Source organism: Taudactylus pleione, unplaced genomic scaffold (genome assembly GCF_031769625.1).
Source record: "Taudactylus pleione unplaced genomic scaffold, aTauple2 ptg001314l, whole genome shotgun sequence".
In the NCBI taxonomy this organism is placed as follows: domain Eukaryota; kingdom Metazoa; phylum Chordata; class Amphibia; order Anura; family Myobatrachidae; genus Taudactylus; species Taudactylus pleione.
Window position 1 is genome coordinate 4,686,181 of NW_028285714.1, and position 72,089 is coordinate 4,758,269.

General features: G+C 40.3%; 1 protein-coding gene across 1 annotated transcript; it reads right to left on the reverse strand.

The window, feature by feature from the left end:
• Positions 1-33,455: 33,455 nt before the first annotated feature.
• Positions 33,456-56,218, reverse strand: LOC148443228 (uncharacterized). Its single transcript, XM_088463093.1, has 4 exons — positions 56,101-56,218; positions 34,872-34,987; positions 34,284-34,361; positions 33,456-34,160 (listed from the first exon to the last, which is right to left on the reverse strand). Exons 1-4 carry the CDS (start codon positions 56,216-56,218, stop codon positions 33,963-33,965), a joined length of 510 nt encoding a protein of 169 aa, XP_088319219.1. The 3' UTR covers positions 33,456-33,962.
• Between the last annotated feature and the right edge of the window lie 15,871 nt (positions 56,219-72,089).

Consider the following 72,089-nt stretch of genomic DNA (forward strand, 5'->3'; position numbering starts at 1 on the left):
AATTCAACACATAAGATTAATTTTTTGGTCTTATGCCCAGGCATAACAATACCCTTTTCATTGGCATGAACTGCTTTCACCTGTGCCTGACTTACACAAACAATATCCTCATTATCAACATCTACATTAGCACTGGTATCAGCTACACAAATATCCCCCTCATCCTGTTGCACTTCTTCAGTAGCATCCACAATATCTATGTCACCATATTTCCTTGTACTGCTCATCCCCACATTGGCAGAGGGTGCCAAAATGGTAGAAGGAGACTTCTCTACGAGTACAGTATCTGAAAAGTAAGACAAGACTCACACATAGCACTCGTGAACACACTCCTCAGGGATTTGTGACAATTCTGAACACACAATCTGGGGGGTTTTTTGCACTGATTTGCCTGTTTTTATATTGTCTACTCTTCTAGATTCTGAGTGAGAAGGTGTTGCATCATCACATGAGGTTACAGAAGAAGATGCCTGACTGACAGCATTTGCAGAAACACTAATCACACATAAACGCCATGGCCTGATCCTTTTCTTGCCACTATGTGTGGTGAATGGCATATTGGCAATTTTATATTTTGGCATAAAACTTTCCCTTTATTAAAGGTGATGTTTTTTTTCTTTAACATTGTACAATATTGTTTTGAATTAAGATGCCCTTACTTAAATTTTCTATGTACTTGAGAACTGGCTTCAGTAGATGTTGGAGGACTACAATTATCATGACTGGTGGCAGCAGCTGCAGCGCTAGTACTTGGTTGCTGATCCAGCTCTTCTATCGACTGATCATGATACATATCTACTCACATATCTATTAATGATGGGCTGTATTTAGCAATGATGGGCTGTATTTAGCAATGCACTGCCCAGTGAACTCACACATTTTGGGCTGTATTTAATGATGGGCTGTATTTAGCAATGCACTGCCCAGTGAACTCACACATTTTTGAAAAAAATAAGAATTTTAATGGGTTTTTTAAAACTTTGGCAGGAAATGACAAGTACACACAGCACTGATATTAATTAATGGTTGACTGCACCCACTATGCTTATTTATTTTATAGCATTTACAGCAATGCACAGCCCAGTTATTACATACATGTTTTACCAAAAAGATAACTTTTTCTGTTTGGCTATTGACAACAACTTCACACTGCAACTCACAGCACTTATACTATTAATGCTGTGGCATGACATCTACTGAGCATTATTGTAACACAGTGCTACACTGCCTGGCCCTGAACAGATACAACTATTATAAAAAAATACAAAGTTTACATTTTTTTTTTACAAATGACATCCACTTTACACTACGACTCACACAGCGCTTACAGATGTGTACACATACATCTTATTTCCTTGCTCATTAAACAGTTGTTCTAGTCTTGCCTTACTGTGGCATGGCTCAGTAGCGCAGAACATCTTTAAGTATGACTTTTTACCTTGACATACGTCTTCTTCAATGCAAAAAGGACACATGAGCAGCTTCTGCTAATTAAAATGATATGCAGCATGCCTATATTCTATGTGCAACGTCAGTAATATCTGTATATAGAAGACTACATTACAGTGTCACAGCCACTGAAACTGTAACGTAGAATATCGCATGCAAATACACCCACCGTCATACACAGAAAATAGTCATACCACATATAATTTTAAAAAGCAGCAGCTGCTTGTTTGTCCTGTTTGCATCGTGATGCATTTGAAGGTAAAAGAGTTGCATGAAAAGATGCTCAGCGCTACCAAGTTGCACTGTGCTCATGCATTATGTTTAACACGACTTGAAGCGCATGGAGGTAAAATGTATGTGGACACATCTGTATATTATTACTGTGGTGGCATGGCACCTACTGAGCAATAATGTAACATAGAGCCTGATTTAGAGATGGATGCAATGGTGATTAATTTTGCAGATCAAGTGATTGTTTGCCATTGTGCATGCTTGTAAGCCTCACTGCACATGCACAGTGATCACATTGCAATTACAGAAGCACAGAGAAACCTATCGCAAAGTAAGTGACAGGCTGTCAGAGTTTGGGGCTGGTAATGGGGGAGGTCTGAAAAATGTAGGTATGTCTTACCGTTTAAACGCTGTTTCATGGGCATGCATAAGTAAGACCTTGCACTCACCTACACAGCATGAGAGCCCTCTGAGAGTCAGGAGAGCTGCTGAGTTTGCAGCAGTTCTGACCTGCTGCAAAGGGCAAGATGACTGCTCAGTTTTACCAATATTTATGCAGGTAACTGATGTACGCATATGAGAAGGCAGCGGTGGTGTCCTTATTCTGGGGTGAGCATTGGTACTGTTTGCATTTTTTCAAAGCTGTGTTCCATGCAAAATCACAGTTGTGACCATATTAGCGTCCATCTCTGAATCTGGCCAATAGTGCCACTGCACTGCTGCAACCCATAGTACCACTGCATGGAATCGGTATGAATTACTGCTGGACCCCTGGCCGGCGGTTCAAATACTGACAGCGGCTGGCCGACAGAGGAGGAAATCCCGATCGTCCCTACGTAAGTATCAACTAACCTATTTTTCCCCCTAACCCTAACCCTCCTTTAGAGTGCCTAACCCTAACCCCCCCTTCCCCACCACCTAAACCTAAGTCCCCTGGGGGGGTGCCTAACTCTAACCTCCCCCTGAAGGTGCCTAACCCTAACCCTCCCTCCCCCTAGCCTAACCCTAACCTCATGGGGGGTGCCTAACCCTAAGTCCCCCCTGGGAGCCCTAAACCTAACCCTACCCCCTCCCACAGCTGTCCGCTGCAGTGCCCGGCATCCGCTCGATTGGTATGCTGGGTGCTGGTCTCCCAGCGTCGGTAAAATGACAGGTGTCTAGATTTAGACGCCTGTCATTCGTCCCTCATCGGGATTAAATTGTCTGGAAGCCGACGGTCGGCATTCCGTCTGCTGGCTTCCTAAAAGTATACCCACTGCTGCAACCCATAGTGCCTCTGCACTGCTGCAACCCATAGTGCCACTGCACTGCTGCAACTCACTGTGCTTATAGGCACACTGGCACCTAATTACTTTTTTATAACACAAACAAACCAATCATATTAGCCGCGATGATCTCGCCGGAGTGAGTAATTGCGGCAATGACTGCACTTTACGGCAGCCTGGATTCACTGAATGTTGCTCGCAGACTCAAAGGGCTACAAGCAACATTAAGTGAATTTGGGTTCAGCTGCGGGCCGCGAAGGGTGTGAGGTGTTGATCTGTTGCCGGTGTTTTAATGCCATTGCAACGGCAACTCGCCCCATTCGCATTCAATAAGATTGACCCCAAAGTGTCTGAACAACATGCCCAAGTTTGTGACTATAACAATGGTGGCACACTGGCACCTAAAGAAAGCACAAACATGGGGATAATGGGTTACAGGGATTAGAGCATGGCTTTAGGTGAGCCTTTAATTACATTTGCAGAAAAGTTGTGATAGTGTGTAGTTGACACTTGCCTGAGAAGAAACAGAATATATTAAGCGGGTCAAAGCTTTAGCAGGTCAATGCTTTATGTAATTAGTTTTATCTCTGTGGTAAGGTTAGTGTAGTACAGAGTAAGACAATTAAGAGACACTGCCCTGTCTGGAATCAGATGTGTTTCTCAATTTTCAATCCTTTGAGCTACTTTTACTACTACAGTACTGGCAGCTCTGCATCTCAGGAGGGACTTATATTAAATCCAAAACACATAGTATCCGATGTCGGGAAGATTATATTTGCTTGTATTGTAATCTAAGCCTGGCGGTAAAATCCGAGTCGGCTCTCGGATTTCCTCGGAAACTGGAAGTTTGGGTGGGCTTGGTTTCTAGGAGACCAAATCCGTTCATCTCTACAAATATCCTGCACTTTCTTTCATCTCGAAGTTAAAGCGGAGCATAAACAAAAACTAGATGTATTGAAATTACCAATACAAGAGATAGTTTTGGTACCATGCATGTGGATGGTAAGGGGTAACGAAGAGGTGCTTTGGGCCTGCATTCAATTGAATAGTATAGACTACATAGCAGTCTGTGCACAGGGCACACAGAGACAATGGTGTGAGTGGTGGGTCACCAGTCTGTATAGCACTGCTGGTTACTTGGGCCACACTAGTGACAGAGCCCCTATGCAAAGAACACTTTAAATAATTAAGAAATGTTGGCAGAAGCATCATGGGCAGAGCCACAGACAACAGCTAGTATATCATAACACAGTAGAGAGTTTGCAATCCATAGAAGACTGAAAGTTAAGCACTTAAAAAGTCAGTCACCAACATTTAATTGGCTGCATAAGCCACTGTCTTCAACTTACTTGTATTCCAGATGGAAGAGACCCCTTGACATTACATGAATGAAGAGCGTGGCATTTCACCAGCTGGATTTATTTTTAAACATAAAAGAAACATTATTATCATGTCTGTATGATGTCTGTATGATAACCCATGATAAAGGAAATGGATCGGTTACTTGTAAGACTAAATAGTAACTTGTTATGAAAAGCAGTTACCTAGTTTCAGCACTTATTCACGGCAGAGCTACCATTTCTATTAAATGTAAATGCTTTTGAGCTCTGTACAATAATGTCAACTTAGTGTAACAGCATTTAATTTTTTTTTAAATAAGCCTAATACGGAAGATGAAATTACTGTTTCTTTGCATTTTTTTAAATATTCATAATAGTTGCAAAACTTCTTATCAAAACAGAATTGTGCAGAAAGGTTAAATGACATTTTACCCTGTCTGATTTTAGGTAATGTTGTTATATATATTAATGCACAGCAAGCTAGGATTTTCTAGATCCGTTCTGTAAGCTCATCTACTACTGGAAATTATGGATTGCTGTTAATGTTCTTAGCAACACAGATATTAAAAATTCCGACCCATACTGTATTGCTCAAATTAAGTGGCATTGTGTATATTAATAAATATTTGCATCATTTGAAGGCTTCTGCCTAAGTGCAATTAATTACTTTCTTTGAATGTATGGTACATGGAATTCGCCACCTAAATGTCCTATTTTTTAATTAAAGCATCCAAACAAGGGATTTCTTTATAAGTATAGTAATACTTAACTGTAGTTACAATGTAGGATGTGCTTATACCATTCATGTATTTAAAAAATGTAATACTTGTTGACAGTCTATAGGACTAATAAAGCATCAATATATGTAATTAGAAAAAATATTATGAGTAATTATGGGATCAGAATAAAATAAATTACTTTCTATTAGAGATGAGCAGGTCCGGTTCTCCGAGAACCTAACCCACCCAAACATAGCTGATCTGAGTAGGATCCGAGTCCGGCTCGGGTTTTCCCGCCTACCTCAGAATCCTAAACAAGGCAAAACATCATCATCCCATTGTCGGATTCTCGCTAGTTTTGGATTCTATAAAGGTCCCGGTGATCGGCGCCATTTTCAGTCCGGATGTGGATAGTGTACAGAACTGACGTGTTATGAACAAGAGTGCACTGTTGTCAAGAGTGCAATTTTGTCGGGCTGGGGTTGCAGTACAGAAGGGAGGATGCTGCTGTGTCACTGTTGTTCTGTCAATCAAGGGACTGCAGTATATAAAGGGTTGCTGCTGTAAAGAGCCTGTGGCTGCAGTACATAAAGGGGTGCTGCTGTGTTGTCCTGTCCATCAAGGGGCTGGGCTGCAGTATATAAAGTGGTGCTGTGTCATCCAGGAGTGCTCTGTCAATCCAGGGTGCTCTTCCCCAGTGTAAAAAAAAAAAAAGTTAATTAATATTATCATTCCATAAAAAATAAAAATATAATTTTTTTTATTGCTCGGTGACACTGCCATCCAGACCGCAGTTTATCATCCACAAATTTGTGACTCTGCAGGTGGTCTGTACACACTCCACAGGGGTGCCTTGTTGTCCATAAAGGGGTGCTGTGTTGTTCATCAAGGGGCTGCTGCCTCATCCAGGGGTGCTCTTCCCCAAAGTTAAAAAAAATTAGCATTCCACAAAAAATGTAAAAAGTTTTTTTTTGTGTGTGTGCTAGCTGCAATAGCAGTTTATTATCCACATATTGTGACACTATAAGTTGTAGCGAAGTGTGTTATTCTTTATCATAAAGAATCTTGTGACTCTGTAAGTGGTAGCGCAGTTTTTTACTCATAAAAAATCTTGTGACACTGTAAGTGGTAGCACAGCGTGTTATTCTTTTCTTATTCTTAAAAATATTGTGACAGTAAGTGGTAGCACAGTGTTTTACACATAAAAAATCTTGTGACACTGTAACTGGCTACTAGTGTGTTATTCTTTTGTTATTCATAAAAAATATTGTGACACTGTAGGTCATTGATACCAGAGTGTCAAATTAAAAATTGGTACAAATTGACATGTGCGCTGTACCCCACTTCATTTGTGTTTGTTGATATGGAGAACGATCAGTTGAGAGGAGAGCAGGAACCACATACAAGAACTGGAGCTGCTGCCAGTGCCACCAGACATGATGATACTAGTCCATCTACTTCATCTACTAAAGATGATGCCCAAGGGCATACAGGGCTTAAGTCAGGGCAATTAAAATCATAGAACCAATATTTTACATTGGTAAAGAAAAACATCAAAGGGAAATTTAGCTGCAGAAAGACATAAAATTGGCAATATGCCTTCACCACACAAAGTGGCAAGGAAAGGCTAAGACCTTGGCCTTTATTTATGACTGGTGGTTCTGCCTCTTATGATGATGTAAGCCCTCCCTGTATATGTTTTAAAAAAATGAAAATCATTAAGGCACAGGAACCAACTGTGCACTCAGAAATGTCACGAATCCCTGAGGAGCCATGTGTGAGCCTGACCTCTCTAAAACTACTCGAAGAGGAGCCTCCTTCCACAAATTGTGCATCCTCTGCAAATGCGAGGATAAGCAGCACAAGTCAACATGCTGACATAGAAATTGAGGATGCTTCTGTGAAAGTGCACCAGGATGAGGAGGATATTTGTGTAGCTCACGCTAATAAGGATGTTGATGATGAGGATGCTGATGATGAGGATGTTTATGATGAGGAGGTTATTTGTGTAAATTAGGCCCCAGTGGAAACAGTTGTTGCCCATGATAAGGAAAAGCCCAATGTCTTGCCTTGGCATAAAACAAAAAATCCACTTCTTATTTGTGGAATAATTTCTACCCGAAACTGGACAACATTTGTCAAGCCTTCTCTACCCATTGTCATGCCAGAGAAAGTAGAGGTAGGGACCCTAAACCATTAAGGAACCTCCTTCCTGTTACATCATCTACAGTGCATCCATCAAAAGTGTTCAGAAAATTTTGCTAAAAAGTAACAACAAGCAGTCCAGCGTCAGCTAGCTTCATTCTCTCTACTAGATCCAAGCACCTGGCATCTTCAGCACCAATACCTTATTAACAATATAATCAATCATGATCAGAAGTAGCATCCAATTTTATAAGGCTAACTCAGTCCTCCCCTATCCAGGATTCCTCAGTAGAATCCTTGTGCTTGAAGAAGCCTGTTGCTGCTGCTGGGAGTGGATTTTTTCCCAGAAGAGGAGCAGGAAGACTACTAGTAGTAGCTCTAAAAATCAATTGACTGTTAAATAATCCTTGCAAATGCACGAGACCCGTTGCTCCGGGCCTGTACCAAAGGAGGTGTGCTGTTGATGTTGAGTGACAGCATGCCCCCTTTGGTGGGCAGGCTGAGGGAGTGGCTGCCCAAACAGATGCATTCCCATGGGAACGCCTCTGTTTGGGGGTGGCCCCACTGACATCACGAAATCTCTCTGGGGCTTGTGGCAACGAGACCCTACCACAAGGGTCTCATCGCAAGCCCGATGGTGATGATGGTCTTGACCATCATGACCATCTTCCTGGCCGCTTGCTATAGCTGTGGGTGGTCACCCACAGCAATGCGAGCGGCCAGGAGGCCATTCTAAAAAAATAAAAAGACCAGCCCTGATTCAGAGCGAGCGCTCTGTCAGAGTGTCCAGACACTGCCATCTTAAATCAGGTAATCCCCCTCATTAAACTGTTGGAAAAGCAGCTTGAGAAAAAGAGGAGCTGAAACAAAGCAATTCTGCTAAGCATGTCAGACTTGTAGATCCAATGGTTGTCAGGATCTTACCTATCGGTTCAATACATTTTGGCAACTATGCTGGATCCTAGGTTTAAGTCATACATTGTGTCTTTTTTCCCAGCAGACACAAATCTGAAGAGATGCAAAGAGCTGTTGGTAAGGAAATTGTTAGCTCAAGTGGCACCTGATGCAGCGATGGCTCCTCCTTCAGTTTCTCAAGCAAGTGTCGCTGCCAGGAAATAATTAAACTTTCCCAAAAAAAGAAACACTGGTGATGCAGATGAGTCAATTGTTAGAATCTGTGGTTAGCATATCATCTTGATTGCAGTTCCCAGTCTTAGCTGCTACTAGAACTTTGCATTTAATCCTGTCTGTCTGTGTGCTGATCACAAGTGTTCAGTAATTAACTGTCTGCCTGTGTGCAGTATCAGCTGCTCACTAACTAATTGTCTTGTCAGTGTACACAGGCCAGCTGCACACTGGTCTGTCATTAAAGAGGCTTGCAGGGTTTTCTCTGATTGAACATTGTATCTGTTAAATTAAAGCCAACCGTTTACTCCATGCTGGTGATAGAGTTTTCATGTTTATGGTTCTGGCTTTGTCTCCTGTCTTCCAGTTGAGCTCCAGCACTCCTGCCTCTTATAGTATGTTGTTGTTCTGCTGTTTGTGTCATCCATGCGGCACAGTCCTGCATACTATCTACCTGCTGTTTGTGTCATCCAGGTGGCACATTACTGCATACTATCTACCTGCTATTTGTGTTATCCAGGCGGCACAGTCCTGCATACTATCTACCTGCCGTTTGTGTCATCCAGGCGGCACAGGCCACACTGCAGCGTCAGCTGCTTGTGTCAACCCGGCGGCACAGGCAACACTCCAGCAACATCAGTGCACAGTCCCACGCTCCTACACCAGTGACTTTGCTTCTGTTATTTCTGGCTTCTGCTGCATCTAGCCAAGTTTCTCTGGCACTCAAAACCGCCACACAACCCAGTGGCTGCTTCATTTTCAACAGCCCACGGGCTTCATCTGGCCAAGTTACACCAGCCCCCAAACTCTGCTGCATGGTCCAGAGACCGGTTCATGTTCTCCAGCCCAAGGGCTGCATCCAGCCAAGTTATATCAGCCCTCAAGGCTGCCACATGGCCTAAAGGCCACTTCATATGATACAGCCCACTGGCTGCATCCATCCAAGTTTCCAGCCCTCAAGACTGCGGCACGGCCCACAACTAGCCAAGTGATACCAGCCCTCAAGGCTGTGGCACGGCCCAATGGTCGCTCCATCATCTATGGCCTTTAGGCCCAACAAGCCAAGTCTTCCTCCAACTCACAAATCTGTTATATGGCCGCATCTAGTCAAGAATTCCGGCCCTCAAGGCTGTAGCTGAACTATACTCCAAAGAGTCACTTATGTGACCTAGCATAAACACAACCAAGTTTTGGGTCTAAAAGAATTGCCTACAATTAATGAGACCTCTACTGTGACTCCATCTGATATGGTCACCATTCAAAGAATGGTTGAGGACTATTTTAATGATAGTATCCAAATAGGCATATTTTTTCACTACTGGCAGGAAAAAAGGCAATTTGGTAGGCCCTTGCACAAACTAGCTTTGCTTTACTTGATTAAGTGGACAGTGGGTACAACAGCATTTTGGAGGACACTAACCACAGATATGTGGAGAAGCTGAACAGAGCAAACACAAGATTTAAGGTTTAAGTCATATATTGTGTCTTACTTCCCAATGGACACATCTGAAGAGATGCAAAGAGCTGCTGGAAAGCAAATTGTCAGTTCAAGCGGCACAGGATGCAGCAATGGCTTCTTCAGTTTCTCCAGCAAGTGTATCTGCCGAGAAAAAACTAAACTTTCCCAAAAGACCCACTGGTGATGCAGATAAGTCACAAACTGGCTTTGCTTTACTTGAGCTGCCACCCGCCAGTGTGTACTCAGAAGAGTTTTCAGCACAGCCAGGAACCTTGTCAGCGATCGGAAGACCTTTACCGCCAATTACATCCAAAAATGACAGAGGCACCTCAGGCTTTAATGGTGGATTTCAGCAGGGACAAATTAATATTGTGTGAAGATGATGTACACTCTGATGAGGGTGAGGAATTGGATGATAATGGCGACAACATCTTACCTCTGTAAAGCCAGTTTGTGCATGGAGAGATCATTGCCAGCAATGTCAGCTGCCCATTGGTAGCTTGTTTTGTGGGGGCCCAAACAAACCAATCGCTTCAGCCACAATTGGCAGCCCCTGTCATTGAAGTGATTGGTTTGTTAAACTGTGCATGTCCTGTTTACTATATACAACATATGGGTGGATGGAAGGGCCCAAGGGCAATTCCATCTTGCACCTCTTTTCTTTGCATTATGTTTTGTTTGGGGCATTGCTGTCTGACATTTTTAATTTTATAGTTTATTAAACTGCCATCCTTTCTGCCACTGCAGTGCCACTCTGTGCCATGTTGGAAGATGAACTGCCATATGTTAGTGCTGCCCACTGCTTTCGCTTAGCTTATTCAGCCAGCTAGCTCAATGCAACCTTTGGCCTTAACTGGATGAAATCAATATTGTGAGCTGTGAGGTGGTCAAAATTGACTGGAAATGACTGGAAATAAATGGTATTGAGGTTAATAATACTGCAGGAACAAAAACAGGCCCAAATAATGTGATTTTAGTGGTTTTTATGAATTTTTAGAAAAAATACAGATCCAAAACCAAAACACGCAAGGATGGTTTTGTAAAACCAAATCCAGATCCAAAACATTGAAGGAGATACAGATCCAAAACCATAACACAGGGGTTGGCGCTAGAGATGAGCTGTTTCAGTTCTCAGAGAATCAAACCCATCTGAATTTTGGAGATCTGAGTCAGATCTGAGTCCTTCTCAGGTTTTCCCGCCTGACACAGATCTCAAAGAGAGGCAAAAATCATCATCCTGCTGTCAGATTCTTGTGGGTTTTGGATTGCATGAAAGGTTCCCCATGCTTGCCGCCATTTTCATACTGGCTATGGAGAGTGAAGAGGAAACAAGGGAGGGGCTGTGCTCTTGTTGTCCATAGCAGCTGTGCTGTGCTGTTGCTGTGCATAGAGGCTGGCTGCTGTTGACTTGTCACTTGTCATAGGGGCTGGCTTACATCAGCCAGTGGCTGCGCCAATTATCAACTATCAATTATTATTTCAGCTAGTGGCACCAATTATCAAGTATCAACTATTTTTTCTTCAGCCAGTGGCTGTGCCAACTATCAACTATCAATTCTTACTTTAGCCAGTGGCTGCACCAATTATCAACTATCAATTCCTCCTCCAGTCAGTGACTATATCAATTGTCAACTATCAATTCTTAAATCCTCAAGGAGTACCCCAACCATCATCTTTGCACAGTCCTCAACTCTATATATCGCTCAATTTTGATTCTGCCTATGAATCATGACAACCAGCAAGCTGGATGCAACCTTTTGGCCCTCAGTTAGATGAAAAAAAAACAATATTGTGAGCTGTGAGGTGGTTAAAATTTACTGGAAATGAGTGGGCATAAATGTTATTGAAGTTAATAAATACTGTAAGAACAAAAACAGGCCCAAATTATGTGATTTTAACTTTCTATGATTTTTTTAGAAAAAAAACCAGATCCAAAACCAAAACCAAAAAACAAAACACCGAAGAGAGGTTTTGGCAAAACCAATCCAGATCCAATCCAGCGCACATCCCTACTTTCTTTTTGAAACAGAAACATAAACTTTGGTGTACAGTATGATGGTGTAACATGTGATCTCATGGCAAGTTGTAGGTTAACTTCCCATCAGTAGCATTGTGGTAACTTCTATATAGGAGTTATATAATTTTATGAATGATTGTAGGTAACAGTCTAAGACAGGGATTCTCAAACTCTGGGCCTGATTCAGAGCTGCTCATAAGCGGCCGCTCGTTCGCTCTGAGCGATGTTCGCACAACTGCGCAAGTGTATGGGTTGTAATACGCATGCACGAACCAGTCACTGCGGTCGGAAATTGTGTGCTCGTAAAATAGCGAATGCCTGCTAATTTGAGTGACAGGATGAGGCGTTTGTGGGTGGTAACAGGGGAAGGTGCTTGAAAACGGGGAGTGGTGATCCGAACGCAGGTGTGCCAAATGGTCAAAACGGGTGCTTTAAGGGTGTGCATAATTAACAAAGCAGCGTCATCGACCACGTCACTTGGTTGCCTTTTAGCCTGAACTGCTCGCATGATTGCGGTAGGAAAATCCAACCACAAGCACTGCGAGCAGTTCATTCGCCTTTCGATGTACTCGATTAATCTAATAAATAGCGGAGATGATGTAGGATGCCAGGGGGCGTTTTAAAAAAAATAGCAAGCGCATGTTTCGTTCGCTCGTTCAGACATAGAGGCGTCAACAGACCGCAAAGAGCGGGTGCTCTATTTAAATATCAGGCCCCTTTTTCTGACTGAGCGAGCGCAAATAGCGTCCAGCTCTGAATCAGGCCCTCTGTCCTCAGGGCCCCATACAGTTCACATTTCCAGAACTCCTAACAGGTGCATATGTGTGTTTATTACTCACTGACAAATTTTAAAAGATTCACAGATGGAGCTATTTATTTCACTTGTGATTCTGTGAGTATACCTGGAATACATGCACTGTTTGGGGTCCGCTGGAAATCAGTTGTTCTAATGAGACCCTGGCTGATAAGATTGATCTGCCAGTATATTTCAGTTTACAAGGAAAATTCTGTATTAATACCTTAATACATTTCTAGGGAACAGCTGGTATCTGTGTTTTGTTGGGGTTGCTTTACCTCTGCTGACATGCAATTAAGCAGTACATGCAAGTGCACTGCTGAATGCAGACTCCCGTTTATTGGGAATTTGTGCATGCGCAGGACCCATTCTGTGAATGTGCAGAATGGGTCCTACTCAATCGCATGCAAGCCCTTGAATGCCTCTGCCTTATTTACAGGTAGAGGCATTTAAGTGGCGGTGTGGGGACAGGGTGGCTGGAGTTAATGGAAATGGGGTGTGTACGCTCCGTTTTCTGGGAGTGGCCATCCCAGGGATGTTGTGGATGTACGCAGTCTTCTGGGCTCGCAAGCTGGCCAGCCTGAGGCTTACTCAGCTCCCAGCTACCTGGCGCCATCCACCTTCACGACCACTGATGGTTGCGATGGTGATCCCACCCAGCATCCTCCATTGCAGTGCTGGGATCGCATATGCAGCAGGTGGTGTCATACACCTCCTGCTGCATTTGATTTATTGCAAGGATTGCAATTGCAAAGCTGCCTGTGTGCAGCTTTGCAATTGCAATCCTTGCTGAATCAGGCCCAGTGTTTTTATTTTTTCTGTTATGTCTTCAACATCATTTTGCTTCTTGTATGCACTTACTCTGTGTAGGCTCTACCTAGCGGTCAACCTGATATCAGCTTAGTTTGAACCTCTTGTACCCTGAGTATATTATTATACAGATTCACCATTATTTTAGTCTCATGTTCACATCAAACAGATGCAGCTATATTCATCCCTTTGTAACAGCAACAATGGTAAGAATTCTGACTTGTATTTGCTCCCATCAGATCTGATGACAGTTTAGAACCTAGTTACTGTATGTTTGTGTGCTAATGATCAGTACGTAACAGATTAATTTTGTTTGTGACACTTGTATATAGGGATGAGCGGGTTCGATTCCCTGAGTCAACTCAGATTTTCCCACCTGACTCGGATCTGAAAATGAGGCAAAACGTCATCATCCTGCTGTCGGAGTCTTGCGGGTTTTGAATTCTATAAAGGTCCTGCGATCACCGCCATTTTTAATTCCGGCTGTGGAGAGTGAAGAGGGAGGGAGCTGGGAGCTGTGCTGTGCTGCTGTGCATAGTGGCTGGCTACAGTTGTGTTGCTTAAGGGCTGACTGTTGTCCATATAGGAGCTGGCTGTTGTTGTGACTGAGGTTGTCCTATCCATCCATAGGGGCTGGCTGTCTGTTGTCCATATATAGGGACTGGCTGGCTGTTGTCCTGTCCATAGGGGCTGGCTGTAGTCCATAAGAGTTGGCTGGCTGTTGTCCATAGGGCCTGGCTGTCCTGCTGTGTTGCCCAGGGGTTGCTCTGTCCATAAGAGGTGCTATTCACCTCCAGTGTGAAAAAAAAAATCTGTGCCTGTCATCAACATAGGTGCACAGGGGTGCTATGCTGCTGCCTGTCAAGGGGCTGCTGTCTCTTTCAAGGGTGCTCTTCACCCACCCCAGTGTGAAAAAAAAAAAAATTCTGTGCATGTTAGCCACACTTGTCAGCAACATAGGTTTGCAGGGGTATTGTGCTGCTGTCTGTTAAGGAGCTGCTACCTCTTTCAGGGGTGCTCTTCACCCCTAGGGGTAAATTTACTAAATTGAGAGTTTTTAGAAGTGAGTTTTAAAAGTGATGTTGTCCATAGCAACCAATCAGATTCTACTTAACATTTAACTAGCACCCTCTAGAAGATAATAGCTAGAATCTGATTGGTTGCTATAGGCAACATCACTTTTAAAACTCACTTCTAAAAACTCTCACTTTAGTAATTGTACCCCCTAGTGTGAAAAAAAAAAAAATTCTGTGCATGTTAGCCACACTTGTCAGCAACGTAGACGCGCAGGGGTGCAATGCTGCTGTCTGTCAAGGGGCTGCTGCCTCTTTCAGGGGTGCTCTTCACCCTCAGTGTGAAAAAAAACAAAAACCTTTTTCTGTGCATGTTAGGCACACTTGTCAGCAACAGAGGTGCGCAGGGGTGCTGTGCTGCTGTCTGTCAAGGGGCTGCTGCCTTTTTCAGGGGTGCTCTTCACCCACCCAAAGTGTGAAAAAAATATATATATTTCTGTGTGGTTGTGTGCATTAGCCCCAACTTAGCTGTGCTCTAATTGCTTAGTGACACTGCTGTAAGAGCGCAGTGAGTATGGAGGACAGTCACATGACTGGAGTGCAGGATTTACATACCAGTCTTGTAGCTGCTGGCAGCAGTCATGATGATGATGCAGGGCCATCAATATCATCTATGAAGGCCAATGTACCGGGGCTTAAGTCAGGCCAAAAAGTCAGGCTAAAAAAAAATCAAATTTTACTCTGTTAAAGCAAAAAAAAAAATCAGCTTTAGAGAACAAAAAATTGGCAATATGCCATTCACTACCTGAAGGAAAGGATAAGGCCTTGGCCTTCATTTATGACTGGTGATGATTTAAGCCCTTCTGCGTGTATAAGAAGAACAAAAAAAATTATAATTGTTTCCGAAAAGTCACAGATCCCCAAGGAGATTCCAAGTGTGTCTGTGGTTGCCATGTGTGAGCCTGACCTTTCTAATCCTGTACTTGAAGAGGATCGTACTTCCACCATTTGTGTGCCCTCTGCAAATGTGGGGATGAGCAGCACAAGTCAACATGCTGACGTAGAAATCGAGGATGGTTCTATGGAGTTGTATGAGAAGGATGAGGAGGATATTCATGTAGTTGGCGATAACAGCAATGATGATGGATGTCGATGAGGATGTTGATGCTGAGGATGTTTGTGCAAAAACTGTAAATCACAATAAGGCAACAGTTGTTGCCCATGGTGGGATAAATCCCATTGTTGGCATGCCTGGGCAAAGGACCAAAAAATCCACATCTCATGTGTGGAATCATTTCCACCCCAATCCGGACAACCTTTGCCAAGCCATTTGTAACCATTGCCATCTAACAGTGAGTAGACGTAAGGACCTTAACCATCTTGGAACCTCGTCACTGTTACGTCACTTGTAGCACATTCTTCAAATTGGAAATGGTATTGAAACTTTGGGGACAAAAAAACAAACAACAATCAGTCCAGTGTCACCAAGCTGCTCCCATCCATCTGGATCCAAGCACCTGCAATATCCACCACTGACACCTGCATCATCATCAACATCCTCATTCAAGATCGGAAGTAGTCCTGCATCCAATATCATAAGGACTGACTACTCTACTATCCGTTGTTCCTCAGAAGGATCCTTGAGTGTTATGCCTGATGCTGCTGTTGCTATGAGTGGATCCTCATCCCAGAAGGGGACTAGGAAGAAGGCTACTTTTAGTAGATCAAGATGACATCTTGTTGGGTCTGAAAGAACTGCCTACAATGAGTGACATGTCTACCATGACTTTGTTCGATACGGACACCATTCAGAGAATGGTGGATGACTATTTTAGGGATAACATCCAAATAAGCATGTCAGACAGTCCATTTCACTACTGACAGGAAAAAGAGGCAATTTGGAGTCCCTTACACAAACTGGCTTTGCTTTACTTAAGTTGTCCACCTCCAGTGTGTACTCTGAAAGTGTTTTCAGTGCAGCCGGGAACCTTGTCAGTGATCGTTGTTGGAGGTTACTTCCCCAAAATGTGGAAAAGATGATGTTCATCAAAATTAATTACAAATTCCATGAGGAAGACCTTTACCAGCTCTTAAGTCCAAAAAACACAGAAGCATCTGTAATGGTGGATTCCAGGGGGGACAAATTCATATTGTGTGAAGAAAAAGAGGATTCACACACTGATGAAGATGACGATGACCATATCTAATCTAATGTATTGTAAAGCCAGTTTGTATGGGATCATTGCACCAATGGTTTGTTTGGACCCCCACAAAACAAGCTGCCAATCATTTCAGCTGCAAGTGGCAGTCCCTGTCACTGAAGTGATTGGTTTGTTAAACTGTGAATGTCTTGTTTCATATATACAACATAAGGGTGGGTTGGAGGGCCCAAGGACAATTCCATCTTGCACCTTTTTCCTTTCCATTATGTGCTGGTTGGGGCATTGCTGCCTGACATTTTTAATGTTATGGTATATGAATGTCCAGTAATTGTAAAGGCCGCAGACAGCATCTCCTGCATGCCCTTTTCATTTTTTTAAAGAAAATTCTGAACCAAATGCTGCTTGTTGTGTCACCCCGAAGGCACAAGTTGCACAGTGACATTCAGCCAAGGGTTCTCAGCCTTTAAGGCTGCTACATGGCCCAAAGGCCACCTGTAATCACTCCTCACCAGCCCTCGAGGCTGTAATGGCCACAACTTGCAAAATCCAAGAAAGTTAAAATAAGCAATAGATGAAAGAGGAACTCTACATAGTAGTGGAAAAATTTCAAGACATACCTGTATATAAAATTGAACCTGAAAAAGGAGGTAATGTAATGTTAACTTACAATAGACAGCATTTGCTCCCAATAGGACAAGAGGTTTGTTTGGAAGGTGTAAACCAAATATTAATGTACCTCCTTCACGTACAAAACTTACAGAGGGGAAGAATACATTCCTGGGTCAATACAATGTTGACAATAGTAAAGAATAGTGTCAGTTTGAGTGGCAGTAGGTGGCATCCGGCTGGACGGAAGCTGTGAGCAGCAGTGAGAACAGCAGCGCCGGCAGAGTCCAGGCTGTCAGCTTGAGCAGTTTATGTCAGAGTACAAGCAGCTGCTGTTCACATGATTAGGAGGGGGCTGACCTGCTCTAGATCAACAGCCAGAGTGAAAGTAGTGGCAGCAGAATTACTGTGAATTGTCATCCAGCTGAGCTGTGAGTAATGTTAAATCATCACACCCCCATAAATGCCACCTTAGCTCCTCAGCTAGTATATCTAAGGACTGACTACCCGCTTTGCTATTAAAGCACTATGTTTGAAAAAACAGACACATAGGAGAATTTAACCTCATTAGTTCAGTAATTAACTTTAGATAAGGAACGCATAGTTAGAAGTTGGGGGAGTGCACTAATAGAGGAATTCTTCAAAAGAAAGAAAAATAGATCAGGCAGTGTTGGCATGCTGACTGAAAGCTGAAAGTTGTTTTAATACACTGCTGATAAGGAAGGCAGTTGTAGTCTATTAAACTTTTTTCAAAGGGATCTGTAGCACAGCAACTGTTTGGGGAAGAGGAAAGTACAGATGTGCCTAGCTAGTTTGTTGCTCCATACACCATGTAGCGCACCATGCATCTCATGCCACACACTATGCCATGAGTCGTACCACACAGAATGTTACGAAACGGAAGCACTGGAAAAAAGTCATAACATGTAATACAACTATTTGACCACCAGGTGTCCCTTTTCCTAAACTACACAGCATATGCATCTGTTTTCCAATGCATTTTCTGTAACACCACCCAATGATTGGCTGACAGAAGTAGTGATTCTGTACAATATATTACAGCATTTTCCTAATGGAATCAGGGCTGTAGAGGAATGTCTAATAAAGTTTTAAATCATTAAGTGTGTGAGTCCTGTACTTTTATATAGAAATATTTCACATGCATGCACAGCTCTGTATTACACAGACTGTGCGTTTGATGCTGCACACTTGTGTCAATGTCGGCGCTGTCCCAGACTAGTGATTTCATGACTTCAGGGACTAGTAGCGGGCTGTTTTTAAAGAGGGATCTCAGTATTACAAAATGACTGTGCATTTTAAAATGCACACTTGTGGCACTGTCATCACTGTCCCAGACACTATACTGATTTCATGATTTTAGAAACTGGTATCGGGCTCTTTTTAAAAGTGAGGTCTCTTTATTACAAACTGATTGTGTATTTTAAGGCGCTCACTTGCGGCACTGTCAGCATGTCGGCGCTGTGGTGGCTGTAAGATCAGGGGGTTGCAATGTGCGACACAATGGGATCTCTGGCATATGCCTTGTGGAGCTGCTTCATACACCAGTCAAGCTATGCTGTGGTATATGGAGGATCACAGTACTACATATGCCCAGTGGGTTGGTAGTCACACACAATGGTACCTCTGGCACATGCCCAGTGGAGTTGCTCCATATGCCAGTTGAGCTATGCTGTGGTGTACGGAGGATCATAGTACTATGTATGCCAAGTGGGTTGACACACACAATAGGATCTCTGGTGCATGCACAGCAGAGCCGCTCCATACACCATTTGCGCTTTACTGTGGTATACGGAGGATCTTAGTATTACACATTCCCAGTGGGTCAGGAGTCACACACAATGGGATCTCTGGCGCATGCCCAGTGGAGCCACTCCATACGCCAGTCATGCTATACTGTGGCATATGGAGGTTCATAGTACTACACATGCCCAGTGGGTCAGGAGTCACACACAGTGCATCCCAGACTTAGACACTATAGTGATTTCATGACTTTAGGGACTAGTAGCGGGCTGTTTGATAGAGGGATCTCTGTATTACAAACTGAGTGTACAATTTTAAACGCACACTTGCGGCACTGTCGGCACTGTCTCAGACACTAAAGTGATTTCATGATTTTAGGGACTACTAGCGGGCTGTTTGAAAGAGGGATCTCTGTATTACAAACTGATTGTGCAATTTAAAATGCACACTTGCGGCACTGACGGGACTGTTGGCGCTGTCCCAGACACTATAGTGATTTCATGATTTTAGAAACTAGTAGCTGGCTCTGTTTAAAAGTGAGGTCTCTGTATTACAAACTGATTGTGCGTTACTGTAAATGCCATGTTCCCAGTAGAGAAGATACTTTGTGTTAAAACGGAAGACATAAAAGTATTGAAAGTATCCAATGTAGCAAAGGTTAAGTATTTAGGGGAATTTTAGTAAATATACTAGAACACATAAGCACCTACTCTGGCTTCTGCTCTGTGATCTTCCTTATTATACTAATAAGCACAACACAAAGGGAAAATTAAAAGTAATGACTACATGAGTTTAACCTTTTAGTGAAAAGCACTGGCCTAGAGGATATCTGTGACATTTGAATACTTAATTAATAGAGGAATGCAGTTATAGTCAACAAGGAAAACTATTACCTAAGGAGTTACAAGAGTAAAACTATTACGAAGGGACAATAGGAAAACAAGCAGATCTACAGAGTTACTTCCTTTTTACTGCAGTATAACAAGAAGGCATATTCATGCTACGGGACTACAAATAACTTACAAAGAAGACACTTTAAGTTACAGAGGACTTTGATTTAATGACATAATGTGCTATACAGTATTTGGAGATTCTATGAATATAAAAGATAGTTATGATGTGAGAATATCTACTAAATTCCATTAATATTGAGTGTACAGTGTATGCATGTAAAGTGGTTATTGTGAACATAGACTGTATGTGTAATGTTATGTAAACTAATGCATGCTATCTAATATAAAACTAAAGAAAAGTATTTCAATCTATATGTGAGTTTACTACCTGAAGGTGTTAAGGCAAAATCCTGCACAATCCGAACCTGAGAAGAGGAGAAAGGTGGTTAACTCGGGTATATGTAAGGACTTTAATATGTTGTTATGCCATTCACAATAGCTTTACACAACAAATTAGAAAAATATAATCTGTCTTTAGTGTGCCTAGATTTATCCAGGCAAGCCAACTCAAGTGTATTATAGAACAAATTAGCTTGGGTGGAGGCACTTTTATTTTACCTGTAGAGGGAGGGTTACATTATTGAGGTTAATAATAGTGTAGGAAGAAACATAGGACCAAATTATGTGATTTTGTCTATTTTTATCATTAAAAAAATACAGAACCAAAACCAAAACACGTGAGGGTGATTTTGGCAAAACCATAACCCTATGATGAATTTGAACCAAAACACAGGATTGGCACATAAATCTCTAGTTATTTCTAGAAGTTCGACTACAAAATGATGCAGTTTTCATTTGTTTCAGTAATTTTTGCGACCACCTGGAGAAGACAGACACAATGTTCTTATTATATTAGTATATATTAGGTACATTTTATATAAGGGAATTATATAAATGAGCTAAAACATATTGGACTATTTATCTACAGTTGGTCACAACACCAGGGAAAATATATTATCTTACACATAATACTTGCATTGCATAAGTGTCAAATTTAAATACTTGGATGCATTACATCATTTAAACCCTCAGCCAAGTACCTTTAAAATTTATATCAAACTGCAAATAATATAGACTAATTCACCAAATTACAAACCATCTGCAATATTGGGTACAGTTTTATGGCATTCAGTAATAGATACTGAAAAACTTCACAATAGCAAATGAACAAAGCACTGACATATTCAGTTTTCTATTAAAAAATGCCAATATATTTGTCCAGTATACTGAGGACAATGCACATGACATGGAAATTCTGTGCCATAGTATGTAATAAAATGGAACATTGGCTATGCAATTCACTGACAACTAAATTTCACACATGAAGTGGTATCTGTAATTATATCTTATAACTGTTGTTATCCTTTCATGGAGTTCGGACCTAATCAGAGATAGTTGGTAATGCAGCAACATACCCAACACCTTTTCCAATAGTTGCTGCGTGAATGTGCAAATGCTAATTTCAACCTTCCTTTTGTGCATACTAGTTGGCAGTCTCATGGAGTATTTGAGTAGTGAGACACCCACTTTCAGGCTGCATTGTCTGTTAATTTATTATAGAGTTTGTAAACATACCAATATTGACACAACAGTCGCACCATCAACATTTGCAGCAGCTAAGGATCTAATTTTTAATACTCTCTTCAAAACAAACTAGACATGGCCTCTAAAGCATTGGAATTGCAAGTGGGAGTGCAGAATGCCCATAACACTCCCATAATACACCCATGAAATGGCCCCTTTTTGCGATCACTGTAGGTCACTTCCCAGTTTACACACTGCCAATAGTTCGCAAACTTTTTCTCACATGTTGCCAATGCTGTACACAATTGCGAATGTCATTGGACACTTGAGTTCATACATGCACAGAGAAAAACATCACTCAACTCTGTATACTCTAAGATTCTCCTTAAAACTTGGACTGTAATAGTAGAGTTTGGGAAAACTGTGATTTAAGCTATAAAATGAATGTAAATGCAACCATGCTGTGATGTGTGATTGGTTAGATACCTAATTTTTCCCAACCCATGCATCCTAGTGATTCCAAAATCACACCTAAACTGTGCATAAACTTCTGGTATATTTCTATGATTTTGGAAACTCCTGGCTTTTATAGAAATAACAATTTTATGTCAAAACCATATAAAATATGGTGAGGCTTTGATTCTGATTAAAGTCTACATACCTTTGTAGGAAGACATCTGAATGTTTTCTCTTTTTTGTGTTAGGAGTCAGACAGGCATTTTTACCTTATTTATATGCAGCTCTAGATAAAATGCTTTGTTTATCCAGGTCCTTTCCAGGTAATTTAAGGTTCCTGCTAAAAGGATTCTATAATTGAATGTACATTTGTTTAAACTCCACCAAACCCCCTCTTAGTCTCCTGAGTAGAAATAATATTATATTATTCTGTGTGGGGTAGATGTACTGATGTGTCCACCACATACACATTTCCTAAAATCTAGCCATATGGCTAAATGTGCGGTGCCTTTAAATCTGTGAATTAGCCACAGCTTGAAATTTTTCTTAAAATTTGTTACTTTAATCTGATACTTAATACAAATACTTTTGCAGGAAAAAAATGGGATCTATCTAATTTCTACTTGTCGTGGTGCATCTTAGCTGTGCTGACATCTCATGCTAAATGAAGCAAAAAAGGAAAGGTGTATGAGGACACATCTGTATAAAGATATTTAGATTCAGACACTGGTGGTAAAATCTTATCTCCACCAAATCTGCTCTTCTAAGCACAGAGAAGTCTACTTGGAGATTCATATCCATTGTGATAATACATTAGAATAAAAATTATTCTATTCTTATTGAATATCAGAATTATTATTATAGTTTAACCTGCCATGTTTTCCCACAATAAGCAAGTATTTATTGCAATGAACATTAAAATATGTTTTAATGTGGGGCTTGGAAATTTCTAGTTAAGCTCCAGGCAAAGAGAGGTTCTTAGTCATGACTATAACATGCCACTTATAATATGGTTAAGAATCAAAACAACAGGATTGTCAGACAAGCAATGGCCATTCATAAAGCAAATGTTAATGTCTTAAGCTAAAAGAAAATATAAATAGGACACATACAGCAAATGGTAAGGGCAGCCATGGAATAACAGAAATATTAAGAAGACTCAACACTGTGGACCTTATTCAGAGTCTCTTGCTAGATGCGATCACTCGCCCCCAGCGTATGCAAATTTGTCAAAGTGATGCCACGGGAAGCGATCGCTTGCCAAGGCATAAGCACGCCCACCATGTCTTAGCAAGCAGCCAGTGTATGCCCAATCGCACAGGCAGAGCTGCCCACCAGCACACGTCATCTCCAGGAAGTTTATTAAAACATTGGTACATCGAGGACAATTGGAAGTGATTGCAGCGCTTGTGGTTGCCTTACCCTACCGCAAGCACTGTGAGGACTTCAGTGTAAAAATCAGGCATGTGACGTATACTATGACACTGTGTGTTAATTATGCATGCCTCTAAAACAGAATTGAAACACTCAGGTATGCCTGCGTTCACACCTCCACTCCCCCTTTATTAGTGTCCTGCCCCTGTTACCACCCACAAACAGCCTCTCCTGTCTCTCATTTCACTGGGCTGTCTTTGCTGGGCAAGCGAGCGGCCTGCGATCGCACAGAGTAGTTTGCGCACATGCAGAATAAAGTTTTGCACATGCGCGTACGCAAACCATCGGGCCACTTGCGAGCACACGGCGCTAGTGAGAGACTCTGAATGAGGTCCTCAATCCACTAATGGAGAAGTCTTGATGGGAGGTAGCTACAATAATAGAACAGAGTGTGAGGTCCTGGTTTTGTTGTGGGCCTGGGGTGGTTATAAGTGCAGGCACTGAAGCAGCTTTAAAAATAAATGTTTCAGTTTTTAATGAGTGGCTTAACAGGCATGAATGTGGCAAAACAAAAGTCCAGGTATAGCACTAAAGTGCACTTGGGAACTGTAGTGAGGCAATGGGAAAAAGTCCAAGTAGTGAAAACAGAAGGAAGTCCAGTATTCCAGGTTTTGGTGAGACTGAAATGAAAGTGCAGGCTGAAGAAAATGTCCAGAGGAATGCAAGTGGAGGCAAGGTGCAGGGTAACAGCTGACACAAGGGAGAGGTAATGGAGGAGGCAGGAGAATCCAGTGGGCTGGAACAGGCAGGGTGAAGCAGGCTAGGTAATGATCCCAACAGACAGGTGAACAAGCACAGGAACTCTCTCTCAGCTCTCGCTGAGAAACATGTTGCACTGGCAATGAAAGGAAGCTCTGCACTCCCTTAAATACCCAGTGCCACACTGTGACAGGCCAAAGAGAGCATGTGACACACCAGGGTAGGGAAACTAGGTCACATGTCTGGAGGCAAGATGGCGGCACCCATGCCAGAATGGAACAGAAACATCACCAGGCCTAACCAGACCAGAGTGACAGTATGCCTGCACAGGACTACGCACACCAAAGCACCCTTCCAGACAACAGCACCACCACCAGATCCTCCTTGCCATAGCATCCTCACAGGTATTACCTGCTGGCCGGCATGCCGATAAACCCTGTTTGTGACAGTACCCCTCCTCATGGGTGGCCTCAGGACACTCACCAGGCTTTTCAGGATGGACAGCATGGAATTTCCTGATGAGTGCGGGAGCATGGATATTCCGGGCATCAGTCCAACAGTGTTCTTCTGGACCATAACCCTTCTAGTCCAGAAGGTACTGTACTCGACCCCTACAGACACGAGAATCCAGAACCTGGGATACTTCAAACTCCACACCTCTTTCAGTCTGGATGTGAGGAGGAACAGGGAGAACTTTAAGTAATTTGTTTAGGATTAAGGGTTTTAGTAAGGAAATGTGGAAGGAGTTGGTGACTTTTAGGTATGAGGGTAGCTGAAGGTGATAAGCCACAGGGTTGATTACTTCGGTGATGGAGAAGGGCCATGGAAGGTACTCTGAGCCGTAGGTTCCAGGTGGATAACCAAACCTGGTCTCCAACTTGCATGCAAGGTACCTTCCTTCGCTTCTTATCTGCCTGAAGTTTGTAGCGAGAGGACGCTTTCTCCAAATCAGTATGCACTGGACCCATATTGATGCAAATCTCCATACAGTATCTTCCACTGCTGGCACATCAAAAACAGGCAGACTTTGGAACTCAGATACTCGATGGAGACCATAAACAACCTGAAATGGAGTTTGGTTTGTGGAAGAGTGGTAGAAGGCATTATGAGCAAATTCAGCCCAGGGCAGCAAATTGCACCAATTGTTCTGAGATGAAGACATAAAAATTCGTAAGAAAGTCTCATGGTCTTGATTGACTCTCTCTGTGGACCCATTGCTTTGTGGATGATAGGCTGTGGAGAAGTTTAGCTTTACTTGCAGAACAGAACATAGAGCTCTCCAAAATCTTGCCACAAATTGAGAACCCCGGTCTGAGACTGTTTCGGCAGGATGTCCGTGAAGACGGAATATGTGCTGGACGAACAGTTGAGCTAAATTCGAAGCAGTAGGCAGTTTCTTTAGAGGTACATAATGGACCATTTTCAAAAATCGGTCAACCACGACCAAGATGGTAGTGTAACCCTGAGAATTCAGCATATCAGTTACAAAGTTAATGGAGAGATGCATCCACAGAAGTGATGGAATAGGCAGGGGCAACAACTCACCAGCTGGGGCTTGACGTAAAGATTTGTGTTGTGCGCATGAAGTACATGGAGAAATAAATTCCAACACATCAGTTTTCATCGATGGCCACCAGTAGGCTCTCTTTAAAAATTCCAGAGTCTTCCGAGTATCAGAATGACCTGCAAAATGTGAGGAGTGAGCCCATGTGAGAAGCTGCTTCCTTAACTCCAGGGCCACAAAGGTTCTCCCGGTAGGAGGTTGTAACTGTAGGGTGGCAAACACCCTTGACTCCAGTACGGGGGTACTGCATAGAATTTCAGAATTGTTATCACAGGAGAGGGATCTAGACAGAGCATCTGCTTTCTGGTAAAGTGCTCCAGAACTGAAAGTCAGAGTGAACTGGAAATGTGCCAAGAATATTGCCCACTGGGCCAGACAAGGACTCACACACTGGATGTTCTTGAGGAAGAGGAGGTTCCTATGATCAGTGAAGACAGTGAAAGGAAACTTAGCCCCTTCCAACAGGTATCGCCATTCTTTTAGCACCAATTTCACCGCTAAGAGTTCTTGTTCTCCTATAGCATAGTTCCTTTCAGCAGGAGAAAATTTCCCGGAAAAGAAACCACAAGGTTGAACTCGGTTATCTTCATAATGCTGGGACAGAACAGCTCCCACTGCCTCTGATGATGCATCAACCTCCAATAAGAAAGGTCTATCTAGGTCTGGTTGTCTGAGAATTGGAGCTGTAATAAAAGTTTGTTTCAAAAGCTGGAAGGCTATCTCTGCCTCAGGTGACCATAGGGCAGGGTTAGCACCTTTACGGGTAATGGCCGTGATGGGAGCCATCAAAGATGAAAATCCCTTGACAAAGCATCTATTGTAATTGGCAAATCTGAGCAGTCTCTGATTGGCTTTCAGTGTTTGAGGTCGAGACCAATCCAGGAACACCTGAACCTCTTTGGGGTCCATTTCTAGACTGGAGCCAGAAATGATGTAACCAAGGAATGGCAATCTGGGTACACTAAAAACACATTTCTCCAGTTTGCAGTAGAGGTGATTCTTCCTTAGATGTGATAGCACTTTCTTCACGTGTTTATGATGCTCTTCTAGAGAAGATGAAAAAATCAATATATGGTCCAAATAGACAACTACTGAAACATGTAATAAGTCCTGGAAAATTTTGTTAACAAAGCCTTGAAAGACAGCAGGGGCATTGCACAATCCAAAGGGCATCATGAGGTATTCAAAGTGCCCATCTCTGGTATTAAAAGTGGTCTTCCACTCATCACTTGGACAGATACGAATAACATTATAGGCCCCTCGTAGATCTAACTTAGAAAATATGATGGATCCTTTGACTCTGTCAAATAACTCGGTGATTAATGAAGGTGGGTATTGATTTTTGACCATTATATCAGTGATACACTGGTAGTCTATACATAGTCTTAATCCACCATCCTTCTTGCCAACGAAAAAGTACCCAGCTCCTGCAGATGAAGTAGAAGGATGAATGAATCCTTTCTCCAAATTCTCTTTGATGTATTCAGACATCGCTTTGGGCTCTGGCAAGGATAGAGGATAGGAGGCATCTTGTCAGGCAATAAATTGATTGGACAATCCCATTCCCTGTGAGGAGGTAAAATATTCGCTTGTTGTTCAGAAAATATGTCAGTAAGCATTTGATACTCCTTGGGAATTGCTGGAGATACTAATGAGACTGTTTTCCTCACAGGTTGTATCTTGGGAAGACAGGATTTCTGACAGTCAATGCCCCATGAAAGGATATGCATCGAGCACCAGCCAATCCTGGGATTGTGCTGGCGTAACCAAGGTAGCCCTAAAATGATTTCTTGGGAGGCCTCATATATTACTAAGAATTTCAGACACTCAGAATGGAGTGCCCCAATACGGACCAGTACTGGTTGAGTTTCCTTGGTGACAACTCCGTTAGCCAGATGACGTCCATCTACAGCGGTCAGGGAAATTGCGTGATCAAGGGATGAACAAGGAATCTGTAGCTTGTTAACTAAGCTGGAGGTCAAAAACTTTCTGGCTGCTCTAGAATCTAGAAGAACAGTAACGAAGACAGATTTTGACTTGAGATCTATGGCTAAGATCAATATGAAATCTTTAGAATTTGGGGACAGGCTCATAACTCCTAACTTGATGTCCCCAGGGTCAGTTAGGAGCAGGCATTTCCCAATTTTCAGGAACAGGAGGCCACCAGGTGACCCGATTCTCCACAGTATAGGCAGAGGTTTTTTAATATTCTTCTCTGACGTTCCTCTTTGGAGAGATGGGTATGATTCACCTGCATTGGCTCTTCATGTGTAGAAGGAGGGATTGGATGGGTAGTAGAGGGAGGAGTAGATGACCTTTGCCAGACAGTTCTGTACTTTTCAGCCTGACGTTCTCTGAAGCGTAGGTCAATCTTATTGCAGAGGGAAATCATATCATTTAGGTTAGCAAGAAGGTCACGGGTGACCAGATCATCCTTTAGTCGATCAGAAAGCCCATGCCAGAAAGCTGAGGTGAGGGCTTCCTCATTCCACTTGAGTTCTGATGCTAAAATCTGAAACAGTTCGGCATATTGGCTGACAGGATGGGTTCCTTGTTTCAGGCTCATCAAAAATCCTCCTGAATGATGTCACAAAGTCAGTGTAGTTATCCAGCAGAGAATCTGAATGCTCCCAGAGTGGGGAAGCACAATCCAAGGCTGAGCCGGACAACAGAGACACGATGTAGACCACTTTAGCTCTTGCAGTGGGAAAATTATCAGGCTGTAAGGTGAAGTGTATATCACACTGATTCAGGAATCCATGACAAAGCTTGGGATTGCTGTTGAATTTACTTGGCATAGGAAGGTGTAAGCGGGGGGATGTCCTGTAACCTGTATTTGTAGACAAAGGAGCAGGTGTAACTACTGTTGCACTAGGAGTGGATAGAGCAGTTTGCAAATTATCCTGTTGTTTAGTTATTTCTTGCATGAACTGAGCCATTTGGTGCTGCATAGCTTCCAGGTTTTCTAAATGGCCTGCATTACATCGGAATAAATCCACTCCAGGCTCCTCTCCCATGGCCGGGTCCAAGGGGTCAGTGCAAACTGTGAGGTTCTGGTTTTGTTGTGGGCCTGGGCTGGTAATAGGAGCAGACACTGAAGCAGCTTTAAAAATAAATGTGGAGTTTTTAATGAGTGGCTTAACAGACATGAATGTGGCAAAACAAAAGTCCATGTATAGCACTAAAGTGCACTTGGGAACTGTAGTGAGGCAATGGGAAAAAGTCCTAGTAGTGATAACAGAAGGCAGTCCAGTATTAAAGGTTTTGTGAGACTGAAATGAAAGTGCAGGCTGAAGAAAATAATGTCCAGAGTGGAGGCAGGGTGCAAGTGGAGGCAGGATGCAGGGTAACAGCTGACACAGGTACTCAGGCAAGGGAGAGGTAATGGAGGAGGCAGGAGAATCCAGTGGCCTGGAACAGGCAGGGTGAAGCAGGCTATGTAATGATCCCAAGAGACAGGTGGTCAAGCACAGGAACTCTCTCTCAGCTCTTGCTGAGAAACACGTTGCACTGGCAATGAAAGGAAGTTCTGCACACCCTTAAATACCCAGTGCCGGACTGTGACAGACCAGAGAGAGCATGTGACACAGGCAAGATGGCGGCGCCCATGCCAGAACGGAATGGAAACACCACCGGGCCTAACCAGACCAGAATGACAGTATGCCGGCACAAGACTACGCGCAGTCAATGCACCCCGCCAGACACCAGCGCCACTGCCTGATGCTCCTCGCCATAGCATCCTCACAGGTATTACCTGCCGGCCGGCATGCCGAGAAACCCTGGTCGTGACACAGAGCAGACACAGGATATTCAGGAAGAACAGTATACACAAAAACTTAGAGCATAAAGCTGTCCAAAATATAGGATAAAGGGGCCTATTTGGTAATCCATTTTTTCCTCAAAATCTTATGGAAATAGTGTTTTCTGCCAGATTTAAGTATCAGAGCTATGTTAACAGCACCCTATTGGTGTTAACAGCAGTAAAATGGACACTACTGAGGACAAAAGGGATTTAGTAGACACTATTCCAGGTGATTTAATGGTAAGCAAGCAATTTAACTAAGCAATGAAAAACCAAGTCAGATGCCGGGTTGCATAGGGAGAGGAAAACAGCAGAAAGAAAGAATAATGCCACGTCATTGCTACAGCCTCATCTAGAATACTGTGTTCAGTTCTGGTAGGCCATATCTCCAGAAGATTAGGGTTTTGAATGAAGATGATTCATGCAATACTGCCTGAGGAATTTGCCAGGTGCTATTAAATTCATTTAACTTTTAAGTGAGAATTTAATTTTTTATGCTTTATTTTTTAAGCCTGATTTTTAATTTGTGATACTGTATTTTTAAATTATTTTTTAATTATTCCTTTAACTATTGTTGTCTACAATAGTGAAAATTATTTTGTTATTTTCAAATTTAATTTATTCATGACAATAGTGAGTTGTTTTATTATGCCATTAATCTATCTAATGAATCATGTGATTATTACAGTATTTATCTATTTTTTGTAGGGTCATCCCTTATTTTCCAAATGCAGCCCATACTATAGCTCATGTTTGGGTAAGGGGGTGTTTGACAATTTAAATCTTAAGTGCTGACAAACCTTTACCAGTCCTATATTGCTCAGCTCACATTTATGGAGAGAGAAGAACTAGGTTCTTATAGTGGAAGTGTCATAATTAAGTTTTCATCTATAAAGTAGATGAAAGTATTTTCAATACCCTTTGGGTTAAGTTGGGAATCCCACTAGGTCACTATAGGTCAAAGAGATTGGGCATCCATTGGCACCACTCCTACATTCATTTTGGTTAGAAAAAAATAAACTGTAAATTAAAAAATATAGTGTATAAATTTAATTGTCTACCAAAATGTCAGGTTTGAGTGGTATTTTCCATGCCATCAATATTAATACTGATATGTTCTGAACAAATCTAGTTTAAGTAGTAGCAGAGTGAAATAACTGGGCTTAAAAATAATTGTAGGAGAGGGAATAATCTAGTTAAAAGCATATTTATCTACTAGGGTTGGTGTCCTGCCACTGACAGAAATAAAAATAGGATGACAGTTTAAGAATCAGGAAACTCAACATACATATGTATTCATCAATATCACAGTTGAAATCACTGAGATGAAGAATAGTATTGTCAGTAGAGGGAAATAGAAAGACATTGAATCGAATGGGAACTAGGAGTAGAAAAGGCATGTCTATAGATGACATCTATATATGATAAATATATGGTAAAATAACAGCATGCATCTCATAGGAGGGAAAGATATAACAGGGCAATGCAGAAATGTGCTCATCACAAGAGTGAAAATATTCATTGACAAGTGCAGAAGGGATTACAAGTGCCCAGAAGCCTTTCTCTAAAACCTCTCAAGAAACACTGCATTATTATGATTTCCAGCACTTGTATCTAAATTTATGGAATGCATGATTTGCAGACCTGTTCGAAACAGAACATATGCAAAAACACATATATTGAATATATATTTATTATAGTTCATACTGACTGAGAGTATGAATAGTTTTCTGAAATGAAACACCCTTTATTTAGATCCGGAACTAGTTTGTGAAGATCTACTACTCCATAGTGACTATTGGTGTAAGTACCTCGTATTATCAGATAGATGATCAAACACTAACGGATAGTGCAGCCTCAACATTAGATACATACTGAGAGAGCCAAATCAGATGTGTTTGTCAGGGAACATGCATGTAAATGTGTGCAGGAGAAAGTAAATTAGTACATGGATTGGACTGGAATAGAAATATGGTTTTAAGGGTTAAAAAACCGTACCAATGAAAGTGAAAAATGAAGACAGATGCAGATATCCAAGGGCTGGGTAGCAAATTTAGAGGGGTATCTTAATACATAAGGGATATTTATTTAACCTTCTAAAGAGGACAAATGGAGGTGTTAACTAAAGCAAGCACTCATATTTGGGCTATAATTCATCATTTCATTGTATGATACCTAGAATATATTTGGTTGCATGGGTAACACTTCCACTTTTGCTCATTAAGGTGTAAAAGTGATAGGGTGTGAGATCTGAAAATGTGCGAGTATAGAGCTATACACGCACATCTTTAGAACTCACCCTATGTTATAGAGTGTGAGAAGATGAAAACTTGCATGTTTCTCACAGCCCCACAACTCGCAATGGCAAACTTTGTGTCCAGATGTTTGCCATTGTGATGATACAACTCGACCAATGTAATAGAGTACAAGTTTTTAATTCGCACATTATTACTGACCTAAGTCTCATAAAAAAACAGACCTGCTTCAGGCTAGCAAGTATAGCCTGAGCAGGTCCAAGTTACACAGAAACATGTACAGATCCATGATATCCGTGCATGCTTCTGTGTTAACAAAAAAATTGTAAAATGTGAAAATAAAACAAAAACAGATGTGGGGTTCCCCCCTAAAAGTGATACCACCACCGGGTTTTACTGAGCCAATCCTGGTTGTGAAAATAGAGGGGGAAAAATGTATGGGTTCCCTGTATTCTCCACAACTAGCACCGAACTCTCTCTAGCGGGGATGTAATGCCACAGCCGGGGGACCCCGCCACCAGGTCCCACGGCCAAAGTATTGTCACCTGACTGCTGATCAGCCAATGCTGGGGATCCTTTGAGTAGTGGGGACCCCCCAATAATGAGGTTTCCCATTTCCAGGACACCCCAGGTCTGTGATGATAGCCCGAGGCTATCCCCGGCACCCCTTGGTGGTGGGTGCTGGGTTGATTGCATAAATAATAGATCCATAAATATTGTCTTTACAGTAACTAAAGGTCCCATCAAGCCTCCCCACATGCTGGTACTTGGAGAACCAAAAGTACCAGCATGTGGGGCATTAAGGGCCTGCTGGTACCTTTAGTTCAGCTGCAAAATAAATATTAAAATAAACTTAGCACACCAAAGGTTGTAATATTTTATTTCACATGGAGATGCTAATCCACCGATGTGCACATTAAGACCTTTGGCTGCACCTTCGAACATTGCATTAGCACTATGGAAGCACAAAAACTCCATCTAATTATGGCCGTCTGTGTCAGTGCAACTGAGGCAAAAGACACAGTGGATGACTCCAACACACCAGCGACAAGCACATTGTCACAACCTCCATAAAGCGAGGTGCACTGCACAAAGGTATGGATATTAATTTCTGGCTTAACTACTTTCATTCCCACATAATACACATACAGTTTTGCTGGAAACTTGTGTGGCTTGTTGCAAAGGAATTTATGCTTGAAATAAGTTGCAGGGAAGTTTTTATCTGTAAATGGGAAGAGAGATGTTGAATAAAGGTGTAGTATTTGTACTGTACATTAATAGTGTGAACAGTTATACTGTGTAGTGATGTGTGTAATTATATACAGCACACTGGTGTGTTTATTGGTAAATTGTGTTGGATAAGCATGAATTATATAAGTGGCCAGCAAATGGTGTTTCTGGAGCAAATGGAAAGTACTGGTAATAAGTGTATTTTAAATAGTATTTACATCTTTTCAAACAATAAGTTTCCATGAAGCATCATAAATGCTAAGGAATACACACTAAACTCTGCCACTTCCCCACACCCTAAGGGGTAAATTTACTAAGAATTGTGTTTGGCCATTTTTGGAAAAACAGAAATTTGCCAAAGCCAAAACACAGGAGTGTTGGTTCGACCCAAACTTAAAAACATGGTTGTTCACAGTAATACGACCAAATACACCATTGGCCGAACTCAGAAGTACTGTACTTTCCATAAAAATCACTGAGACACAGGAATTGACTAAAAATCGGGTTTGCAAACACGGGAGTAAATTAGTCAAGCTCTGCCAAAAATAGAACTTTCAAATACTGTATACCACCTTTTTCCCAATGTGTCTGACATGTGTGATTAATAAAACATCACTGTCCCAATAGTTTTCCACTGTGTGTATTTCTTCCAAAGCAATGCCACAATATATTTCTAACATTACACATTTAAATAAAAAGACAAACATAAATGATGTTAACAAATTTGGAATAAACAATATTCAAAATGAACCAAATACTAAGCTGTGGTCATAAAACCATGTGTACCTATGCTAATTTTCTCTAAAAAAAAGAGGCATAATAAATAAAATAAACAAAACTATGTTTTTAATGCATTTTTTTTAAATTATCTTCTCTGCCTACTCCTAGATGAGGGATACCCTCTACAAGGAGTTTCCCTTGGGTCACAAGTGCGCAACATGCATCTTACTAGGGAAGCCATGGGGATAGTACCCCACCGAAGTGCTGGCTGAAGGCTCAAGTAAGCATGCTATTAATTGTGAGCCTGTATTTAAAAGGGTGGCATTTAAGTCCTGTGTAGCATTGATCTGGGACTCCATCATTCGTATGACAGTCTGTTGGTGTGTGGTTTTGACCTCCAACATGCTATGTATGCTTGATGGAACTGCTAGTTGTCCTCCATCAAGCGCTGGAATGAGTCATGGAAGTGATTATTATAATTCTGCATCTGTTCCAATGTGTTAGCAACTCTGGTCACTTCTGTTATATATATAGTTGTGATGTTGCGATTTATCCTGTGGGTGCTTCTGGTCTGAGCGGAGATTTGCTGCACTTGTGTTTCTAAACATTGCAGCTGTTGGGCCCATCTGCCCCAAAATATTTATTCAGTATACTGTGCTGGTGGTGGTGGTCACTGACTGAGGTATGGTGTCGGTGTACCCATCATTAGTGGTGTTGTGGGTTGCTCATTCACTGTCCTGAAATTTCAGTGTAAATGTCTCCTTTTCTGTTTCAGGTGGGTCCATTTGTGCAGGTTGCTACTCAGCTTGGTTGTCTTCCTCTGAAACTAAATATGAGAAGTGTGTAAGTATATATATATATATATATATATATATTTAAAAAAAATTGTTAAAAAATTCAAAAAGTTTTAGTAAAGTGCATTTTTTGAATTTTTAAGATCTTGTACTCCAGAACAAACAATCAAACACATTTTAATTAGGTTATACTTGTTTTTTTTTAAAACAAAACAAAACAAAAATATATGTAAAATGTGTTGGATATTTGTTTGTTTGTTTGTTTGTTAGGGAGTACATCACTCCCTATTGTTATAATGTATATTGACATTGTTCCTGTAGTGATTTGCAAAATTTGGTCCAGTAGATTCCAAAATAGAATGTTAAAAAATGTGTTTTGCACAAGATTGCCAATTTGCATGTTTGAAAACTGAATAAATAAAGTGTGTGCATTTATTTTTTGGCAAAGTTTGTGCAAAACCATTCACTCTGGTGCTTACTTTTAACTGAAAGTGAGTGTGCTGCAATATTTAAGTGTGTTTTGTTTTTGAAAACAGGCTCACCTTAAAGCTGTGGAGAATGGGGGCTTTCTCCTCTGATGGTACAAGGATGGCACTTGGAGGCCTTGACAATACCAATGACAGCCTGGGTGCATCTTGTGTAGGCGCAGAAGATGGACCTAAAAAAGTTGAGGAAAATTTGTAAGCTACAGTAAAAACACAAACAATGATTTTGAAAACATTGAAAATGTAATTACCGTCATCATCATTGCTTTATACTGTAGCTGCAGCTCTGTGGGCAGACTTCTTCTGAACTGGAAAATGAAATATTGTGTGTTTGTAATAAAAAGCATGTTACACTATAAAAATATTTTTTGACAATTAGAAAAACTGTGACATTAATATTTTGAAAACATTACATTGTGCATTTATTTGTCACATTGAATGACCACGTATTAATAACTTTAAAATTCCTAAAGCAATGAATAACTTTATTACAGAGGTCACAATATGACCAATATGATATGTAAAATCACACTACTGTTCACCAACAACAGAAATGCTGTTTAAATTGTTTTTACATTAAATAAATAGTGTTATAAGTACACTTCGAATGTTTTTGGGTGTTGGTTTTGGTTGCTTACCAAAGAAGAGACAAAAAACATGTTTTAAAATAACTAAATGTAAAAACTACCATATTTAGTTGGCTATTTATCACAGTTAAGATAAAAATGTGTGAGAAGGTTCTAGCCCACAGGTTATTAAACTGGGTCCTTAGGACCCCAAACAGTGCATGTTTTCCAGGTCTCCTCATAGAATCATAAGTGAAATAATTAGCTCCAAATGTGGATCTTTTAAAATGTGTCAACTGTCAATGAGTAATGAACACACCTGTGCACCTGCTGGGTGACCTGGAAAACTTGACCTGTGTGGGGTCCTGAGGACCGAGTTTGAGAACCACTGTTCTAGCCAATCTGATTTTGCTATACATTTTACAGGTTGTGTGTAAAAAATGACAGTTAGGTGCATATTGGTTTGCACTTTATCTCTCACAATTTTATGTCTTTGTAAACATTGAAAAACAACCCCCTTATGCTGGTCAAACACTCTACAATTATCAGTCAGCTATCTGTCCAATCTGGCTGGTTGGAATAAAAATCTGGTAATGTATGGGAGACAATTACAATCGAACATATGGGGCCAAATGTAATAGGGTGAGAGTTTAGAAAAGTGAGAGTTTCTGACACTTTTTAAACTTTGCCAATGTAATAGAGTCCAAAAACAAAGTAACAGAGCGAACTTGCATGTTTTTTTAGACTTAGAGAACTCTCACGATTTAAAATCTCATTCATACGTACCCCTATGGTCTGCTATGCAGTATCAGTGAGTAAACATATAGTGTATGGTAATGATATAAGTACCTAGCCACCTCGTCTCACTTTGTTTGTTTGTTTTCCAACATTGGAAAAAACCTACAGGATGTGTTTTTTGGAAAAACACATCCTGTAGGTTTTTTCCAGTGTGGGAAATGTCAAAGCTGTAATATATTAACATATACCACAAAAGGCCAAGAATCTTTTCTTTCAGAACAAACAAAGGAATCATATAAAATCACTAATTTTATCACATGTGCAAGTACAGGAGTCATATACTTAGCACAATGCCCATGTGGTAAGCATTACGTGGGTAGGACGGTCCGTGCTTTAAAAACCAGAACTGCAGAACATATAAGAAATATCCGGAAAGGATTTGAAACACACAGTCTTTCCAATCACTTCAAATTGGAACATGACTGTAACCCAAAAGGATTGAGAGTAATAGGGATACAGTTAGTACAAAAAAACTGGCGATGAGGTGACTTTATTAACAAAAGTAATAAAGAAGAACTTAAATGGATCTATACCTTAAAGACAATGACACCACGAGGATTAAATATAGACAATGAGATCTATTCAGTTATTACAACCTAAGGTCAACATATGGATAGATGTGACTCAATAATAGACATATACAAACTAAATTTAAGTATTATAATTATTGTCTAATTAACGATCGATATATTAATAGATCAGAAAGCCTCATTCTAGAGACCAGCACCATAACCTATAGATATGCAATAACTATCCGTGTAATCATAATTAATGTTTGATTTATTAATGTATTACAAATTCTTGCTTTTTATACCAGCACTGTAGCATAGGGACATTTAATAACCATCTGTACAATTCTTTACATCAGCATACACCTTGGGATTGTTTCCTACTCAATTGTCCCATGTACTAGGATTATGATGCATTAATGTCATCTTACTGAATATTTATGATTGTCAAGAATATATGTAGATTACTAATCAGACACTACATTAGATGTCCACTATACAAGTAGCGATAAGACTTCAATATGATAGTACTCATCAGCGATAAGCAATTACAGATCAAGTACCAGCTTTTTCTCAATTAGTCTTCAAACCCTCCCTTTTTTATCAGATCCTTATAAACAGATAGATCCCATGTGGAACTAATCAACAAGCCGTTAAACAATTGATGATGCCCCTTGCTGACCAATAAGAATGGAGCCTGCACTGTATAAAGGCAGCGCTATCTCAGACACAAGAAACACACACCCCCCTGAGGAAGGCCAATCAGAGGCCGATACACGTTGGGAATCCCGCATGACGTGACAGAGACATATACAGATAGAACCAGCACGTGAGAAGCAGCACAAGTGGTCAGCGTGTCTAAGCTTTCCACACGAGCAGTTCAAGCAAAGGAGGAATCTGGACTGAGTCCCCGTTCCACCGCACTGAAGGACTCGTTACATACAGCCCTCCACTATCAACGTGAAGAGCGTGGAGACGCTCAGCCCTCACCGCAGTAAGCGGATAGACATTGATAAATCCCGGACCCAGTCTCTATAGTGGAAGACTGTTTGATCTGGTGTCCAAAGACTCACAGCAGAAACCGATTGGTTTACTACGCTCGTGCACAGTAGTGCAAGTCTACCAAAAACTTTATACCACACATCGTTCCACACTTCAGCAGAGGTTTGACTTCGGATGAGAAGTCACCCAGAAGAGGGGTGACGCCGCATACTGTGTCATTCACCAGTCACACTCAGCCACATTACTCACTGACGGTTGCATAGCAACCTCCTGGGAGACGTATGATAGAAGTGTTTAAACAGAGATCATACGGAGAGCCTATCCCTGCAAGAAAGGCTGACCTCCCGCAGTGAGACGAGGTGGATAGGTACTTATATCATTACCATACACTAAGGGCCAAATGTAATAGGGTGAGAGTTTAGAAAATGTGAGAGTTTAGCAGTAAACTCTCACATTGGTTAAGTTTTATCTTCAAAATGGCAAAACATTTGAATGAGATTTTAAATCGTTAGAGTTTTTTAAGTCTAAAAAAACATGCAAGTTCGCTCTGTTACTTTGCTTTTGGACTCTATTACATTGGTAAAGTTTAAAAAGTGTCAGAAACTCTCACTTTTCTAAACTCTCACCCTATTACATTTGGCCCTATATGTTTACTCACTGATACTGCATAGCAGACCATAGGGGTATGTATGTTATAAGCATAACAGCAGAGAACATACGGAGAGCTTGTCCCTAAAAGATAATCTGACTCCCCACAGTGACACTAAACATACAGGTGATTATTACTTAACACCTGGTTCTTATTCAGCACCCCCCTGGAGGGATGAATCTTTATATCAATTTTTATGAATAAATCACTACATTTTTAATGGACTATATGTACCGTCAGTTTATTTTCACTGCAGGTTATATTGAACCATGTTGAGCATTTGAGCGCACTTTTTCTCTTTATTTTCTATTGTATATGTAAGAAGGAGGACCCCTTTATCTGACTAAGTGCTGCCTTATACCAACTCATTGATTTTTTCAGAGCGCAGTAAATTTTCATTTAAATTAAAATCTCATTCAGATGTTTTCCCATTTTGAAGATAAAACTCAACCAATGTGTTCTGCTAAACTCTCACATTTTCTAAACTCTCACCATATTACATTTGGCCCATGGTCTTAAACACTGGAAAATGGACACACATTTTAAAATTGCTTACATTTATTTGATTTAACCAATTTGTCTGAACAGCCATTTTTGCCTGTTTTTCAGTGTTTGTGAGCAAATGGACCTTATGTCATTTGCTCCCATATATTACCAGATTTTCAATGCAAACATCCAGATTGGACAGATATCTGACAGATAATTGTATAGTGTATGACCAGCACAGAGCCGAAACTAGGCATTTTGGTTCCCCCCACTGCCTCTCTCTCCCAGATGCAGCACTCACCTGACTAATAAATGAAAATGGACCTTATTGTGCCAATTATAATAAGGTACTAATGTAGAAGGTTACTAGTAATAAATAATAATGTCTTCATGTTTGTCATCTTATTAAACTGAAAATAAATAAGATGATGGCAAACAAGAAGACATTATTTTTTGTTCATTGGTAACTTGCTACATTAATAACCTATTATCTTTGGCACAATAAGGATCATTTTAATATTAAAATTATCATGTCATGTTCCCCTCCCCATCCCTTTCTCCTTACTAATACTCAATTTAAAACAAAAGTTATAGGGGTACATACATTTTTTTTGATAAACCTTGTAAGATGCTGAGGCTTTTTTAACTCTGTGTGGTCTGGTCTAATTGTTACAGACAAACACAGCACTATTTTAGTGGGCAGCTGTATATTTACAACATTACCTAGGGGCTATTCTATGTAACTCAGTCATCAGTAAAATAGCAGCGCCTGCGCTAATTGGTGACCTAGGAGGTATCTTCCCCTTCGTTGGACAGGACTAATTCCTGCTCCAGTCGATACTGCACTCTGTATTCTCTCACAAACAGAGGGCAGCAGTTCCCGACCCTTTAAAGAGGCTGCTTTCCTGACGGAGACTAGAATGAAAATAAATCATCAGGCTCCTAATTACTGGCACTTACAGGCAGCATATAGAGATCTCCCGTGGTAATCTCAAGCCCTGCACAGTGACGGCCTTTCTACTGTCCTCACTTCATTACTTTAAATGGGATATTATGGCTCGACTTACTGGCCAAGTCCCAGCCAGCCGAACAGAGATCCTCCAGTAGAATAGGCTCACCGCAGGTTGTGTGAGACAGCCAACAATTAGAAAATAAACAGTTTAAACTTCCCATGAAAAAAAAAGAGGAACTACAGTATTTCTAGGGAAAGATTAATTCCAGCTTACCAGCCAGGCCAGGTGGGTTCTGGTGTAATGACAGGCTGGGGTTTCGAATGGCTCTCCCATCCCTACAGATAGTGCGGGAGCTGTGGGAGGCGCAGCCATGAGTGACAGACAGGAGGGGCAACAGTGAAGGGGCTGGGAGGCTGAGCAGCGTTACTTAACATACACAGAAGCAGGGACCGGTTCCGCCCACAGGGCATCCTGCACTCTGTGCCGTGGCATCGGCCGCACCACCTTAGCTACGGTCCTGGCCCAGCATAACACACATGTATGTTTAAATAGGAAAATAAAATGCATGTAACAGCAATGTAAAGAAACCCACATGTTGCCTAAGTACCATCTACAAAAGAAAATCTACAAAACCAGGCAGCACATACAATATGAAGAATTAACATTTTTAACAGCAGAAAAAAATTTGGACAGTGGTTATTTAAAATAGGGATGTGCAGGCTCGGATAGGTTTCCTGGAAGTCCAGGAATGATTATGTTTGTCCATGCAAGATGACGTTTAGCCTCTTTCTGAGTTCCGTTTTTTTTAATGGAAAAATCCGAACTCGGTGTGCAAACTCGAACATATCCGAGCCTGCACATCCCTAATTTAAAAGTGACATTTAGGTCCGTATTCAATTCCAGGTGAAAAGTCAGAATATGTGGTAAACTATTGCGAGTGACGTCATTTCACAAGGTGGAAAGTTTCCGCCGTATTCAATTCTTGCGACTTTTCGCCTGTGTGGAAAGTCAGTACAATGTACCTGGCGAAAAAGTTTCACCTCTGAATAGTCAGCGGAAAAAAATGCAGAATTGCAGTTTTGGGGTGCAAAGGTGCGGAAACCACTCTGCACCCTTTGGACAGACCCCCAAAGGGTAACTGCATCAAAAAAATGCAAAAAAGAGGAAAACCCAAAAAAAGCACTTTGAAAATGGCGGCGAAGTGGGGGTACAAATGCAAAAACTAGCAAAATAGACTTTTGGGGGATCTGATAGTATGGGGGAGGTGTTTTTTTTATTGCAGGTGTTTGCTGAAGGTGCATTTTTTGCAGCATTAAAAACTTGACTTTAGTGAATTTTAACTATGCTTGCACTCATTTTCAAGTACCCCAAATTTGACTGGGCTACTTATTTTCACCAAAATAAACTGCTTAATGCTATTTTTCACCACTTGTGCAAAGCCGCTATTTTGGAGCAATTGACAGGACTTAAGTACCCCAAATAGCTTCAGTAGGGCTAATCGGGGACATCTACATTGATCCCCAATGTTAGTGCATCTTTTGGGGGGTGTCGGGCTGATTTTCCCAATTCTTCCAACACTTTTGCATGTTAGGCCGGGACGCGTTTTCGCATCCTCTGGAATTGAATACGGCGAATAACGGGGTCGCGCACAATAAGTTTCCGCGGCTAAAACACGGGAAGTTGGCGAAAAGTGCAGCATGCAAAAAAGTATTGCAGGTGCAAAACTAATTGAATATGGCCCTTAATGTCTGTATTTTTCTGCTTCTGCTAAATCTCAATAAAAACAAAATATATATAAAAAAAAGTCACATTAAAATGTATGTACACTTACAAGGCTGCCTTGGCGCATCTGTGTCCCAGGCATAAGTGCACAGAATGACCTCCGCCTGTATCAGAATCTTCAGTGGAACCTCATATTCTAGGTAGTTGGCCTTGTAAATGGAAGCCACCGCCTGTCTACTGGGCCACTTTTGCCTCCTTTAACATCTTCACCTTCTTCCTGCACTTTGTCGGAGAGGTGTTTTTTGCAGGTCTCCTCATTCCTGTGGATCGGCCCCTCCGCATTCACAACAGTCACCACTATCTGCCATATTGCATTCTTGCGACATGTGGAGATGCGGGCAGTTTCATGATCAAAGAGTTGCTAGTGGTGTTTCATCACCTCCTACACCAGGGCCAAGTTCTCTGCAAAGGACAAATTAACATTGCAGCCTGGCCTGGTCTCCCCATCACATCAGACACACTAGTAAGAAACAACAAAACATTTCTGACAAGACTACAGTACCTACACTCCAGAAATACCACTCATAACTAACATCATAGAACAATCCAAAGACACACCAACTCTCCTCTCAGCTCCTCTAACTAAACCCAAAAGGTCCGGATGGTTTGGGGTAAATATATATAAGGCTCTATACCCATGTTCTATAAAACATTAATGTTACTCATGCAGTGGGATCTCTGCCCGTACTGGGTCAGAGTTATTATTCAAGACTCTCATACATTGTGAGACAGGTAAGTTTGATTTAAAGAAGTCAGGATGGTGGCTGGTTGCCCATAGTAAGGTGTTTCTGTCCATCTGTTTCCTATATAATGTATAGTCCAGACCAGATGGTGTCTTTAGCAAAGTAACATCCGAGAAATGCATCACATAGTTATCAATTGAGGCTGTGAAGCAAATCGGACTATCCAGGTTGTTCAAAGACTGTACCATATTGTAAAAATACTCAGCATCATCCTTCCAGAAAACAAATCTGTATACAGTACATTTTAATATATAAAATATAATCAAATCTGCCAAAAACGTGTTCATTTTCATAATGATTCATGAATATATTAGTGTATGCTGGTTACAAATTAGAACCCATAGTGGTTCCCGCCAGTTGTATAAAGTAATCAGCTTGATACATAAAGTGGTTTAACTCTAAGACCTTTGTAAGAAGTTATACAATGAGCTCGATGGGTGGGCCATCTTAAGGTCCTTCCAATAAGCCCTCCCTTACTACCTCCAACCCTGCCTCATGTGTGATCACTGTATAAAGTGATCTCATGTCAGGTGCCCCAGTAGACAATCAGCAGGTAAAACATCAATCAATTTGAGATCCACTAAGAAGTGGCCAGTATCTTTCAAATAAAATCTTGGTGGATTTCACAAATGGCAGGAGGAAGATATAAATATAATGTGAAATTAATTGAAGAACGGACCCCCTTACCAATCCCAGTGGACACATGGTGGATATATGCACTTTAGGCAACATGTATATTACCAAGCAGATAAGGTAGTCCACCGTAACAAACAAACTTGGATTCTCATCAATCTACATCTGAGCAAGAGCAAATGCAATCATGTCATCCATTTCCATTTGTATCCTTATCATGGGATTAAAACCCACCTTCTGATAAGTATGAAAATCAGATAACTGTCTTTTAATCTCAATATCATAATCTGTAAAATCCTGTAGGACCCCACCTATATCAGTATTAAATATGATGACATGTATCATTCTGAAGTGTTTTCAATGCTTTCCGCTCATCACTACTTACAGTAAGTAATCAAAGTGTTAGGTGTTCATGGCATGTTTATATGCTAAATCAACAAGTCTCAGAAATGTTTTTTAAACTAGCATTAGAGTACAGTGGATCAAAAAAAACTTTAAAAAATCTGGTTATCTTTCACTATAGTAAACTGGTTTATTACCAAAAATTTCCCGGAGTCTTAGGTTATGATCCATCTTGAAATGATCAATAGACCACTGGAAAGAGTCGAATCTACAAGTTGTGATAAATGTTAGACAACAGAGAATGCTCAGTCTTAGTTAATTGATGTTTAGACAAATTAAAGATTAGCTCAACATGCCTGTCTTTCCTTTGGGAAGAATTAGAAAAATGATTTTCAAACCTATTGCTCCCCAAATTTCATGTTTCTAGGTCCAAGGGATTGGGTTGGGAGTTGATAAGTCAGTGAGTCAGGACATATGTTTATATACATTAAGATAAATATATTATTACTGGAGGCCACAAGGATGAAAGAGGAATGTGATCTATGCTTCCCATGCCACTCAAAAATGTTAGTGTCAGGATTCAGCCTGGGATCAGCTGTGCCTTACCACAGTGCTGACTTCCCCTCACTAGTGAGCACAGTGAGACGTCAGGTGCAGTGGTGGGTGATGCGCTGAGTATTCTCCCCGGGGACCAGGTAACTTCCATGCAATCCTCCATATTGGAGTTCCTGCGGCGGTGGTCATCAGTGCAGCCATCTTGGCTGTATCACCTGATCTAATGGTAGCCATGTCAGTTCTCAGCTGACTCCTCCAATGAACAGCTACCTGTGGGTATAAATGGGGCTCCAGGTAACAGGAAGTTGCCTGATCAACTTCACTATTTCCTTGATGGTTGCTGTTGTTTTGTTCCAGGATTCACATCCAGTCTTCCAGTCATTCTTCCCAGCATTATTTCACAGTGTGTACTCAGTACATCACCTGAGTACTGAGTCCTAGTGGCTCATTCCAGTGTTCATCCTGTGATTAGATTTCTGGTCTGTTCTCAGAACATCATCTAGTACAGATTCCCGAAGCACTACTCTGGTGCTTGCCCTGCGACAGGATCCCCAGTGTGTACTCAGTACATCCTAGTGTCTCATTTCAGTGTTCACCCTGCGATTGGATCGCCAGTCTGTTCTCAGAACATCATACAGTATGAATTTCAGGAGCACTAGTCTGGTGCTTGTCTTGTATTAGAATCATTATAAGTATACTCAGTACAACATCCGAGTACAGCACAAGTGCCACTCTCCTGTGCCAGCAGTGCATCTGGGTTCTCAGCCTGTACACTCTGTACCCCATCTGAGTACAACACAAGTATCACTTTCCTGTGCCAGTGGTGCATCTGGGTTCTCAGCCCGTGTACTCAGTACACCATCCGAGTACAATACAAGTATCACTCTCCTGTGCCAGTGGTGCATCTGGGTTCTCAGCCCATGTATTCAGTTCACCATCCGAGTACAACACAAGTATCACTCTCCTGTGCCAGCTTTGTGTCTGGATTCTTAGCCCATGTATTCAGTATACTATCTGGGTACAAAAAAGTGTTGCTCTCCTGTACCAGCAGTACATCTAGGGTTTCAGCCGCATACTAAGTACACCATCCGAGTACAACACAAGTGTCACTCTCCTGTGCCAGTGGCGCATCTAGATTCTCAGTCGCATACTCAGGGGTGCATCTAGGTCCATGGTGGGCCTCATTCATTTCCCTCCAGTATACAATTCCTAGAAGCAGGGTACATAGTTCTCTAGTGCTTCACCCTGAAGTACATTCCCCGGTGTTACATTTCTCCATTTCCCACTTGCATCAGATACCTGACCAAAGGGCTGTGTACTGCCTGCTGGGTGCAGCTTAAACCCATATCCCACTTGGAGGGGTCACTGATGAACACCTCTCAGCAAGTTAGACTCAGTGCCTTTGGTCAGGTTTCGTCAACATCCGGTCCCGGTGGATGAGGAGGACTTACATCTAGGCCCTTTGCCTTCAATACCTTCATCAACCCAGGACCTCAGCTTTTAGCTCCGCACTAGGAAAATCTCCTGAGCAGATCGTGACAGCTGGGTCATATTGATTACTATTAATATTGATCTATTGCTATTGAGAGACATCTCCTCAAGGAAAAAGTCCTGGTGATGGCAATGCAGGAACACTGTAATAATGGGCTCTAATCGAGTGCTGTGTAGTAAGGATTGGGTATCCAGGAAAATAGATGCTGTTACTGATGGTTTGTTTCCAGAAATACATATTAAGGGGGAGATGTACTAAGCTCTGGAAAGTGATAAATTAGAGAGTGATAAACTACCAGCCACTCAGTTCCTAACTGTCATATCACAGGCTGTTTGAAAAATTACATGAGCTGATTGGTTGGTAGTTTATCACTGCCTAATTTATCACTTTCCAGAGCTTAGTACATCTGCCCCTAAGTCTTTACACATCTAGACTGAATACACCATGTGGCGCAAGTTGCCCGGCGCGAGTGAGCCGACATGTCCCGCGTGACTCTGCTAGCACCGGGTTGGTTTTTTTTGCATTTTTTTGGGATAAAAATGTGTCTTAGTCACAATCTGATATATCGGAAAATAGACTGCGCTGATCAATTTGATATGCAACACTTGTATATCTGTGTGTGACTGAGTCTGTACATGAAGCACAATGGAAGTTGGCGTGGAAAAAAGCCCCAGCCGCTGTATCGTAGCACTTCCTATACAGATTTAGAGACCCAGTTGCACATAGATATAGTGTACACAAAATATTATTGTCACATATGAAATTAATCAGCAGTGCCTCCTGGTGCATAATAGGCATCGTTGCATTTTTCGGCAATACCTACGTTCAGCACTAGCAGAGCAGCACGGAACTTGGATCACCAAGAATGTATGCGAACACATCTGCATGTGGTTGCTTAATTATGTTGTGTCAGAGTACAGTGAAAACATTTTAAAATAGTGAACATACAGTACTGTATGTAGCACATTTGTAAACAATATGCATGTACCTGTAAATGAATAACATTATAGCCATCCCAGTACAATATTACATTTGTTTTGCTGTCAAAACAGCCCTCAAATGACCTAACTATTAAAATATGAATTGTTGCTTCAGAAGTCAAAATGTATCATATCAGAGATCTTATACTGTGTCAAGTGCTGATTCTATTGAATAGTACTTTTCTATATCCCTAGTAATTTAATTTAGCACGAATCACTGTAATCTAATTATTCTGTACCCTGTGTTAGCTTAACTTTAGCTGCAGTTCAGATTTATCTAGTGTAACCTGTCAAAACTGTCTTGTTACTTATTAAGAATGTACTTTTGCAGAAAGCACTTATGGGAGGTCACTTTGCTTTGGGATAGACATATATTACTAATCTATCTTGTCCTCCAATCTCTGTCTTTAGAATTTCTTTCCAGAAACAGCTGGCTTCATCAACATATTTATAAGCCCATCTGTTGTCCTTATTACTTGGTGCTGCCAAGGAGACGTCCATTGGTGTTTCTTCATTGTGCATATTTCCCATACACTCTTATTAGCAGTGCTTTTTCAAACATACCCATAGGTGAAGTTAGACCCTTTGCAAGCAGTGTTACTTTAGATTATCAATGTCTGATACAAATGTACTGATCCTTAATGTGCCCTTCCTGTATTTGTATTGTCCCCACTTGTAATCAGGAGCCTTTGAAATACCTCACACATGCTGTGCTAAAGTACCATTACTGCGTATAAATATATAAATCAGTGGATACCAAAGCAACAAGCCTTTTAATCATTAAACTTTTACCTTAAGGACAGTACATTACTGGAGCTTTTATTTCTGTCAGAGGTTTGTCTATAATAATAAGGCACACTGAGGCCGCTGTTCCAACAGCTGGAGGAAGGGGTGTAGGGGATACTTTTTCTTTTGGTGAACAACTTGGATTTTAGAGATGTACAGGTTTAATTTTATAACAGTTTATAAGAGCCCAATTTCTACTGGCAGCTTAGGCAGCAGAATGTACACTTCTGACTTCTACCAACAATAGCACTTTGTATGGGATGTGTCGAAGCTGGATAATTGGCTGAGACAAGATCAGTTTAAAATGAGACCACAAGACGCCATTTTGCGAATGGCTGCCTAAGCGCAATTTTAGATAAACTCACACTTTAGTACATGTGGCGATATTACTATTAGCATCATGCAATTGCATCTGTGACCATCGCCATAAGTTAAGGCGATTCATCAAAAGCCCATTTCATGACTTTACGTAGTTTGGGTGCTCTGAATAAAGTGTGTATATTATTATAATTCCCCTAAAGGATATATTTCAGAAATGGCTGTACAGTATGTCAAAATTGGATTGCATTAGCTAAACAGAGCAAATGGCCACATGACATCTAGCTTGTGAAGACAAGCTTCATGGACGTAACGTCTGCTCTCACTCCAGGTGGCCCTGCTCGAATACAGCAAGAGGGTCATTTGTAGCACCTTACATTAGCAGGCTTCCTGCAATAAAATACCTTCAAAGCCAAGAGTGTTATCTGAGGTTTGGGTCTTGTAGATGTGCTAATTTGCATACACACAGGCCCTGGGAGAACAGACCAGTATTTTGGAGCCTGAAAAGGGTGGGGGTTGCTGGGGCATGAGCAAGTCATGGAACTATAAGGCTTAGCATTCCACACTGCTAGGTGTTCACTTAGTTTAAGTGAGATTTAAGTGCACCATTTCTCATACACACATTAATATGCACAATTGCGCTGTTAACTAGTCGCATATTAGCGAATGCATAAGATCCTGTCTGAAAACGCTGTTTATTAGCTTCATGCGCACACGCATCTGCCCCAAGTTAACTAGCATCTTTACATCACACACCGCATACTTACACATTACATATTCACATAAAAGGTTTAATAAGCTTTAAAGTATAAGATTTAAGTTTGTTCATTTAGCATAAATGCTATGAAATAAAGGTTATTTCATAATTAAAAGGTTTTATACATGATAAGTAAGCCGTGATTGGTATTGTACTGATGCGTACTCTTTCAACAGTATTCCGGTACCATCGGTGTGGAGATCGCATCATGCATTCTCAACATATGGACCGCAGAGACTTCAAGCAACAAAATGTACATTATATGAACAACTGTTAGGATGTTGCATAAGGCAGGAAATCAGAGACCCCCCAGTTGTTAGAGGCTGGGTTGTGTCTATTTGAATCAACCTGTAAATGCCTTGTAACATATGCCCTCTCCTTTAGGACCAATGGTATTAGCAACAAACTTCTCTATTGTGTTGTTTATTTCTGGGGGGTATAAATATGTGTGCTCTGACCCTGGGTTCCTAGTCTTTGTGCTGAGGGGTTTCTTGCTGATGCCTAACATCTGGACCAGAGAGCGCTGCATATGTATAATTGTACTTGGGTCTGTATAATCTCTTTGTGCTAAGATTATATGAGGATCATACCGTGTAACTGCTGTACTTTTACTTGAATAATACTTTGTGCTTTGGAACCACAGATTCTAGGTCTGGAGTCTTTATTTACTGTATGACTGCGTACGCAAATTAGCGTCATCCTTAGAGGTTTATAGGTAGGATATTAGAAGGTATAGGCAGTGGTATCTAGAGGTTCAAAGGCAGAATCCTTAGATGTGTTTTATATCAAAACTCACTATTTTTACAACTTTATACATTAAAGGATGTGTAGTACTAAGATGAATTATATATGTGATGTATTGCAATGGTTTTTATTTAACTACATATGTCTATTATGATATTTCACTTAGGGATGTGCACCGACCCCCTTTATTTTGGTTGTGGATCTGTATCTCCATCGTGTTTTGGAACTGGATTTGGTTTTGCCAAAACTGCCTTTGTGTGTTATGGTTTTGGTTTTGGAATATTAATCTCAATAACATTCATTTTCTCTCATTTCCAGTAAATTTTGACCACCTCATACAATACTGTTCACCAACATAGGCCAAACCAACTCACAAGTGCATTCAAAAGAAAACAATATAACACACAAATTTACTAAAAATCATACGTGAAATATCCTTGCTCAACATAAATAGTTGTAGTTAACAAGCAGCAAACAAAAAACCCCTAAACCATGTGTAAATAGCAACAGCAGACATGAATGCCCCCTACAGAAGTGCACTTGCTCCCAGCACATACCTATTATCAGTGCCCCATCTGTATTTTCCTCCTGGGGGTGCTGGGCCACTGATGACTGGCCCATGTACCTGTGAGTCAGAAACCATGCAGGTCGGATACAATGCAGGGTACAATGCAGGTCGGTTACAGTGCAGGTCAGATACAGTGCGGGTAGTATACATTGTGTGTTGCATACAGTGCAAGTTGGATACAGTACAGGTCAGATACCGTGTGAGTCGGTTACAAGGCGATACAGTGCGGGTTGGATACAGTGTGGGACACTGTGGATTGGATACAGTGCAGGTCAGATACAGTATGGGATACAGTGTAGGTCTGATATAGTGTGGGATACAGTGCGGGTTGGATACATTGCAGTCCAGATACAGTGTTATATACAGTGTGAGTTGGTTACATTGCGAGTCATATACAGTGCAGTTTATAGTGCAGGTCGGATACAGTGCGGGTCGGATACAGTATGAGATACATAGTGGGTTGGATGCAGTACAGGTCAGATATAGTGTTGGATACAGTATGAGTCAGTTACAGTGCAGGTCGGACACAGTGTGGGATACAATGCAGGTCTGATATAGTGTGGGATACAGTATTGGTTACATACAGTGCAGGGTACAGTATGAGTCGGTTACAGTGCAGGTCAGATACAGTGCAGTTTATAGTGCAGGTTGGATACAGTGCGGGTCTGATATAGTGCAGTTCGGATACAGTGTGGGTTTAATACAGTGCAGGTTGGATACAGTGTGTTATACAGTGTGGGTTGGATACACCAATAGTGCACTTACTGTGACAGCAGTGACAGCAGTACGGGGTGCTGGTGGTGTCCTTAATGCGAGAGTGCCAGTGGTGTCCTCAATGCAGGGGTGCCGGCAGTGTGGTGGTGTTGGCAGAGTGGGAGTGCTGACAGTGTCCTCAGTGCAAGGTGCCAGCAGTGTCAGTAGAGTGGGGGTGGCAGTTGTATCTGCAGTGCTGGGGTGCTGACAGTGTCGGCAGTGTGGGGTGCCCTCTTTTTGGGAGTGGCGGCAGGGCAGTGTTGCTGATTGTGTCATCAGTACATGGGGCAGCAGTGCAGGGGTGCTGGCAGTGTCCTCAGTGCAGGGTGCCGATGGTGTTGGCAGTGTAGCGGTGTTGGCAATTTGGGGGTGCTTAGTAGTGTCCTCAGTGCAGGGTGCCGGCGGTGTCGACAGAGCGGGAGTGCTAGCCGTGTCCTCAGTACACATATGCCGACAGTGTTGGCAATGCAGGGGTGCTGGTGGTGTACTCAGTGTGGGCGTACCTGCAGTGTCGGCAGTGTGGGGTTGCTGACAGTGTCCTCAGTACATGGGGCAGCAGTGCAGGGGTGCTGGCTTTGTCCTCAGTGCAGGGTGCCAGAAATGTTAACAGCAGAAGTGTTGGCAGCGTGGACTGCCACCAGCGGGGGTTGGCAGCGGGGGTGCCATCAGCGGGGGGTGCCTGTGGTGTTGGCAGTGGGGGGTGCTGGCAGTGTCAGGCAAGAGGGATGGGTGGCATCTTCCTACCTTTCTGTGCCCATTGAATTCAATGGGCTTAACGCTGATTGGCTGAGAACCGTAACAGACTGCTCTCTCAGCCAATAAGCTTTAAGCCTATTGAATTTAATGGGACTTTCTAAAATGGCCGCTCAAGACAAAACCTCGAAATCTGATAGCAGGATCACGAGGCTTTGCCTCGATTAGGAATCTGGGGCAAGCAGGGAGAGTCAAGCTGTGTCTCGGATCCCCCTGGATCCCCGAAATTTGGATGGGTCCGTTTCCTGTAGAACCGGACCCGCTCATCTCTAATTTCACTATATTGCTGCAATATGCCATAAATGGCACTGGGATACTTCACTATCTTCTATCACTCTGAAACAACAGAATGTGATTAATAAGTACACACGTTTTGCTTCTCTGCAGTCTTAATTATTGTGTTCCAAAGTTTTTAGTGTTTGTGCTCTTGTCATATATAGTTTGAAATGGGATGGATATGAGATGCCGGCACTCAGGATCCCAGCAGTCACAATCCCAATGCCGGTAACCTGACAGGGTTCGGATTCTGACACCTGACACCTATCAGGTATCCTAACCCTCTCCCCCTCCCTACCCTAACCCTCCCTCCCTGGTGCCTAAACCTAACCTCCCCCTCTCAGCATCCTAAACCTAACCCTCCCCCTTAGTGCTTAACACTAACCCTCCCCCTAGTGCCTAACCCTACCCCCAACACCGCTACTTGCCATCAGGATGCCGGTCGTCTGGATTCTAACAGGTGTCAGGATTTTGGCACCGGTATTCTAAGTGCCAGTATCCCCTTTGTCGGGATACTGAACATATCCCTTTGAAACTACATATCCTATTTTGTACAGAAAGGAAATCATCAAAAAGAAATATTGTACCGTGAGAACCTGTTTTATTGTTTTACCTTGCTCTGTGCCCATACTTCTAAAAAATGCATTTCCTATACCTACCCCTTCCTGGTGCTACACTTTGGAGATGAGAAGCTACAGCCTCTGAGATTATGGTGGGAGGATGTATTAGGCCCTGTCAGAAGAGGACTGGAAGTTTTTGCTTGGCTCTACCCCTAGCGGCCATGGGTAATGCCACATTTCTGCAGAAACAGCTTTATTTGTTACAAAGTGACTACTGGACTCTGGTATGCCTTGCAAAGTTTGGATGGCTGACTTCTACCTCCTTCCCCAAATGTGGTATATATGATGCTGACTTCTGGCATTTGCTTTGGTTGAGTCGGAAGTGTGCCTAGGTCACTCTCCTGTTGGTGGCTTTCCTGCTCCCACATGTGGCTAAGATGGTGGTCATGTTACTGAAGGGTAGAAGGTCCCTTATATAGTTCAATTCTGACATTTTTTTTATTTGTTATGGGGCACTCCTTAATATTTTTCCTTTTGGTATAATAAAAATGTATGCGAAGTGTGAGCTCCATCAGACTACCCCAACTTGTGTCTTAAAGTACTTGAAAATAAGAGAATTTTGTTGAAATGCTATAAATTATTTATTTGGATCACAACAACAAAATTATCACATTTATCCACGTGAAGTAATGTTCTGACACTCATGGGTAAATTTACTAAGATGGGAGTTCTATTAAGAAGTGATGTTGCCCATAGCAACAAATCAGGTTCTACTTTTCATTTATCTAGCACCTTCTAGAAGATAATAACTGGAATCTGATTGGTTGCTATGTGCGACATAATTTCTTAATAAAACTCCCATCTTAGTAAATTTACCCCATCATTTTCTATTAGTCAAACAAAGTAAGCGACAAATGTTCCTTTGTGCAGGATTTTACTGCCCTGCATGTGTGCTGAGAAACCAACAACAGATTCTGAAAATTGTCCTCACTCTCAGCTGGATCATTCATGACAAAATTATAAAATTCACAGGCCTACTTAAAATCTGCACATTCATTCCACTCAGCAGGATCTTCATCTAAAAAATCAAATGGCAAACCGAACCTCTTAAAAATATGTACAGATTCTGGAGAAACAAAGTCACTCATACTCTTGGACACCAAGAGAGGTACATCTTTAGGCATAACAATCAGGCGCATGTGGTTATCTACTAGTCTTGTATTTATAATGACTGCACTCTGATTGAGAGCTCCAGTGGTATGGAGCATGAGAAATGGTTTGGGAACTAACAACATAGGAGGGTATAAGTTCGAATCCCATATGTGAACAAGATAAAATTAAAAACAGGGATGTTGGTTTAATTAATTTTTAACAATGGTTCATTTTTATTATATTATAAGACCTCTTGATATTATATTCTTTTATATACAGTCAGGTCCATAAATATTGGGACATTGACAGAATTTTCAGATTTTGGCCTCTATTCACCACCACAATGGTTTTGAAATGAAACAAACAAGAAGTGCTTTACCTGCAGACTTTCAGATTTATTTTGAGGGTAATTACATCCAAATCGGGTGAACGGTGTAGGAACTATAACAGTTTCAATATGTGCCTTCCACTTTTTAAGGGGCCAAAAGTAATGGGACTATCAACTCAAAAGCTATTTCATGGACAGGTGTGGGGTATTCCCTCGTTATTTCATTATCAATTAAGTAGGTAAAATGTCAGGAGTTGATTCTAGGTGTGACATTTGCATTTGGAATCAGTTGCTGTCAACTCTCAATATGAGATCCAAAGAGCTGTCACAATCAGTGAAGCAATCCATCATTAGGCTGAAAAATCAAAACAAACCCATCAGAGAGATAGCAAAAACATTAGGTGTGGCCAAATCAACTGTTTGGAACATTCTTAAAAAGAAAGAATGCACCGGAGAGCTCAGCAACACCAAAAGACCCGGAAGACCACGGAAAACAACTGTGGTGGATGACAAAAGATTATTATTTCACTGGTGAAGAAAAACCCCTACACAACAGTTGGCCAAATCAAGAACACTCTCCAGGAGGTAGACGTATATGTGTCAAAGTCAACAATCAAGTGAATACTTCACAAGAGTGAACATAGAGGGTTCACCACAAGATGCAAACCATTGGTGAGCCACAAAAACAGGAAGACCAGATTACAGTTTGCCAAACAACATCTAAAAAAGCCATTACAGTTCTGGAACAACATCCTATTGACAGATGAGACAAAGATCAACTTATACCAGAGTGACTGGAAGAGAAGAGAAGGAAAGGAACTGCTCATGATCCAAAACATACCACCTCATCAGTGAAGCATAGTGGTGGTAGTGTCATGGCATGGGCATGTATGGCTGCCAATGGAACTGGTTCCCTTGTATTTATTGATGATGTGACTGCTGACAAAAGCAGCAGAATGAATTCTGAAGTGTTTTGGGCAATATTATATGCTCATATTCAGTCAAATGCTTCAGAACTCATTGGACAGCGCTTCACAGTGCAGATGGACAATCACCCAAAGCATACTGCAAAAGCAACCAAAGAGTTTTTTAAGGCTAAAAAGTGGAAAGTTATGTAATGGCCAAGTCAGTCCCTTGACCTGAATCTGATTGAGCATGCATTTCACTTGATGAAGACAAAACTGAAGGGAATATTCCCCAAGAACAAGCAGGAACTGAAGACATTTGCAGTAGAGGCCTGGTAGAGCATCACCAGGGATGACCCCCAGCGTCTGGTGATGTCTATGCATTCCAGACTTCAGGCTGTAATTGCCTGCAAAGGATTTGCACAAAGTTTTAAAAAGTGAAAGTTAGATTTAGGATTGTTTAGTTTGTCCCATTACTTTTGGCCCCTTAAAAAGTGGGAGGCACATATAGAAACCGTTGTAATTCCTACACCATTCACCTGATTTGGATGTAATTACCCTCAAATTAAATCTGAAAGTCTGCAGTTAAATCACATCTTGTTTGTTTCATTTCAAAGCCATTGTGGTGGTGAATAGAGGACAAAATATGAAAATTCTGTCGATGTCCCAATATTTATGGACCTGACTGTATATTCTTTTTTAATTGATATGCTGCTTCAATGATTTAAAGATATATTGTGATTATTTATTTATGTGCATTTGAGTTTTCAAGACACCAAGTGAAGAGTTGATTTTATTTTTTTGTTTCAAAATGGTTTTACATGTGTTAAGAATGACAATCAGAACATTGGCATCATGTGGAGACTGATTAAATAACATTGCATCCTATCAGGAAAAAGGAAGCTGTATATAAGGAGGGAGAATATACTTTGTCCCATTCATGCTCTTTGATAAAGCTTCATGTAGTGGAAGTGAAACTAGTTAGAGGATTTTCATCAAGTGACACAGTCGTTTTGCTGACTCTGGACACCCGCTTATTTCCACGGAGAGCCATAAGTGCTATATATATTGAGGTGACGGTGCCAGCTGGCTGGATTCAGGATGGTGAGAGAAAATCAGGCGGTCATGTGTTGACCATATTACAGCCTCAGGATTTCCCCGTCAGAGGATAATCTTGTCCATTGGCCAGGCGGTAGGAGATACCAATAACTACTACACCTCTTCAGGATATACAGGTGGATTATATGTACGCTTCAAATTAGCGTAAAGTCCATGTTTCCTCAATAACATTATACTGTTTACATCTTTGGAAATCATTTCAGCGTTACCCCTTGTTTAAAACCCAGAGGTAGAATCAAGGGGATATTAGGACTCTCACATGTGGACTTTGATCGGGTGAGAACTGTCAGATCAAGATTGGTCACATTATATATGAAATATACAATTTTTATATATATATTTTTTATGTTTTTTGCTTCCTTTATTATACTTGCCAGTTATGCAGGTTTTTATTAGGAACTAAGAAGTTCCATGGTAATGCATGATAGTCTGTATAGACTTTTACAATATTAAGGTGATTGTTATATGTCATTTGTATACCACTATTGACATGCTTATTGTGTGTTTATTAAATATATGTTAGATTTATTTGGTGTCTTGAATTAATTCCTGCCACATTAAGTATTTATTTGTAATTACAAGACCAATTAGCGCAACTCCACCAGTGTAATATTTATGTTTGGGATCATCAGTAGGTGATCTGTTATTGGGTTTACACAGACCCATAAGAGTTTGCAGCTGTGGTCTATTCTTTAATTGTAGTTTATTAGTGCCAGGCTGTCATTTGGTGGCTCTTAAAAATACATACAGATTCTAGAGAAACAAAGTCACTCATACTCTTGGACACCAAGAGAGGTACATCTTTAGGCATAACAGTCAGGCGCATGTTCTTTTTCATCACAGTGATGGGTGAGTATTCACTCTCATCCAAATCAGCAAGTATGGCTGTGACCATGCTGCGTTTTGTCTCCAAAGGGACAGCATCATCCAACAGAGCCAACCCAGCTAATTCATTTGTCAGCTACCAAAGTTGACCACAACATTTTTTCTCAGCCTCTTCTGAAACTCTCTTGTTGACATCACCATAGGTATGCAGGAGTTTCATTAAATCAAAATCATGGTATGGGGCACGAACAGCACAAGGTGCTGTGATCCATGCTCTGACGTACACAGTCGTTACACACAAACAGAAGTCACGGAGTCCCACTTCCTCACGACACAACAGTTTAAATTGGTCTTTAGAGAGCAAGACCTTCAAAGAAAATATTGCTGGAGCCATGAAACAGACATCGTGAATGGCACCAGGCGAGGCAAATGTGATACCTCTTGCAGGAGTTCCACTCAAATATATACAAACAAGCTTGAGAAATTCTCTGTAATTGCGCCGGCAGTGTGTCTCCTGTGATGAAGAAAAAAATCATTGGCTAGTTCACATTTAGTAATCGGTAAGTTTTGAAGTGTACTTTAACCTGGAGCTTTTCCATGACAAATGAGAGTATATCCTCTGCTTTCTGTTTTAGATGCAGTATTTGTCATCAAGCTCTGTGAACTATGAGGTATTGTCTACTTCTTCCCAAGAGTCTCGGAACCTCTTAAAGAGAGTAATGTCAGGGCCAAAGGATACTGACACGGTCAACTCGAAAACAGCTTTAAGAATCACCTTGAACTTATGGTGTCAACAAGCTATGTACAGAAGGTCTCGGTCAAGCATTTTCTCCAACATAACGCAGGCACCAGTTACGGAACCTGTGAAACATGTTTGGTCAAGTATAAGAAAATGATGAAACATCTGGCATCCCTGAACTGAACAATAAACACTATTTTTACCTGTGTTGCTGCTTGTAGTGTCCATGCACATTGCTTGAACTTTATCTGAAATACCCCATTCATTGAAGAAAACACATATACACCTAGCACTAATCAAGCAGGAGGGTCAAGTATCAGTGCAGCAGTAAGAGAAAAGAGGTAACTGTCAACCTCACTAGCAAACACAGGACAAAATTATACTGCAGTCTAATACTTATGTTGGGACATAGGTAAAAAACAAATTATATGTAAAAATTAATTTATTTAATAACAAACTAATACTGACCAATAAAAATAATTATACATATCATATTAATACATGAACAGGAACAATTGTCATAGACCCCACTCATTGAGAAGATTTGCAGCCAGCGCACAGCGTGGGTGTGTGCCTGGCCCATTGTATGGTCTAGTTTTGGAGCACCAAATAGCTGCTCTTCCAAATTGTGACCGATGACAAGCACAGGCAATCCTTCCTGGACAGGTGCTGTACTTGCACCTACCTTCATTTGCTTCCCATCCCAGTGTACTGTGAGTGTTGGTGAGTTAACTTTACTCTTAAACTGATCTTTCAAATTCTGGGCACTTTCTTCTCACAAGCGCCCTTGAGCACAGTGCAGTGTACTCTTATTCACGTTAACGGTTTTCAGGTCTACTTAGAAAGCACCAGCTGAAGCACCTAGTACACAGGCTGACTTTCTAGTACTCAATTTAGCAATCCGCCCCTGCTTTGAGCCTTCCACAAGTAACAGTACTCACTGCACAAACTTACATGGAAAACTGTAAAATGTAAAACATTCAAGTCTTTTGAGGCATGAGTTAGAGTTGACTGATCAAGCTCAAATTGCATATACATTCTTACTATACCAAAAGGAAAAAAAATATGGCATTTCCCTGTACATATTAGAACCTATGAAAATAAGGGACACTCTAATGAAGTGGTTAACCCTTGTTATTGATAACCCTCAACTGTGTTATGTGCTGCACCATCACATCTGGTGGCTGTGGCAAGGTAGTGGGTTAACCTGTATGTAATGAACTGCAGCATCCTAGATGTAATCCTAGTTTGCAGGGCTGCATTCCAACTGCTGGGGACCAGGCACCTAGCTCCTGGCACCCTAGCACTACAGGGCAGCAGGACTGAGTGATGGGGAGAGCCAGTTCCCAATACCCCAGCACACAGGAAACGACAGTGAATGCCTGCAGAATGGACTTATCATGCTCTGGCCCTTTAAAACCACATTCTTACCTCACCAGTATCTTTCCAGGCTAGTGCTGAGGTCCGCTCATGCTGTACATCACTCCCGGATAGCACAGAGGTTTGCTCATGCTGTACATCACTCTTGGCCAGTACTGAGGTTTGACTGTGCTGCTTCTAGCCTTTCCACTCAATGTCCTGTCACTGAGCATGAAGATGGCACTCCACAACCCCTTGGTCTCAGTGTATCTTTCCAGCATGATGGCACACAAGCTGCATGCCAGAGTTCCCTCCTAAACCACAGTATGGGTGCAGCCTGTAACTCTTTCTCCACTTAGAACGCTGTACCAGACCAGCTGATCACAGCATCCAATTTCTGGGGATCCTCCCTTATAAATTAAATTTCCTGGATTACTTCTGTTTCCAGTACAATGTCTCTTCTGCTGAAGTTACAGTTCTGTACCGAGCTCCCAGGTACTGAACAGTCCCAGTTTTCTACATTCCAGTTCTAAGTCTGGTTATCAAGTCTCCTATTCCATCTAACATTCCACTCTGGTTTTACCAAAAGACTTGCTAACATCAACCTCCATCAGTTCCAGCCGATACCTCCAATCATCGGTCCCATCCAATACTTTCATCATTCGATTCCATCCGATATATTCAACATTGGTACCAAACTGACCCAGTACTGCAATTAATCATCATTGGTCCCAAACCGATCCAGTACTGCAATTCATCATCATCAGTCCAAAATCAACCCAGTACTACAATTCATCATCATCAGTCCCAAACTGATCCAGTACTGCAATTTATCAACATTGGTCTCAAACCTATCAAGTTCTTCAATTCATTAACATCAGTCTCAAACCGATCAAGTTCTTCAATTCATCAATATCGGTCTCAAACTGATCCAGCTCTCAATCCAGCATCATCAGTCCCAATCCGATTCTGCCCATCGCTTCAATACTATATATCCAGCTCCCATTCCAACCTGCTGTTCAATAAAGACATTTACTTTACTGTTCTTGCCTTTGGGCCCATCATCCTCTATAGTTCACATTACTCCTCACATTATACTGTACATGAGGAAGTCCTGGTTCAAGCCAACCAGTTTATCCATGCCTCCCAAACCTGTTCCGACCATCTCCTAATCTCAGGCATGAAAGTCCAGTGGCTGTGGTGCACTGGCATTAACATGGTGGGTTAACCCATGGTGCAGTGTGCCACAGATAAAGTATCTATCATGTTAAGGGCTGCAAGAAGGGGAGCCAAGCACTAAGCATCGTACACTTACTGCAGCAATACAGAATGTAATTCCCCAATGTGGCACACCGGGGGAAAGTAGTAGCAATGGAGGAAGAGATCCCAGCACTGGGGTATGGCAACCAAGGAAGCCCAGTTCTGCAGGGCTCTGTTTGTATAGTATAGATAAATGAGTCCGCACAAGTAATACAAGAAAAAATTGAAAATATAACATGTAAGAATTAGAACAAATTAATAAATACCAACATGACTATCTATCACATACAATAAATTCTGGATGACACTAGGTTGGTGGTGCACCCACAAAAAGTTGTGCAATACACATATAGGAAAGTTATTGTGAAGAACAAAAACTAAAGAAAAAGACAAATATGTCTTTGTAGGCACACTCTTAGGACAGTATATAGAGATAATAAGTAGAAAGTTATTAAAACTTAACATTTAATGAATAAGCTTACTTAAAAGAATTGTCTTCAATATGGTGATAAGTACAAAATTTCACTATTAAATATATTAGAATAATATCGGCATATTGATACCATGATCAAAATTAGGAAAACTCAAGGTGATACATAAAAGTTGTATACTATGCATAATGAGCCAAAGGTTACCTGAAAAAAAGTGGTTTCAATCAACAGATTAGAACCCTTTTCTGAATCTAGCACACACTGGTCAGTGTGGGAAGAGGGACAAATGGTATACAGTATATAGAAATAATTATATATTATTAACCAGTGGATATATGCATGAAAAAGAAAATGGCAAACATTTTACTTAAATTAAATGGATCTCTGAAGTCCTGTATCTACTACTGGAGTCCACAATGGACACAGAGACAACACACACAGCAAACAAATAATCTGACTGACATGAGATAAATAAACAAGCAATTCAAAATAGATAATATGTTGGAAATCAATCAATTTGGTAGACAATAATTCCAACTGTAGTTTTAAATCTCCTTGTGCTGTTGAATAAGTAACAGTATTATGACACAGGTTAAGTAAAACAAGCTCACATCAGAACACAGTTGATAATATCATGGTGCACAAAAAGTCATAAACATGCGCCGTCTATAGGGCAAATCAGTGAGGAATGTACCTCAATATGATAGTATCTAAAAGGTAAATGTATGAGTATTCTATAGAAAAGAGCAAGGTCTGAGGTGAAAGAAATGCACAAAGTCACTTCTACTGTTCCCAGTCAACTCAAACTGGGAATGAGACAGTGACAGCTGCGTTGCCTCAGAAGAAACAACAGTAAAGCACTTCTGCTTTCTGAGATGTAGCTGCGTCTGAGCCCTGGTACCAGCTGGGCATTGCAGGGGGAGTCACAGACTAAGGACTCAGATGAGAGAGTGCATCTGAGCGATAGTAAAGGATACCTGTGTCAAAGTCAACTGTGCTGGTTTGCAGTGTGTGTGAGATCCGAAGGTGAATGCTGTCACAGGATGCGCGTTTCGCTGGGAAAGCTTGATCACCTGATCATCGGACTGCACTGTTGCTTCCTGTAGTTAAGGAACATGTGCCCAATCGTAGGGCTGTACTCACGAATGACTGATACAACAGATGTTAACCAATGTGTGCACATATGGAGTTATAGGGGTGTTTAACAGGACATAGAATTACCATATGTTTACATTGTATAGCATATAAAGATTACAGAATAAAGAAAACTTGTACTCTCAATTAGAAAACAGGTATTTATAACCTGTAGTTAAGGAACATATGCCCAATCATAGGCAGTACTCACAAGTGACAGATACAACAGCCAATCATAGCAGGATAGTGTTAACCAATGCGTGCATCCACGGAGTTGTAGGGGTGTTTAACAGGACATGGAATTACCATATGTAAACAATGTATAATGTAAAAAGATTAAAGAACAAAAAAATAATAATCTAGATTAGAGAACAGGTATTAACAACCTGAAGGCAAGAGTGAGTATAAATCATACACTAGATAAAAATAAATTAAGCAAAAAGGTGAACAAAATACTAGTGAAAAAGGTCTATGAAGGTAAGTATATAACCATTAAAATGATGAGTAATGCTGTGCTGAAAGTGTAATTACGAACAATAATACATAAAAAGAGACCAGTCAGTGATCTATATGGTTAATAATAAAATGAAAGGAGTGGCAATAGAAGAAAGTGAGTAGATAAGTGTGCATAATGTGATAATCATGTGTGTAGCATACACAAAAATTATTAAATAAATGATACAATATCAATATATGTATAAGGCATTAATGCTGTGAAATGTGGAAAGGGAAAAAAATTGACAGTGATTATATAGAACAAATCAAATTAAATAAAATAAATATCAGAATAGAAAAAAAAATTGGTAAAATAAAATAGAACATAAATATGAAAATATAAAAATTAATTATATATAAAATAAAAAATAATAAATAAAATATATGAAGTAAAATAACAAAGAAAAAATGAGAGGTAGATAAAATGAGACTGGGTAATAAAAACAAGAATAAGACAAAATAGAACAGGAGAATAGGATGGAAGAGGAAAAATAAAATACAATAAAATAAAATAAAAATAATAAAGATCAATGGAAAGAAAGTAGGAGTGAGCAGCTGTCCATGGACACTATAAACATAAGAGGGTCATCAGGAGGAAGAATAAGAACATGAATTACTCTGTAAGAAAGACACCAAAATTAATATTCTCATTTAGACCACTAGGTATCACTGTACCCAATCTGAGTATCCTTTCACTCTCTTTTTGTTGGAGGGCTCTATTCAGATCTCCTCCTCTTAGGCCAAGTTTAATTCTTTCGAGGCAGAAGGCCATAAGTTCTTGTGTTCATCCAGAGTGTTTAGAGTGAAAATGTCTGGCCACTGTGGTCAACTTTTTCATCTTGTTGAAGTCTGTTTCAGCACTTCGTACGTTCCCCAGATGTTCTAGGATCCTAACTTTCATCATCCTAGATGTCATGCCCACATATTTTTTGTCACAAGTGATACAATAGATCATATTCATAGTTCTACAGTTGGGGCTCTACGCCAGCTCATATTTACTCTGAGTCTGATAGTAAAATGTGCCAATATTTCTGTAGTGAGTCCCTAGCCTCTTTCCAGCTATTGCAAAAGTCCCCTATAAATCTGATCATATTGGAATCCTGTTTTTGCGGTTTCACCCCAAAAATCAAAGTTTCCCTTTTGGTTCCTGAGACTTTATTCACAGCTTTTTTAATAGATCGCTTGCTGTATCCTCGTTCGTGGAGTCTAGATGTTAATTCTTTACTTAGAGTCTCAAACGAATTTTCATCTGAGCAATTTCGTCATAGTCTCAGGAACTCCCCTTTCAGGATACTGTTGATGGTAGGAGTAAAATGAGAACTGCTGTTATGAAGTAAATTATTAGTAGAGGTCTCTTTTCTGTAAAGCTCAGTGCAAATTTTATTATTTAAACCCTTAAAGATCCTAAGATCTAAGAACGCGACACTGGTACTGTTGCTATTACAGGTGAGTTTCAAATTAATGTTGTTATTGTTAAAATGTTGGACAAACTGATCCAGTTCCTTCTGTGTTCCATCCCAAATCATCAGGATATCATCAATATACCGCATCCAAGTGACGACATTCTGAGTGTAGGTATCATTTTCATCCTGAGAAACTAGCTCCCTCTCCCACCACCATAAGAAGAGGTTAGCATATGTAGGTGTGCAAGCTGCGCCCATGGCAGTACCTCTGATCTGCACATGAAAGCGGTTACTGAAGGTAAAGTAATTATGGTGCATGACAAAATCCAGGAGTTCTAAAAGAAATCCCTGGAAGTCCCCTAAACTTTCCATAGTAAGAAAGTACCTCACTGCATGAATCCCAAGATTGTGAATAATGGATGTATAGAGGGATTCAACGTCTAAGCTGACAAGGAGGTGAGTATCTTCAAGGGTGGTGTGTTGAATTTTTCTCAGGACATCATTTGTGTCCTTTGTATAAGATGGTAAGCTGAGGATGTGTTGCCTCAGAGGAACATCAAGGAAACAACGAGCTTTTTCTAATAATCCTCCATTGCCTGACATGATGGGCCTACCCGGTGGATTATCCAAGTTCTTATGAATTTTAGGTAGGAGATAGAATGTCGGTGTTCTGGGGTAAGATACCCACAGATAGTCATACTCCATCTTAGTGATAGTCCTATTGTAAAAGGCCCTATCTATCATCCTAGAGTATAGAGTTTTGAAATTTTCAGTCGAGTCAAATAGAGTAGTTGTATAACATGTGGTGTCTTGTAGTTGTTTGTTTGCCTCACAAAGATAAAGTTTCAGTGGCCAGATGACAATATTGCCACCCTTATCTGAGGGTTTAATTACCACATCATCCCAGTTTTTAATCTGTTCCAAGGCTATACGATGTGGCAGGCTGAGATTGTTGTACAGTTTGCGCTGTCTTTGTTGTCTATTGATTTCATCAAAATCCCGAGACACACATCTAATAAAGACACCCACTTCAGGGCATATGTTCTCTGGTGGTAAGAAGGTGGAGCATTTTTTGCATACAGGTCTTGAGCAGGTGGGAAATGGATCAGTATCATCAGCTAGTTCCTCCAAGGCTGCAAGGGCCTCTTGTTCCAATTGGAGAATATTGTCATTTTTGGAACTCATATTGGTACCTCTAAATCATTATGTTTAGAATTGTAAAATTTAGTTAGTAGGAGTTTCCTACCAAATAGTCTGAGGTTAGTTTCCCATTTAAATTGGGAAAACTGATTAGTAGGTGAAAATAAAGACCTTTGCTTAAGACCTGAGTTTGGGAATCACTGAGAATGTGGTCAGATAGATTGATGCTTAAATGAGGAAGATGGAATTTCTATCTCTTGCTGGTCCTTGTTGAGTATTGTCTTGGTGAATGAAGCTCCCATCTTGCTTTTCCTCTTGGCCCCCCGCCTCATTTTGAATTTACGGGGTGCCCATGGGTACCCCTGGTTTCCTCTAAAAAATTAGAGAAATGAGGGGTATAATCACTTCTATGAACCAGTGAATTTGTAATATGTGAATTAAGATCACTGGGATCATCAGTATCAGAAATCAAGACAAAGACAACACAATGAGGGGCGCACCAAATACTAAATGTGTATATACAAACAGCAGCTCACCTATGGATAGGCTAATCCATCTGCTAGGCAGAGAAAACAAAGGAACAGGGAGCGCTACTTTGTATAGCAATAATAAACCTGAATAGGTTGAAAATTAGATGATTTAATATCTTGATAGATTAAAATAAACACATAAATTAAAAAAATATCTAAAAACATATGGACATAATATAGTATATTGACACTGGTAAAGGACCAATTAATCAACAATTGATAGAATAATATACATGCATGAATTATAGTAAATAATAATGATAAATGAATCTGATTATTGGTAATCAATCTAATAAGACATGTGCTTAATAGTCACAGTTCATCCAGGCCGGGAAACAAAAAATGGTGTTAATAAAAAGGTATACCTCTTTCGTAACTTTGGCGATGAGTACTCAGAGATGTGATAACAATTCAGAACAAATGTTAGTAATTCAATGGGAAGCTGTGTCTCATATAGGGATGACCGTGAGAATGGTGAACAGCTTAGCCCATAAGCATCAGATGTATGCTGTATGCCAAGGTGAAAAAAGTCACGGCAATGGTCCTGTGTGGAACAGCAAGCCGCCTGGTATAAAGGGTCTCCCGCGACATGTGTGCTGATGCCCAGCACTGTGGAGCGGTTTCCCACAGCATGTGCACCGGCCGTGTAGGTGCTCTGTGTGTAGCGGCATTCGGGCAGCTGTTTTGAGCGGCAGGAATAGATGTGGTGTCTGGAATGTCCTGCCACATCTGCCGGTCTCCTACACCTATGCAAAAAAGTGGTTCTAGGTGGCAAAGGAGACCGTGATGTGCAGGTTGCAAGGAAAGGGGATCTGGCAATCAGACCGGTCTGATGATGAGAGTCCTGTTCTAATGCGTTTCTTGGCTCCAAATACTGGCCGTTTTCTCAGAGGCAATGTGTCTCACCATGCCAGACTTGTCAGATATAGTGTTACTAATTAATTAATTAATGAGTCCAATAGTAACAGGTGTTTAACTTAAATGCTGTGATTATCAATTAGTCAGCATTTATTGTTATTTAAACCCTTAAATCATTACATAATGTTCTATTTAGTACATATTGCCTTTACTTACAATAATTAAAAATACATAGACAAATGGATAAAAAAAATAAATAAATAATTCTATACAATATATAATCTGTCTTAACTGTATCATATTAATCAAATGTTAGAATAATATTCTCATTTAAATTCAAAAGGTGTCCAATTCGTATGAACATTAAAATATATATATATATAAAATATGTCTTTAAACATAAAAATACACATAGATATATGTTTTGTGAACACATAAGAAATAAATAATGAATTAATGAATACACATATAAATTAATTAAATGATACTAACCCATATAGAATCAATTCATAAAAATATATACATATATATATATATATATATATATATATATACATACCAGTCAATCAGAAAGATACTAAAAAATTTTTTTAATTAATAAAAATTAAAAATTAATAAAAATAAATTAAATGAATGGACCCAATAGTAATATGAAAAAAATGATGAATAAAATCATGTTCATATATATGTGACCCATTCAAAACTTGAATGGGAACTGCAAATAAAGTGGCTTATAAATATTAAAAATTAAAAAAGAATAATAATTACTAAACATCTATATAAAGCTCAAGTGATTGAATGATCAATTACTATAACTTATTATGGTGAATTAATAATATAGTGAATTTCCAATTAAGTTAGACCCAAACAAATTCATAAAAGATGAAAGAAGAATTATATAATGGATATAATTGATGTGATTAAAACGACTTGTTGTCGTGTGATATGATACATAAATAGACAAGTGGAGGAGTGAAAAAACCAAAGATAGATAAAGCAAGAATGAAAAAAGCAAGGATAAGGATGAAAAAACATAGATGAAAAAACATGCGGTGCAGCAGTGACCCATCCAGACAGTGAGATATGTTTAGACTCAAAGGTCCCAAATGAGTCAGTGGTGCACCACACTGTATGGTGATCCACTGGACTAGTCCTGGATCTGGTACTGCAAAAACCAAGGATAACATCTCACTGTTGTAACATGACGCCCCCATAATTAACCACAGAGTTACTAAATGCCTTATTTTTCTCACCCACAAGGACCTGTGGTCTGAGAAGAATGGGCATTGGGATATATATTAACAATGGCTAAGTTCAACCGTGTCATTGAGACCTTTAGGGGATAAAGTATCAAGTTTGAAGATCCAACATGATTCATGTTTGCACAAAAGGCTGTATCTGTCCCCCCCTCTTGGCGTACAGTTAATCTTTTCTATAATTGTAGCAAAAATGTTGTCAATATTACTATTCTGACAATGATGAATATGTTGAGACAGGCTATGTTGTTTGTAACCTTTGATGATATTGCGTCTGTGTTTTAAGAATCTTAAATGAAAACTGCGAATAGTTCTTCCAACATATTGGATCCGACAATGACACTGAATAACATAGATGACAAATTGTGATCTACAATTAAGAAAACTATTAATCTCAAATGTCTCATTAGTAATAAAGGATGTAATAGATGTACTACTTTTGTGCACATGTTTACATGTTAAACAATTGGAACATCCACACCTAAAAAAACCCTTTAGGTTTAGGTGGTAACCAAACAATAACTTTAGGGATAGGATCTGTGTGTGTATGGATGGGAAAGAAACTAGGAGCCAGTTTTTGTTTTAAAGTTTTAGCTTTTCTAAATAGTTCTCGGCTATGATGAGGAAAAAGTGGACCCAGATATCTATCATGTTGTAATATTGACATATTCTTAGTAACAATTTTCTTTATTTCACTAGCAGCTGAATTAAATTGAGTAATAAATGAAAAAGATTGTTCAGATGGATCGCATATATCTAAAGTCGTAGTCTCAACATTTGTAGTCTTATTTTGTTTTCTTGATGACTTATTGGATAAAAGAGAGACTCTTTGAACCATTTTGACCTCATTTAGTGCTTGATCTAATAGATCTTTGGGGTAACCTTTATTTAGAAAAGCTTGGTACATATCCTGACTCTGCAATAAAAATTAGTTATCTGTCGAACAGTTCCTCTTGAGTCAGAGGAATTGTCCTTTGGGGATATTATCCCTCCATGGTTTATAATGACTGCTATTATAATGCAGATAATTTTGACAGTCTACTTCTTTGATATATGTTGTTGATTCTAACTTCCCATCAACAACATTGACAGTAATATCTAAATAATTAATCGTATGAAAATCAAAATTGTGGGTGAATTTTAATCCAAATGTATTGTGATTAAGGTGATGAACAAAAAGATTGAGTGTGGATAGATCCCCATCCCAAATAATGAAAATGTCATCGATATATCGGCTATAGAGGACCAGGTTCACCCCAAAATCACCCGTCCATGAACCTTGTCCCCATCACTGTGCCATCTGTCTGAAGAAAGAATTGTGCATTGAAAGCAAAATAATTGTGTTCTAAAATAAAACGAATCGAAGAAAGTAAAAAATTCCTTAGATTAGTATAAATTCCTATATCAGAGCTGAGATAATGGTTGATGGCTAATAAGCCGAATTCATGGGGAATGTTCATATATAAAGATTCAACATCGCAAGTCAATAAAATATATGAATCTTTCCATGTGATGGAATCTATAATCTGTAAAAACTGAGTCGTGTCTCTGATATAAGAGGGAAGTGAACTGACATATAATTGTAAATGTGAATCTACAAAAGAAGAAAGATTAGCAGTAAGTGAACCTATTCCAGAAATGATTGGACGTCCTGGGGGGGCATGTAAGTGATTTGTGCACCTTAGGTAAATGGTAATAAATCGGAATAATGGGATAGTCTATTTGTAGAAATTTGTAAGTATCCATATTGACAGTACCAGAATCCAGTGCCATATCAAGAAGAGTAAAAAGTTCATCTTTGAATTTGTTTGTGGGATCTGTTGATAGTTTACAGTAGAATATAGGGTTGTCCAATTGTCTAAAAGCTTCCAATAAATATTCTTCTCGATTCTGAATCACCAAACCTCCCCCCTTGTCTGCTTGTTTAATAATGATGGTTTTATCTTCCATCAATTTATTGAGAGCAAGTCTTTCATTCTTATTGTCACGAATGGGCGATCAATGTTTGTACATAATTCATTGAAATCCTTCATTGTAGTAGAATAAAAGCTTTCAATGAAAGGCCCCCAGTGTTGAAGTGGATAGAATTCAGACGATCTTTTAAATTTGGAGGAACTTTGTTTGGTGATGTCAAAAATCGGAGTACTTAAGGCATCTGAATCGATTGTATTGCCTTCTCTATATAATGATTCTAAGACAATTAGAGCTTCCATTTCGTTATTATCTAACACAATGGGACAACCTTCTATTCCTTCATGATTTAATTTTTTCATGCAAAAATACCGTTTCCTACTAAGTGTTCTAATAAATTTATTGAGATCAACAAATAATGAAAAAAGATTAGGTTTAGATGTGGGAGCAAATTTAAGACCTTTTGTTAGAAGGGTCTTTTCTGCTGAAGTGAGCACTTTAGTAAAAAGATTAAAAATATTGGTTTTAATGTTGGTTAGTTCGACCTCGCGTTTTTTGTATGTTTTGTTAATACCTCCTCTTCTCCCTCTGTGTCCTCGTCTCTTCCTCTTTTTGGAGTGTAACCATATCTGAGATGTGGTTTTGGAATGGTCAATTTAAGGGGAGATGAACGTCTTTTTCCTAAAAAAGATGAGGGGGATTCTAATCTACGGCTATGTGTATCTTGTTTATGTCTGTCAGATCTGGTGAAATGAGGTCGGACAGTTGTGCTAACTCTATATCTTAGTTCTTCAAATCTATTGGGATGAGTGTACTGATGTTTTAACTCATTATGTTCATAATGACTGGTATTCTTAGACCTCTCATTGTAGGAAGTCTGATATCTATTAGAATGAGTGTATCTCTTATTTATTGTGGATTGCTGGTCCTGAAGATTGGAATTCATCCTAAATTTTCTAAACTGTTTAGGTGATTCTTCCAATTTCTGAGAAGTAGTCTTATAATGGGTATGAGTTTTAAAATTCCTATTAAAGGTGCGTACTTGATCTTTTTCATAATCTACTTTGTCTCTATATAGTTTTTTATCCTTGATTTGAAAGTGGTTTTTCAAAATCCTCAAATTTAGTGTTGAGTCTTGCATCTCTAATTTCAAAATATTTGTGTTTAGAAAAGGATGCAAGAGATGTACTTATCTCTTCAATCTCTTTTTGTAATAAATTTACTTTTTCTTCTCTATGTTTGATAAGTAAACGCATGAGGGCTTTAGAACAATGGTCTAATGTACGGTTCCATTCAGTTGTAAAAGTGGGATCATTTTTAAAAGAACAATTTTTAGAAATTCTAAGGCCCCTTGGAATCATATCTTTATCCAAATATTGGTCCCACCAGTGTCTTGTTTCTAACATGGACAAATCTTCTAATTTATTAAACAGTTGATGCATATCTAGTTTTATTGATTCTACCTGCATCGTGCTAGTATATGGATCATTATTTAAATAATTCTGCCTACGTTCTAAACACTCAGAGAGGCATTTTAGTGTAGCCATAATATAATCAATACAATTTTGAGTTTATAGTTTTACCAAAACACTAATCAAAAATTATACAATAAATATATGAAGGTAGGATTGATGCTGCCCCACAATAGCCAAAAATGGAAAACAAGACAATGACAACACAATGAGGGGCGCACCAAATGCTAAATGTGTATACACAAACAGCAGCTCACCTATGGATAGGCTAATCCATGTGCTAGGCAGAGAAAACAAAGGAACAGGGAGCGCTGCTTTGTATAGTGAACCTGAATAGGTTGAAAATTAGATGATTTAATATCTTGATAGATTCAAATAAACACATAAATTAAAAAAATATCTAAAAATATATGGACATAATATAGTATATAGACACTGGTAATGGACTAATTAATCAACAGTTGATAGAATAATATACATGCATGAATTATAGTAAGTAATAATGATAAATTAATCTGATTATTGGTAATCAATCTAATAAGACATGTGCTCAATAGTCACAGTTCATCCCGGCTGGGAAACAAAAAATGGTGTGAATAAAAAGGTATACCTCTACAACTATTATCTATCACCTTGAGTTTTCCTCATTTTGATCATAGTATCAATATGCCGATATTATTCTAAAATATTTAAGTGTGAAATTTTGTACTTATAACCATATTAAAGAGAATTCTTTTTAGTAAGCTTATTCATTAAATGTTAAGTTTTAATAACTTTCTACTTATTATCTCTATATACTGTCCTATTAGTGCGCCTACAAAGACATATTTGTCTTTTTCTTTAGTTTTTGTTCTTCACAATAACTTTCCTATACTCTGTTAGTATTAAAATAGAATTACACGACTTCCTTTTCCGGTTTGATGGAGTGAGGAAGCGCCGGATCGGGCTCTGACTCCAGTCACCAGGATATACCTTTAAAAGGCACTCACCTGCCTCCAATTGCCACCCATCCCACTCCCTGACTCTTGTTAAATAGTATGGATTGCTATATCTACTCTGCTTCCCAGATGCTGCTTCAGCAGACCCGTCAGGAGAAATGGCGCGCATCTGGCAACATGGCGCTGGCTGCAGGCTCCGATCCTGCTTCCCCCAGCTCCAAAAAAACAAGTGCGGAGTCAAACATCTCTATGGTGACCCAGGTAAGCCGTCCACCAGACTCCCCTGTTACAGTATATATTGGGATGTTGTGGAGGCTATACTAGCAGCTATGGCCCTGCTATTAACACAGGGTCACACACATGGAGAATCAGATAGGAGCTACTGTGCATGAGGTTGAATGCTGAAAGAATCTATAAAGAAGCTCACCTCAGAAAATCATCAAATCCATAATAAATTGGATGATATGGAAAACTGTTCCCGCAGAAATAATGTATGGCTAGTCAGATTACCTGAATCCATTAATGGAGCCTCCCTGGTGCACTTTTTAAGCAGCACACTACCCTCCTTATTGGGGATCGCTTAAGAGTGCAGTGACTTGGTCATTGAAAAAGTTCATAGGGTAGGACCCCCTACTTCCCCAAATAAGCCTTGACCCAGAGTCACCCTCTTCAAATGCCTCAATTGCCTCCACAAGGTAGCGTTTTGGTAATCTTCACGCTGTATCAAAGTAGCTTCAAAAATTAATTAGATACAATATTACAAGAAGGTAAATCAGAGGGTATCTTTGACAAATATGAATTTGAGTTCATCAACATAAAACAACTGGTAATTCCGGTTTTTTACTACTTGCCCAAAATTCATAAGAACAGCAATAACCCCCCAGGTAGACCCATCACTTCAGGGATACATTCATTAACATCGTCACTTTCACAGTATATTGACTACTTTCTACAGAAGTATGTAAAAGTACAAACATTGTATATTAGGGACACCACTCAAATTCTCAATATCTTA

Excerpts from the sequence above, each read along its gene's own strand:
- LOC148443228 (XM_088463093.1), bottom strand. The coding sequence starts at position 56,218 with ATGGTCACAGCCATACTTGCTGATTTGGATGAGAGTGAATACTCACCC. Across the intron at positions 34,988-56,100 it reads ACCTCTCTTGGTGTCCAAGA|GTCCATCTTCTGCGCCTACA; the intron begins GTATGAGTGACT and ends CAACTTTTTTAG. Across the intron at positions 34,161-34,283 it reads AGAAAAGGAGACATTTACAC|TGGGCCCAACAGCTGCAATG; the intron begins TGAAATTTCAGG and ends TTTTGGGGCAGA.